Below are 72089 nucleotides of genomic sequence, written 5' to 3'. Positions count from 1 at the left end.
TATGTAAGTGTTGCTTCAAGCCCAAACACTATCGGATATGTAAGTGCTGCTTCAAGCCCCAACACTATCGGATATGTAAGTGTTGCTTCAAGCCCCAACACTATCGGATATGTAAGTGCTGCTTCAAGCCCCATCATTATCGGATATGTAAGTGTTGCTTCAAGCCCCAGCACTATCGGATATGTAAGTGTTGCTTCAAGCCCCAGCACTATCGGATATCTAAGTGTTGCTTCAAGCCCCAACACTATCGGATATGTAAGTGCTGCTTCAAGCCCCAACACTATCGGATATGTAAGTGTTGCTTCAAGCCCCAACACTATCGGATATGTAAGTGCTGCTTCAAGCCCCAACACTATCGGATATGTAAGTGCTGCTTCAAGCCCCAACACTATCGGATATGTAAGTGTTGCTTCAAGCCCCAACACTATCGGATATGTAAGTGCTGCTTCAAGCCCCATCATTATCGGATATGTAAGTGTTGCTTCAAGCCCCAGCACTATCGGATATGTAAGTGTTGCTTCAAGCCCCAGCACTATCGGATATCTAAGTGTTGCTTCAAGCCCCAACACTATCGGATATGTAAGTGCTGCTTCAAGCCCCATCATTATCGGATATGTAAGTGTTGCTTCAAGCCCCAGCACTATCGGATATGTAAGTGTTGCTTTAAACCCCAACACTATCGGATATGTAAGTTTTGCTTCAAGCCCCAGCAGTATCGGCTATGTAAGTGTTGCTTCATGTCCCAGCACGATCGGATATGTAAGTGTTGCTTCAAGCCCCAGCACTATCGGCTATGTAAGTGTTGCTTCATGTCCCAGCACTATCGGAAATGTAAGTGTTGCTTTAAACCCCAAACTATCGGATATGTATGTGTTGCTTCAAGCCCCAGCACGATCGGATATGTAAGTGTTGCTTCAAGCCCCAACACTATCGGATATGTAAGTGTTGCTTCAAGCCCCAACACTATCGGATATGTAAGTGTTGCTTCAAGCCCCAAAACTATCTGATATGTAAGTGTTGCTTCAAGCCCCAGCACTATCGGATATGTAAGTTTTGCTTCAAGCCCCAGCACTATCGGATATGTAAGTGTTGCTTCAAACCCCAACACGATCGGATATGTAAGTGTTGCTTCAAGCCCCATCACTATCGGATATGTAAGTGTTGCTTCAAGCCCCAACACTATCTGATATGTAAGTGTTGCTTCAAGCCCCAGCACTATCGGATATGTAAGTGTTGCTTCAAGCCCCAGCACTATCGGATATGTAAGTGTTGCTTCAAGCCCCAACCCTATCGGATATGTAAGTGTTGCTTCAAACACCAGCACTATCGGATATGTAAGTGTTGCTTCAAGCTCCAACACTATCAGATATGTAAGTGTTGCTTCAAACACCAGCACTATCGGATATGTAAGTGCTGCTTCTAACCCCAACACTATCGGATATGTAAGTGCTGCTTCAAGCCCCAACACTATCGGATATGTAAGTGTTGCTTCAAGCCTCAGCACTATCGGATATGTAAGTGTTGCTTCAAACACCAGCACTATCGGATATGTAAGTGTTGCTTCAAGCCCCAACACTATCGGATATGTAAGTGTTGCTTCAAGCCCCAACACTATCGGATATGTAAGTGTTGCTTCAAGCCCCAGCACTATCGGATATGTAAGTGTTGCTTCATGCTCCAACACTATCGGATATGTAAGTGTTGCTTCAAGCCCCAGCACTATCGGATATGTAAGTGTTGCTTCAAGCCCCAACACTATCTGATATGTAAGTGTTGCTTCAAGCTCCAATAGTATCTGATATGTAAGTGTTGCTTCAAGCCCCAGCACTATCGGATATGTAAGTGTTGCTTCAAGCCCCAACACTATCGGATATGTAAGTGTTGCTTCAAGCACCAACACTATCGGATATGTAAGTGTTGCTTCAAGCCCCAGCACTATCGGATATGTAAGTGTTGCTTCATGCTCCAACACTATCGGATATGTAAGTGTTGCTTCAAGCCCCAGCACTATCGGATATGTAAGTGTTGCTTCAAGCCCCAACACTATCTGATATGTAAGTGTTGCTTCAAGCCCCAGCACTATCGGATATGTAAGTGTTGCTTCAAGCCCCAACACTATCGGATATGAAAGTTTTGCTTCAAGCCCAAACACTATCGGATATGTAAGTGTTGCTTCAAGCCCCAACACTATCGGATATGTAAGTGTTGTTTCAAGCCCCAGCTCTATCGGATATGTAAGTGTTGCTTCAAGCCCCAACACTATCGGATATGTAAGTGTTGCTTCAAGCCCCAACACTATCGGATATGTAAGTGTTGCTTCAAGCCCCAGCACTATCGGATATGTAAGTGTTGATTCAAGCCCCAACACTATCTGATATGTAAGTGTTGCTTCAAGCCCCAACACTATCGGATATGTAAGTGTTGCTTCAAGCCCCAACACTATCGGATATGTAAGTGTTGCTTCAAGCCCCAGCACTATCGGATATGTAAGTGTTGCTTCATGCTCCAACACTATCGGATATGTAAGTGTTGCTTCAAGCCCCAACACTACCGGATATGTAAGTGTTGCTTCAAGCCCCAACACTATCGGCTATGTAAGTGTTGCTTTAAACCCCAACACTATCGGATATGTAAGTGTTGCTTTAAACCCCAACACTATCGGCTATGTAAGTGTTGCTTCAAGCCCCAGCACTATCGGATATGTAAGTGTAGCTTCAAGCCCCAACACTATCGGATGTGTAAGTGTTGCTTCAAACCCCAACATTATCGGATATGTAAGTACTGTTTCAAGCCCCAATAGTATTGGATATTTAAGTGTTGCTTCAAGACCCAGCACTATCGGATATGTAAGTCTTGCTTCAAACACCAGCACTATCAGATATGTAAGTGTTGCTTCAAGCCCCAGCACTATCGGATATGTAAGTGTTGCTTTAAACCCCAACATTATCGGATATGTAAGTGTTGCTTCAAGCCCCAGCACTATCGGCTATGTAAGTGTTGCTTCAAGCCCCAACACTATTGGATATGTAAGTGTTGCTTCAAACCCCAGCACTATCGGATGTGTAAGTGTTGCTTCAAACCCCAGCACTATCGGATGTGTAAGTGTTGCTTCAAACCCCAGCACTATCGGATGTGTAAGTGTTGCTTCAAACCCCAGCACTATCGGATGTGTAAGTGTTGCTTCAAACCCCAGCACTATCGGATGTGTGTATCCGTCAGAGTATTGGAGCAAAGAAGTCCTTCTGCAGGGCCCTGGTGAGACCACACCTGGAATATAGTGTGCAGTTTTGGTCTCCAAGTTTGAGGAAGGACATTATGGCTATTGAGGGAGTGCAATGTAGGTTCACAAGGTCAATTCCTGGAATGGCGGGACTATCATATGTTGAATAATTGGAGAGACTGGGCTTTTATACACGAGTTGAGACGGTTAAGAAGGGATCTGATTGAGCCGTATAAGATTATTAAAGGATTGGACACTCTGGAGGCAGGAAGCAAGTTTCTGCTGATGGGTATGTCCAGATCCAGAGGACAAAGTTTAAAAATAAGGAGTAGCCATTGAGAACAGAGTTGAGGAGAAACTTCTTCACCCAGAGAGTGGTGGATATATGGAATGCTCTGCCCCAGAAGGCAATGGAGGCCAAGTCTCCAGATACTTTCAAGAAAGAGATGGCTAGAGCTCTTAAAGACAGTGGAATCAAGGGTTATGGGGATAAGGCAGGAACAGGATACTGACTGTGGATGATCAGCCATGATCATAATGAATGGTGGTGCTGGCTCGAAGGGCAGAATGGCCTACTCCTGCACCTATTGTCTACTGACTACTGGAGATTGTCTTTTATAAGTACGGCTTCCAATTGCTTTCCATTTCAATAAACCACAGTGCTCCCGTGTAATCATTACCCCACAACACCGTGAGCCTTTACCTCTTGCCATGACATTTGCTGGGTCATTTTATGGGATAAAAGCTAAGCTCCGGGCAGTCCCCTTTATCAATGACACATGTTATATCCTCAAAGAAATTCAATGGACACACACAACAATGTCGACTCTGCCAGATTATCTTCAACTGATCAATGTGACCTGCTGTATCTGCTTGAATAATACCTTCCAGCAGTTTCCCTGTGATATGTTAAGCTAACCGGCCTGTGCTTCCTGTTTTCTGCCTCCCTTTTTTAATGCAGGGCTTCCACCCGCTACCTTCCAAAACACTGGGGCTGAACCATGAATCACCAGGAACAGCAACATTTTCACGAATGGGATAGTAAAGCTGTTTCACTCGCTAAATAGCAGTTGTCCCATTCTCCATCAGAGTGGATGATTTCTTTCGGAGCTGACAGATTCTGACTGGGGTATGGCCAATGTAATGGAAGGGAATCTGTCTTGTTGCAGATGATGGTGGAGAATGGTCACTCTGTGCACTTTTCACTGTCCTCATGTGTTCCTATACGTGAACACACGTGACAATAGAATTTAATTCTAGTTGTAAACTCAAACCCCAGGGAATCAATTTGGTTAACTAAATAGTTAGAACATCAAAGAATACAGCGCAGAACAGGCCCTTCGGCCCTCGATGTTGCACCGACCTGTGAACTATTCTCATCTCGTCCCCCTACACTATCCCAAAATCATCCATGTGCTTATCCAAGGATTGTTTAAATCTCCCTAATGTGGCTGAGTTAACTACATTGGCAGGCAGGACATTCCACACCCTTACCACTCTCTGAGTAAAGAACCTGCCTCTGACACCTGTCTTAAATCTATCACCCCTTAATTTGTAGTTATGCCCCCTCATACAAGCTGATGTCACCATCCTAGGAAAAGACTTTCACTGTCTACCCTGTCTAATCCTCTCATCATCTTGTATGTCTCCATCAAATTCCCTCTTCGCCTTCTTCTTTCCAATGAGAATAGACTCAAGTCTCTCTGCCTTTCCTCATAAGACCATCCCTCCAGACCAAGCAACATCCTGGTAAATCTCCTCTGCATCTTTTCCAATGCTTCCACATCCTTGCTGAAATTTGGCGACCAGAACTCTATGCAATACACAAACAAACACACACACAATCTGAAATAAACTGTCTGAATTTTCTGGCAGCCAAAAGCTTGTCTGTCAACATGTTTTGTTCAGATGTGGTTCAGAATTAATCAAGGGGACTTTGACTCTGATGGCTGGGTCAGAATTTACTGCCCTTGAGATTGTGGTGGTAGCTGCTTTCTTGTGCCACTACAGTCCTGATGATGTGGGAACAATTGGTCAGTGGTGTGAAGGGAATGGGGGGAGAGGGATGTTCCAGGATTGTGACAGAGGGACACCGAAGGAATTGCCCTATTCAAATGGTTATTCTGTCTTGGAGAGAGGTAGAGAGACACCTGATGGAGGGTTTAACCAAAGTACCACTTCGCCTCTCTACATCTCACACCAGCTGTCCAGCCAACTGTGCTAACTTACCCCCTGCAACGGTGGGGACTGGACGGATAGTTTGTGATGGAGAGTGACACCAACATCCTATTTTGGATTTGGTGCTTGGCAAAGAACCAGGTCAGGTGTCAGATCTCTCGGTGGGAGACCATTTAGGTGATAGTGATCACAACTCCCCCAGCTTGACAATACTCATGGAGAGGGATGGGAGCAGATGGTATAAGAGAGCATTTAATTGTGGGAGGGGGGGGGGTGGGGAGGCAGAGGCATTACAATGCTATTGGACATGAACTGGGGCATCTAAATTGGGAACAGATTTTCTCAGGGAAATGCACGACAGAAATGTGGAGATTTTTTAGGGAGCACTTGCTGATAGTGCTGGATAGGTTTGTCCCACTGAGGCAAAGAAGGGATGGTAGGTTGAAAGACCTTTGTGGAACATTTGGTCAAGATGAAGAAGGAAGCTTACTTAAGGTTGAGGATGGCAAGGTTCAGACAGGGCTCGAGAGGGTTACAAGGTAGCCTGGAAGGAACTGAAGAATAGACTTAGGAGGGTGCATGAAATATCTTTAGCAGGTAGGATTAAGGAAAACCCTAAGGTGTTCTACACTTATGTGAGGAACAGGAGGATGGCCAGAGTGAGGGTAGGGCTAATCAAGGACAGCAGAGGGGACTTGTGCCTGGAGTCGGAGGAGGAAGGGGGAGTCCTTTATCAATCATTATTCACGAGGGTGAGGGACCTTGGCATTTGTGAGGACAGTGTGAAATTGGCCGATCTACTCAAACAGGCTGATCTACTCAAACAGGCTGATGATAAGAAGGAGGATGTGCTGAAAATTTTGAAAAACATAAGGATAGATAAAACCCCAGGGTCAGATGGAATATACACTGGGATACAAAGGAAGTGAGGGAAGAGGTTTCTGCACCCTTGATGATGATCGTTGTGTCCTCACTGTTCACTGGAGTAGTGCCAAATGATTAAAGCATGGCAAATGTTATTCCCTTGTTCAAAAAAGGGAATAGGGATAATCCTGGGAATTACAAACCAATCAGTCTTAAGTTTGTGGTGAGAAAGTCAATGGAGAGGATTCTGAGAGACAGGATTTTTGATTACTTGGAAAACTGAAGCTTGATTAGAGATAGTCAGCATGGCTTTGTGAGGGGCAGGTCATGCCTCACAAACTTTATTGAATTCTTTGAGGATGTGATAAAACACATTGCTGAAGTCAGAGCAGTGGATGTGGTGTAATTAGATTTTTGCAAGGCATTTGATAAGGTACCCCATGGTAGGCTCATTCAGAAAGTAAGCAGGTATGGGATACAGGGAAACATGGCTGTCTGGATACAGAATTGACTGGCCCATAGCTGTCAGAGGGTGGTAGTAGATGTAAAGTATTCAGCTCAGTGACCAGTGGTGTTCCTCGGGGATTGGTTCTGGGACCTCTGCTCTTTGTGATTTTTATAAATGACCTGGATGAGGAATGGGAAGGGTGGGATACTAAGTTTGCCAATTGCATGAATGTTGGTGGAGTGGTGAATAGTGTGGAGGACTGCTGTAGGTTGCACCAGGACATTGACAGGATGCAGAACTGGGCTAATAAATGTCAGATGTAGTTCAACCTGGAAAAGTGTGAAATGATTAATTTTGGAAGCTTGAATTTAAATGCAGAATACAGGGTTAAATGCAAGATTCTTGGCAGTGTGGAGGAACAGAGGGATCTTGGGGTTCCATAGATCCCTCAAAGTTGTCACCCAAGTTGATAGGACTGTTAAGAAGGTGGAGGGTGTGTTGGCTTTCATGAGCATGGCAATTGAGTTTCAGAGCCATGAGGTTATGCAGCAGCTCTATAGAGTCCTAGTTAGGCCACGGTTGAAATATTGTGTTCAGTTCTGGTCGCCTCATTATAGGAAGGACGTGGAAACTTCAGAGCTGGGGAAGAGGAGGTTTACCCAGATGCTGCCTGGACTGGAGCACATGTCTTATGAAGATAGGTTGAGGAAACTCAGGGTTTTCTCATTTGAGTGAAGATAGATGCGAGGTGACTTGATAGACGATTGCATGATGACGAGGTACAGAGAGTATGGATACCCAGAGACCTTTTTCCTCAGCTGGAAATGGCTATCACGAGCGGGCATATATTTTAAGGTGATGGGAGGAAGATTTGAGGGGATGTCAGAGGTTGGTTCTTTACACAGCCAGTGGTGGGTGTGTGGAATGCAATGCCAGCAATGGGAGTAGAGTCAAATACATGAGGGATATTAAAGTGACTCTGGGATAGACACATGGAAGGTGGAACAATGAAGGGCATGTAGATTCCTTTGATCTTGGAGGAGGATAAAAGGTCAGCAGAACATCGAGGGCCGAAGGGCCTATACTGTGCTTTCCTGTTCAATGTCCTATGTTAACAGCACAGGTTCAATTCCCACATTGGTTAAAGTAAAAAATCACACAACATCAAGTTATAGTCTAACAGGTTTATTTGGAAGCACTATCTTTGGAAGTGATGCTCCTTCATCAGTGCTTTGAAACCTAGTGCTTCCTTTTCAACCTGTTGGACTATAACCGATTGTTGTGTGATTTTTAATTTGGTCCACCTCAGACCAACATCAGCTCCTCCAAATCATGCTGGTTGAGATCACCATGAAAATCCCACCTTCTCAAACACCCGCTCCCCTGAGGCATGGTGACACTCAGGTTAAACACACGACCAGTCATGTCTCTGAGAGATCAGCCCTAAGGTCCAATGGGACTATAGCGATTTTACTGAAGGAATATATATCAAAATCAGGATGGTGAGTGGCTTGAAGGGAACATGCAGGTTGTGGTGTTCTCATGTATCTCTTACCTGTTTCTTTAGGAAGGGAGTGGTCATAGATGTTGAAGATGCTGTCGGCAGAGCACTGGTGGTGGATGGAATGAAGGTTTGTAGATGTGGTGCCAAAAAAACTGGTTACTTCATTGTAAAAGAGAAAATGTTAGAGAAACTCAGCAGGCCTGGTGGAACTGTAAAAAGAGAAAGGCAATTAATGTTTCTAGTCCGACATGACTCCTGATCAGCCTGTTCAGAAGAAGGGTGATATTGGACTCAAAAGGTTAACTTCATGTATCTCTCCAAAGGTGTTGCCAGGTTTGCTGAATTTCTCCAGCACTTTCTGATTTCATTGCGGATTTTGAGTGTCTACAACATTGTGCTTTTATATGGCTGCTTGGTCATGCTGGGATCCCATTTCATGAGGGATCTTGGAGATATTTCCATCCAGGCAAGTGGGGAGTATTCTGTCACACTCCTGACGTGTGCCTTAGAGATGGTGGAGAGGCTTTTGGAGCCATGAGGTAAATCCCTCACTGCAGTGTTCCTGCCCCCTGAGCTGCTCTTGTAGCCACAGTACTTACATTGTAATCATCTCCCAGACCATACAGAACCTCATCACCTCAGGAGATCTCCCACCCACAGCTTCCAACCTCATAGTCCGGGAACCCCGCACTGCCCGGTTCTACCTCCTTCCCAAGATCCACAAGCCTGACCACCCTGGCCGACCCATTGTCTCAGCATGCTCCTGCCCCACTGAACTCATCTCTACCTACCTCGACACTGTCCTATCCCCCCTAGTCCAGGAACTCCCCACATACGTTCGAGACACCACCCACGCCCTCCACCTCCTCCAAGACTTCCGTTTCCCCGGCCCCCAACACCTCATCTTCACCATGGATATCCAATCCCTCTACACCTCCATCCGCCATGACCAGGGCCTCCAAGCCCTCCGTTTTTTCCTCTCCAGACGTTCCCAACAGTACCCCTCCACCGACACTCTCATTCGTTTGGCCGAACTGGTCCTCACCCTTAACAATTTCTCCTTTGAATCCTCCCACTTCCTCCAGACCAAAGGGGTAGCCATGGGCACCCGTATGGGCCCCAGCTATGCCTGTCTCTTTGTTGGCTACGTAGAACAGTCGATCTTCCGTAATTACCCCGGCACCACTCCCCACCTCTTCCTCCGCTACATTGATGACTGCATTGGCGCCACCTCGTGCTCCCGCGAGGAGGTTGAGCAATTCATCAACTTCACCAACACATTCCACCCTGACCTTAAATTTACCTGGACCATCTCTGACACCTCCCTCCCCTTCCTGGACCTCTCCATCTCCATCAGTGACGACCGACTTGACACTGACATCTTCTACAAACCCACCGACTCCCACAGCTACCTGGATTACACCTCTTCCCACCCTACCTCTTGCAAAAATGCCATCCCGTATTCCCAATTCCTCCGCCTCTGCCGTATCTGCTCCCAGGAGGAGCGGTTCCACCATAGAACACACCAGATGGCCTCCTTCTTTAGAGACCGCAATTTCCCTTCCCACGTGGTTAAAGATGCCCTCCAACGCATCTCATCCACATCCCGCACCTCCGCCCTCAGACCCAACCCCTCCAACCGCAACAAGAACAGAACGCCCCTGGTGCTCACCTTCCACCCTACCAACCTTCGCATAAACCAAATCATCCGCCGACATTTCCGCCACCTCCAAACAGACCCCACCACCAGGGATATATTTCCCTCCCCACCCCTCTCCGCCTTCCGCAAAGACCGTTCCCTCCGTGACTACCTGGTCAGGTCCACGCCCCCCTACGACCCACCCTCCCATCCTGGCACTTTCCCCTGCCACCGCAGGAACTGTAAAACCTGCGCCCACACCTCCTCCCTCACCTCCATCCAAGGCCCCAAAGGAGCTTTCCACATCCATCAAAGTTTTACCTGCACATCCACTAATATCATCGATTGTATCCGTTGCTCCCGATGCGGTCTCCTCTACATTGGGGAGACTGGACGCCTCCTAGCAGAGCGCTTTAGGGAACATCTCCGAGACACCCGCACCAATCAACCACATCGCCCAGTGGCTCAACATTTCAACTCCCCCTCCCACTCTGCCGAGGATATGGAGGTGCTGGGCCTCCTCCACCGCCGCTCCCTCACCACCAGACGCCTGGAGGAAGAACGCCTCATCTTCCGCCTCGGAACACTTCAACCCCAGGGCATCAATGTGGATTTTAACAGTTTCCTCATTTCCCCTTCCCCCACCTCATCCTAGCTTCTAACCTCCAGAAACTCGATCCCCTGACCTGTCCGGACTTGTCCGACCTGCCCAGCTCCTTTTCCACCTATCCACTCCACCCTCTCCTTTCTGACCTATCACCTTCATCTCCTTCCCCACTGACCTATTGTACTCTATGCCACTCTCTCCCACCCCCACCCTCCCCTAGCTAATCTCTCCATGCTTCAGGCTCTCTGCCTTTATTCCTGATGAAGGGCTTTTGCCCGAAACGTCGATTTTGCCTGTCCTCGGATGCTGCCTGAATTGCTGTGCTCTTCCAGCACCACTGATCCAGATACTTACATTGTAAACCCATTTCATTTTCAGCTCAATGGGAACTCCTAGCTTGTTGATTGTGGGGAATTCAGCAACAGCAAAGCCTTGAATGTCACAAGGCGTTATCGATGTGATCTCTTCTTGGAGGTGATAATTGTTGCACATTTGTGTGGCACGGATGTTAATTGCCATTTGTCAGCCTAGGCCTGGAACATAGAACATAGAACATTTCAGCGCAGTACAGGCCCTTCGGCCCTCGATGTTGTGCCGAGCTGTGAATCCAATCTCAAGCCCATTGAACCGGCAGTATTCCATTATCATCCATATGTTTATCCAATGACCTTAACGTTGGCAGGGCGTTCCATGTCCTTACTATTCTCTGAGTAAGGAAACTACCTCTGACATCGTCCTTTATCTATCACCCCTCAATTTAAAGCTCTGTCCCCTCATGCTAGCCATCTCCATCCAGGGAAAAAGGCTCTCACTGTCCTCCCGATTTAATCCTTTGATCATCTTGTGTGTCTCTTTTAAGTCACCTCTTAACCCTCTCTCCAACAAAAACAGCCTCAAGTCCCTGAACCTTTCCTCATAAGACCAGCTCCATACCAGGCAACATCCTGGGAAATCTCGTCTGCATTTTTCCAATGCTTCCATATCCTTCCCATAATACGGCGACCGGAACTGTACGCAACACTTCAAGTGCGGCCTCACCAGAGTTTTATACAGCTGCAACATGGCTACATGGCTCCGAATCTCAATCCCTCTCCCAATAAAGGCTAAGGCACTGTCCACCTTCTTAACAACCCTGTTAGCCTGGGTGGCAACTTTCAGGGATCTAGGCACATGGACACAGATATCTCTCTGCTCATCCACACTACCAAGAATCTTCCCATTAATCCTGTACTCTGTGTTCCTGTTGTTCCTTCCAAAGTGAATCACCTCACACTTTTCCATATTAAACTCCATTTGCCACCTCTCAGCGAACACTTTACCGACAATCAAACTAAGGCTCACTGGTCTATAATTACCAGGGTTGTCTCTACTCCCCTTCTCGAACAAGGGGACAACATTTACGATCCTCCAGCCTTCTGGCACTATTCCTGTAGACAATGACAAAATAAAGATCAAAGCCAAAGGCACTGCAATCTCCTCCCTGGCTTTCCAGAGAGTCCTCGGATAAATCCCATCTGGCCCAGGAGACATATCTATTTTCACACTTTCCAGAATTGCTAATAGTTTCTCCTTATGAACCTCAATCTCTTCTAGTCTAATCGTTTGTACCTCAGTATTCTCCTTAACAACATTGTCTTTTTCCTGTGTGAATACTAATGAATAATATTAATTTACTGCCTCTCCCACCTCCTCGGACTCCATGCACAACTTCCTATTACTGTCCTTGACTGGTCCTAATCTTACTCCAGTATTTTTTTGTTCCTGACATCCCTCTGGAAAGCTTTCCGGTTGCCTCGTTCCCACCTGCCAAAGCCTTCTCGTGCCCCATCCTGGCTCTTCTTAGCTTTCTCTTTAGATCTTTCTTGGCTAATTTGTAAATCTCAAGCACCCCAACTGAGCCTTCACATCTCATCTTAAGCGTTCTTCTTGTTCTGGACAAGAGACACAACTTCTTTAGTAAACCACGGTTCCCTTCCCTCCCTGCCTGACAGGTACATACTTATCAAGGACATACAGTAGCTGTTCCTTGAACAAGCTCTTCCCCTGCAGGATATACTTTTCCATTTCCATCACTGAAGTGAATGTAACCGAATTGTGGTCACTATCACCAAAGTGCTCACCTACCTCTAAATCTAACACCTTACCCAGTTCATTAGCCAGTACCAAATCCAATTGTCCTTGCCTCTTGTTGACCTATTTGCATAATGTGTGAGGAAACTCTCGTGCAGACATTGGACAAAAACTGACCCATCTAAAGTACACAAACTACAGCGTTTCCAGTCAATATTTGGAAAGTGGAAGACCTCATAACAATTACCCTTTACTCCCTCTCCTATCTAGAATTATTCTTGCAATCCTTTACACTACATCTCTGGAACTTTTTGGAAGCCAAGACAAAACTCCCAACTGGGTAATCTCTCCTTTCCTGTTTCTAAACTTTGCCTGTTCTACCTCTGGAGATGGGTCCTCATCAAACATCTTTTCTGCCACCTGTAATACTGTCCTTGACTAACAATGCCACACCTCCCCCTCTTTTACTACCTTCTCTGTTCATACTGAAACATCTAAACCCCGGAACCTGCAACATCATTCCTGTCCCTGCTCTCTGCATGTCTCTGAAATGGCCAGAACATCGAAGTCTTAGGTACCAACCCATGCTGCAAATTCACCCACGTTATTCCGGATGCTCCTGGCATTGAAGTAGACACACTTCAAACCACCTTCTTGCCTGTTGCTGCACTCCTGTGACCTTGAAACCTTATTTTTGACCTCACTACTCTCAACCTTCTGCACACTTGAGCTTTAATTCAGGTTCCCATCTTTTGCTGAATTAGCTTCACCATTCCCGAAGAGCATAAACATATTGCCCCCCAAGGATATTGGTACCTCTCTGGTTCAGGTGTCGACCATCCTGTTTATAGAGGACCCATCTACCCCAGAATGAGCCCCAATTATCCAGGTATCTGAAACTGTCCCTCCTGCACCATTCCTGTAGCCATGTGCTCAACTGCTCTCTCTCCCTATTCCTCATCGCGCTAGCAAGTGACATGGGTAACAATCCTAAATTTCTGCCTTAAATCCCCAGCCCTTTTCCTACCTATGTAGTTGGTGCCTATGTGGAACATGACTTGGGGCTACACCCCTCCCCCTTAAGGATACCGAAAACACAATCAGAAACGTCATGAACCCTGGCAGCTGGGAGGCAATACATCAACTGTGAGTCTCTCCAGTTCCCACAGAACCTTCTATCTGTCCCCCTAACTATGGAGTCCCCAATGACTAATGCTCTGCTCCTCTTCCCCCTTCCGTCTGAGCACCAGGGACATACTCGGTGCCAGAGATCTGTACCCCATGGCTTACCCCTGGTAAGTCGCTCCCCTGCAACAGTATCCAAAACAGTATGCTTGTTATTGAGGGGAACGGCCACCGGGGGTCCCTGCACTGTCTGCCGGTTCCCTTTCCATCTCCTGACTGTAACCCATCTACCTTTCCCCTGTACCTGAGGTGTGACTACCTCCCTGTAACTCCTCTCAATGAATCCGAAGTGCATCCAGTTCCGGCTCCACTTCCCTAACGCCGTTTCTAAGGAGCTGAAGTTGCCAGGATCTTGCTGCAGAGCCACATGGAGTGCTTCAGTATCTGAGGAGGGAAGAATGCTGCTGAACATTGTGTGGGTATTAGCGAACCCTCGGACTCATGACATTCTGCCTGAGGGAAGGTCAGTTATACAGTCACTAAAGATAGTTAGGGCTGGGACACAATCTTGAGGACCTCCTGCTGTGAGGCCCTGGAGCTTAGATGGCTGACCTCCACCAACCGCACCAATTGCTGTGGGTCTGGAGTCACACGTAGCCCAGACAAGACAAGGACAGCCCTAATCCCTAAAGGGCATTAGAGAACCAGATGGGTTTTAACAACAATTGACAAGGGTTTCATGGCCAGCATTAGAGTCGTAATTCCACAGTCGTAATTCAGAAACGTCATGAACCCTGGCACCTGGGAGGCAACACATCAACCGTTCCACATCATAATTCTGCCATCTGTCATTGATAGGATTTGATGCGAGTCCAGGATAATAGTTGAGAAATATCTGAATATGAGTCAAATCAGTGGCTGGCCTCCTGGCAGATTTAGAATCAAACTTGTTATTTCTGTCCCAATTACAAAAAAAAGTTTAAGTTTTATTATGTCTCATTGAGTGTAATATTATTTTGTCTCTATTTGGTCCCTTGAAAATCAGAATTCAGACAGACCGAGTGTGGGCTGTCAACAACATGAACTTGAATCCTATCTGACATCAGCCAAGTTGAGATTGAATAATGAATTTGCTCAGTACAAAGTTTAAATGAACAATAGATGAGCAGAGCAAGTTGGTTTTCCATGGAAAGGAAGGTCTTACATGATTGTGTGTGGTGTATATCGGGTGTGTGTGTGTGTGTGCATGAGAGAGAGAGAGAGAATCATAGAGATGTACAACACAGGAACAGCCCCTTTGTTCCATTTCTGCCAGATATCCTAAATTAATCTCGTCCCATTTGCCAGCACTTGGCCAATATCCCTCTAAACCCTCATTGTTCACATACCCATACAGATGTCTTTCAAATGCAATTGCACCAGCCTCCAGCACTTCCTCTGTTTATTCCACACACGCACCACCCTCTGCATTGCCCCTTAGGTCCCTTTTAAATTTCTACCCCACCCAGGGAAAAGTCCTTGTCTATTTATCCTATCCATGCCCCTCCATATAAACCTCTATAAAGTCACCCCTCAGCCTCCAACACTCCAGGAAAAACAACCTCAGCCTTTTCAGCCTCTCCCTACAGCTCAAATCTTCCAACACTTGTAAATCTTTTCGGAACCCTTGCAAGTTTCACAACATCCTTCCGGTCGGAGGGAGACCAGATTTGCACACGGTATTCCAAAAGTGGCCACTAAACAATGTCCTGTAACAGGACTCCCAACTACTTTACTCAATTCACTGACCAATAAAGGAAAGTATACCAAATGCCTTCTTCACTATCCTATCTACCTGCGACTCGACTTTCAAGGAACTATGAACCTGCACTCCAAGGTCTCTTTGTTCAGCAACACTCCCCAAGATTTACCATTAGTGTATAAGTCCTGCTCTGATTTGATTTCCAAAATGCAGCACCTCACATTTATTTAAATTACACTCCATCTGCCACTCCTTGGCCCATTGGCCCATCTGAACATGATCCTGTGTATTTTCCTCATTCCTGAAGAAGGGCTCATGCCCGAAACGTCGATTCTCCTGTTCATTGGATGCTGCCTGACCTGCTGTGCTTTTCCAGCAACACATTTTCAGTTCTATTCTGAGGTAACCTCCATTTTGATGTCATCTGAAAACCTCCAAAATATACCTCCGATGTTCACATCTAAAATATTTGGAGAAATGATGAAAAGAAATGGACCCAGCACCAATTCTTGTGGCACACCACTGATCAAAGGCCTCCAGTCTGAAAAGCAACTCTCCACCACTACCCTCTGTCTTCTACCTTTTGAGCCAATACTGTATCCAAGTGGCTGGTTTTCCCTGAATTCCATGAGATCTAACCTTGCTAACCAGCCAACTATGAGGAAAATTCCATGAGATCTAACCTTGCTAACCAGCCAGCCATGAGGAACCTTGTTGAATGCCTTACTGAAGCTCATGTAGATCACACCCACTACTCTGCCCTCATCAATCTTCTTCATAAGCACAAAGTCATGCTGACTATCCCTAAACAGTCCTTGTCTTTCCAAAGATATTCCCTCCAACAACCTGCCCACCATCGATGTCAGCCTCACCAGTCTATAGTTCCCTAGCTTTTCCTTACCATCTTTCTTATATAGTGCCACGACATTAGCCAACCCTCAGTCTTCCAGCACTTCACCTGTGACTATCAATGACACAAATATCTCAGCACGGGGCCCAGCATCATTTCCCAGGTTTCCCACAGAGTTCTAGGGTACACCTGATCGCGTCCTGGGCATTTATCCAATTTTATGTATTTTAAGCCCAGCTCCTCATCCTTTGTAATATAAATATTATTAAGATGTCACTATTTTGTTCCCCACGTTGTATTATCTTTATGTCCTTCTCCACAGTAAACATTGATGTGAAATATTCATTTAGTATCTCCCCAGTCTCCTGTGGTTTTAAACATAGGCTGCCTTGCTGATCTTTGAGGGGCCCTATTCTCTCCCCAGTTACCCTTTTGTCCTTATTGTATTTATAAAATCCCTTTGGATTCTCCCTAATCTTATTTGCTAGTGTTACCTCATGTCCCCTTTCAGCCCTCCTGATTTCCCTTTTAAGTATACTCCGACTGCATTTATGCTCTTCTCATGGTTCACTCGCTCTCTGCTGTCTGTAACTGGCATATGCTTTCTTCTTTTCCTTAACCAAAACCTGAATTTCTCCCGTCATCCAGCATTCCCTACACCTACCAGCCGTGCCTTTCACCCTAACAGGAATACATTCTCTCTGGACTCTCATTACCTCATGTTTGAAGGCTTCCCATTGTCCAGCCCTGAGTAGCTTTGAGTGTGAGTTTAGAGATACAGACTCGATGGAGCGAAGGGCCATCTCTGTCCTGGATGATGCCATCATTCTATGGTTTTGAACTGAAGGGTCTGAGTATTTTTGTGTTTGTTTTGAGAAAATGTGACCGAGTGGAAGTTCCAGCTGTTGGTGTGGTCGGTATCAGCTTCAGGTTCTCTATTAGAGTGCTCATTCACAGGGAGAATTTCCCAAATCAGTTGTATTCCTCTCCCTATTCCTTGCTAGCAGGTGGCATAGGTAACAAACTAGAGTTGACATCTCTGTTTGTTCCAGCTCTAAACTTCCACCCTAACTCCCTGAATATCTGCTTTAAAACCCCATCCCTTGTCCTATGTGGACTGTGAGTTGGGGCTGTTCCCCCTGCACCTCAAGAATCCCGAAAACACGATCTGAGACATCATGAACCCTGGCACCTGGGAGACAGCACATCAACCCTGATTCTCTCTCGTTCCTACAGAATCTCCTATCTGTCCCCTCACTGTGAAGTCCCCAATGACTAATGCTCTGCTCCCCTTTCACTTCAAACAACAAAGAGCCAAGAAACTTTACAGCCCAAGAACAGGCCCTTCAGCCCTCCAAGCCTGAGCCAACTCAAACCTACTGTCTAAACCTGTCACCCCAATCCTAAGTATCTGTATCCCTCTGTTCCCCACCTACTCATGCATCTGTCCAGTCGCATCTTAAATGAATTTAACATACCTGCCTCTACTACCTCTGCTGGCAATGCATTCCAGACACCTACCATCTTCCGTGTAAAGTACTTGCCGTGTGTATCCCCCCTTAAACTTTTCACCTTTCACCTTCAAAGTGTGACCTCTCATTACTGAATCCTTCACCCTGGGAAAAAGCTTATCTCTATTTACCCTGTCTATACCCTTCACACCCTCAATCAGGTCCCCCCTCAATCTTCTTTTTTCTAATCCTTCCTTTCTGAGCAACATGGACAGATTCTGTGCCAGAGATCTGTGCCCCATTGCTTACCCCTGGTAAGTTGTCCCTCCCCAGCAGTAACCAAAACAATATGCTTGTTATTTAGGGGAACGGCCACAAGGGAATTCTGCACTGTCTGCCTGTTCCTTTCTGTCTCCTGACTGTAATCTACCTTTTCCCCTGTACCTGAGGTGTGACTCCCTCCCTGTAACTCCTCTCAATTACTCCATCAGCCTCCCGAATGATCCGAAGATCATCCAGCTCTGGCCCCAGTTCCCTAACGCCGTTTCTGAGGAGCTGAAGTTGCCAGGATCTTGCTGCAGAGCCACATGGAGGGCTTCAGTATCTGAGGAGGGAAGAATGCTGCTGAACATTGTGTGAGTATTAGCAAGTGACATGGGTAACAATCTTAAATTTCTGCCTTAAATCCCCAGCCCTTTTCCTACCTATGTAGTTGGTGCCTATGTGGAACATGACTTGGGGCTACACCCCTCCCCCTGAAGGATACCGAAAACACAATCAGAAACGTCATGAACCCTGGCAGCTGGGAGGCAATACATCAACCGCGAGTCTCTCTCGTTACCACAGAACCTTCTATCTGTCCCCCTAACTATGGAGTCCCCAATGACTAATGTTCTGCTCCTCTTCCCCCTTCCCTTCTGAGCACGAGAGACATACTCAGTGCCAGAGATCTGTACCCCATGGCTTATCCCTAGTAAGTCGCTTCCCCGCAACAGTATCCAAAACAGTATGCTTGTTATTGAGGGGAACGGCCACAGGGGGTCCCTGCACTGTCTGCCGGTTCCCTTTCCATCTCCTGACTGTAACCCATCTACCTTTCCCCTGTACCTGAGGTGTAACTACCTCCCTGTAACTCCTCGCAATGAACCCAAAGTTCATCCAGCTCCGGCTCCACTTCCCTAACGCCGTTTCTGAGGAGCGGAAGTTGCCAGGATCTTGCTGCAGAGCCACTTGGAGTGCTTCAGTATCTGAGGAGGGAAGAATGCTGCTGAACATTGTGTGGGTATTAGCGAACCCTTGGACTCATGACATTCTGCCAAAGGGAAGGTCAGTTATACAGTCACTAAAGATAGTTAGGGCTGGGACACAATCTTGAGGACCTCCTGCTGTGAGGGCCTAGAGCTTAGATGGCTGACCTCCACCAACCGCACCAATTGCAGTGGGTCTGGAGTCACATGTAGCCCAGACAAGACAAGGACAGCCCTAATCCCTAAAGGGCATAATAGAACCAGATGGGCTTCAACAACAATTGACAAGGATTTTATGGAGAGATAAGCTAGAGGAGGGTGAGGGTGGGGAGAAAGTAGCATAGAGTACAATAGGTGAGTGGGGGAGGGGATGAAGGTGACAGGTCGGGGGCGGGGAGGGTGGAGTGGATAGGTGGAAAAGAAGATAGGCAGGTAGGACAAGTCTTGGGGACAGTGCTGAGCTGGAAGTTCGGAACTGGGGTGAGGTGGGGAAGGGGAAATGAGGAAACTGTTGAAGTCCACATTGATGCCCTGTGGTTGAAGTGTTCCGAGGCGGAAGATGAGGCGTTCTTCCTCCAGGCGTCCGGTGGTGAGGGAGCGACGGTGAAGGAGGCCCAGGACCTCCATATCCTTGGCAGAGTGGGAGGGGGAGTTGAAATGTTGGGCCACGGGGCGGTGTGGTTGATTGGTGCGGGTGTCCCAGAGATGTTCCCTAAAGCGCTCTGCTAGGAGGTATCCAGTCTCCCCAATGTAGAGGAGACCGCATCGGGAGCAACGGATGCAATAAATGATATTGGTGGATGTGCAGGTAAAACTTTGATGGATGTGGAAGGCTCCTTTAGGGCCTTGGATGGAGGTTCAGCAACAAACCCATTAGTATATAACTCCTGCTCTGATCTGTCTTTTCAAAATACAGCACCTCACATTTATCTAAATTAAACTCCATCTGCCACTCCTTGGCCTATTGACCCATCTGATCAAGATCCTGTGTACTCTAAGGTAACTTCCAATTTTGGTGTCATCTGCAAACTTACGAACTATACCTGCTATTTTCACATCCAAATCATTTATGGAAATGATTTGATTCATGATTAGATTAGATTCCTTACAGTGTGGAAACAGGCCCTTCGGCCCAACAAGTCCACACCGACCCTCCGAAGAGCAACCCACCCAGAGGCATTCCCCTACCCCTTCACCCAACACTACGGGCAATTTAACGTTGCCAATTCACCTAACCTGCACATCTTTGGACTGTGGGAGGAAACCGGAGCACCCGGAGGAAACCCACGTAGACACGGGAAGAATGTGCAAACTCCACACAGACAGTTGCCTGAGGCAGGAATTGATTCCGGGTCTCTGTGAGGCAGCAGTGCTAACCACTGTGCCACCGTGCCACCCCAACTTGCTTCTCACTTTACTTGTTTCTCACTGATTTCTAAGGTACACCTGATCAGGTCCTGGGATTTATCGATCTTTATGCATTTTGAGATGTCCACTGTAACATGATGAAAAGCAATGGACCCAACACTGATCCTTGTGGCACACCATGGATCGCAGGCCTCCAGTCTGAAAAGCAACCCTCCATCAACAACCTCTGTCTGCTATCTTTGAGCCAGTTCTGCATCCAAATAACTAGTTCCCCCTGCATTCCATCATCTCTAATCTTGCTAACCAGTCCACCGTGAAGACCCTTGTTGAATACCTAACTGAAGTTCATGTAGATCACAGCCACTGCTCTGCCCTCATCAATCCTCTTCACACGCACAGAGTCATGCTGACTATCCCTAAACAGTCCTTGCCTTTCCAAATATATGTAAACCCTATCCCTTAGGATTACCTCCATCGACTTTTCCACCATCAATCAGGCTCACTGGTCTATAGATCCCTGGCTTTTCCTTACTACCTTTCTTAAGTAGTGGAACCCTGTTAGCCAACATTCAGCCTTCCAGCGCCTCACCTGTGACTATTGATGATACAAATATCTCAGCAAGAGGCTCAGCAATCACTTTACTTGCTTCTCACTGATTTCTAGCGTACACCTGATCAGGTCCTGGGATTTATCTATCTTTATGCATTTTGAGATGTCCACTGTAACAAGGACATTTTTTCAGATGTCACCATCTCATTCCCCACATTTTATATCTTACATGACCTTCTCCACAGTAAATACTGATGCAAAATATTTGTTTAGTATCTCCCCATCTCCTGTGGTTCCACATATAGGGTGCCTTGCTGATCTTTGAGGGGCACTATTCTCTCCCCAGTTAATCTTTTATCCTGAATGTATTTATTGAATCTGTTTGGATTCTCCTTACCCCGATTTGCCAGTGCTATCTCATGTTACGTTTTTGCCTTCCTGATTCTCCTCTTAAATATATTCCTACTGCATTTATTCTCATCTCAGGATTCACTTGATTTCTGCTGCCTATACCTGACATATGCTTCCTTCTTTTTCTCAAATAAAACCTCATATTCTCAAGTCATCCAGTATTCCCTGCATCTACCAGCCTTGCCTTTCACCCGAACAGGAACATACTGTCTCTGGACTCTCATTATCTCATGTTTGAAGGCTTCCCATTGTCCAGCCCTGAGTAGCTTTGAGTGTGAGTTTAGAGATAAAAACTCGACGGAGCGAAGGGCCATCTCTACCCTGTATGATGTCATCATTCTATGGTTTTGAACTGAAGGATCCGATTATTTTTGTCTTTGTTTTGAGAAAATATGACCGAGTGGAAGTTCCAGCTGTTGGTGTGGTCAGTATCAGCTTCAGTTTCTGTGTTAGAGTGCTCATTCACAGAAAGCATTTCCCAAATCAGTTGTATTAACAAGGAAAGCTGTGTGATAACCGTGTGCAGGAGAAAAGCTCTCAAAAACTTCAACGGCATGAGGCATTGAACGACTGAATGACCTCAGCAGAACGAAGGTCATCACTGAAAAGAATGTGAAAAGGTATTTAGATATTGAAAGGATTGATAGTGAGTGAAGTATTTCAAATATTTTTAGTTGAAAACATGAATGTTTGAGACTTAACAGGATCAGATCAATCCAACCTTTGGGGTATTAAAATATAGCTGTTATTCTCAATGCTATCATCATTAAAATAAACCTGCTGTCGTAACTTGTTTGTTCAAAATGCGTTAAAAAATTTGAAGATATAATCACAGTTTCCCAGTGGAGATACCACACAATATAAAATAAATTCTCCGGAACTGTGTCAACTCCATCTCTGAGAGAATTCTCCAATTTCAACAGATTGCCAGCAGCAGGAAGGGAAAGGTTGTGTCATAAACAACGAAATGCATCTTCTCCGGGAAAGGATCAATAGAGTGTACAAGACCATCCTTGTTGCTGCTGGTGTTCCTGGTAAGCTTTGGAACAACTTACATAAACCACTGAATTGAATCATCGTTATTTCTACAGATAACTGATAAATTATTATATTTCCATTTCGGAAGGCAAATCCTGATGTCAGACATTAGTATCCTCACTGACTGAGTTTAAAGTGAATAGTTTGTCAGTTCGGAGGCTCCTTAGTAATGTGCAGCATTGTGTGTTTCCCTATACTGTGCAGAATGGGTTTACACTGAGGTCACATTGATGGAGTTTGGCTGAGCACCGGCCCTGGCTGGTCTAGAAAGGGCTTCGGAAGACCACCCTCTCTCTGTGGTAGTTCACAGCCTGCTATCGGTCAGATATGTTTTGTAACAACCCACCTCGCAGTGACAACTGGTGTTTCCCATTCCTTGATGGAAAGGGATTATGTTGGTGGATCTTGTTCAGGCAGCTTGCTCCAAATGGGAGCTCAGATACAACAAGGTAATGGGTGGGTTCAGCAGGTCATTAGGAATTAGGAAATAATGGGGACTGCAGATAGGGCGATGTGCTGGAAAAGACACAGCAAGCAAGATTGCATCTGAGGTGCAGGCGAAATCGATTGCTGCTGACCCAAAAACATCCTGAGTATATGACTGTGTTTCTGTGAGTAATCTGCTGCTCATGTTCTTCCCTGTGTCCTTTAAAAGAGCAAATGATTCATTGAGAGAGATTCTTTAAACTTCATATAACATGGAACAACAATTATCTTTGTGTCATTAATTACAGTCTGGGCTCACGTACAGAGAATGTTTCATTAGTGACTTCAAATCTATTTTTTCCTTTCTCTTACAGTTAATCTCGTGGTGATTGTAATCTTAGCTCGGGGCAAATGTGGTCTTTCAGTGTGCAGCACTCGCTACCTGGTGGCCATGACAATGTCAGATCTACTGTTCATTGTTTTTTATATCATTCTTCACCAATTTCGAAACCGATATTGTCCACTGTGTTTCCTGCAAATCACTCCTGTTTGTGGTGCTATCTATGCTCTCAACCGCTTGAGCATTGACTGTTCTGCGTGGTTCACCATTGCTTTTTCCTTTGATCGATTTGTTGCCATTTGTTTTCATGAGATGAAAACTAAGTATTGCACAGGGAAAACTGCAACCAGGGTTCTAGCAATAATCTGCATCTTCTTTTGTTTAAAGAACATTCCCAACTCCTTTGTGTATTACCCCGGAAAGATTATCAATAATGTTCCATGGTACTGTTTTATCAGGCCTGGTTATTATGATGACCCTCGGTGGATAGGTTTTAAATATTTTCAGACTTTTTTTAACACCAATGTTCCCATTCACTTTTATTCTCTTTATCAACATTCTGACTGTCAGACATATCTTTGAGGCCATTAAGGTGCAGAAAGAACTGAGAGGTCAGAGAAAAACAGAGAATGATCCAGAGATAGAGAGCAGGAAGAATTCTGTGATTTTACTCTTTGCCATATCTGCCAGCTTCATACTTCTCTGGTTGTTGCATATTTTAGATTTCTTTAATGCTGGTTATTCCTTGGATTCTGTTTCTTATCGTCTCTTTGTTCAGATTGGATATATGCTGAGGAACTTAAGTTGCTGCACAAATGCCCTCATCTATGTGGTGACACTGAAACATTTCAGAGACCAGTTAAAGTATGCTATGACATATCCAGTTAGAACAATAATTCAATTGGTGAATCAATCCAAGAGCCAACATTAGGTTCAGCAGAGAACGGAACGAGGAGTCCACGTGAGGAATGGACCGAAAGGAGAAGGAGGAGCAGCAACATGATAACACTCCTTTCCTAATGGGCAAGGAATGACTCCACCTGAGGAGCAAAATGAAAGAGACTGGAGGTTTAAAGCCAGTGTAAAGTGCTGTTAGTAATCAGCAACAATTAGTAGGATGTGGGACAACCAAAGCAAACCCAAATATACACAAAAGCTACATTTATCCCAAGCAATCCATTCTCAGTGAGTGAAGTGGGTAGAAGCATAAATGATGTGGAGGAAGGTATAATTGTTCACTGCAGGCCAGAGAGGGAAATGCAACGACAGGCTCCTGTCCACTCTTCCTCACTGAATTCTCTGACTCACACATCTATACATTTAAAAAAAAAACGAGAAGTTTCCTGTTGAAAAAGGAAATAAAATATTGTAAAAATTCTGTGTCTTTATTTGCACCTTTATTTTCAACAATAATTTACTTTGTTTCCATTCAATTCCTCGTGTTGGTTTCTGGCAATCGCACTTTTCGATTTTCACATTGATCAACAGGAAACCCCAAAGAGAAAAGGAATTAGGTCAGTTTGTGAATACATGTGGCTTTAATTCTAAAACAATAAAGTGCAAAGCAGGAGGAGACAAAGGCAGTCTGGACTAAACCAGTTCTCTGACATCGTCCCGTTTCTTTATTTGCTCCTTTCCATGAACCAGCTGATGCATTGCCGGGGAATCCAAGCCCAACCAGAGGGATTTCTGGACTTCCTCCCTGCACCTGCCCAATGAGCCAGCTCCCTCCCCGATTTCAGATGCTCTTTCAAATCTACCTCTTCATATAAGCTATCGTCACCTGACCGAATATCACTTTCAGTGAATCAACATGAACTCTGTTTGATTTGTCATGATAAAGATTTTTTAACTATGTTTGGGGACTGTGTTGTGGTAAAGTGCACAGTGATGGTGCTATCGTGGTTCGTGTAGCTGTCTTCCAAACAGGGTGACCTGGGTTAGATTCCTGACAATTGCAAGTTGAGATTTGTCACATTGATCAATAGGAAACCACAAAGACAAAAGGAATTTGATCAGTTTGAAAATACATTTGTTTTTTTTTTATTCCAAGACAATAAAATGCAAAGCAGGAGTAGACAAAGGCAGACTGGATGAAACTGTTTACCTGATGCATTCTCTCACACCTCCTCGTTCCCTCACTCCCTCCCCCCTCTAATCCCACTAAGATGACTCTGGCTATGCTCCATCCCTGAGGGAGGTATGCCCTAGGTAGAGGGAGCTGGGAGCTGACTGGATGAGCTGGGACTTGGGCAGAGAGGGTGCTTTCAGTGAGAGACTTGGGGATATTTCAAACAGGTACAGGCAGCCATTTTCCCCTCAAAGAACAAAGAACAAAAACATTTCCAGCCCAGGAACAGGCCCTTAGGCTCTCCAAGCCTGAGCCAATCCAAAGCCTCTGTCTAAACCTGTCACCCATTTCCTAAGCATCTGTCTCCCTCTGCTCCCCACCTACTCATGCATCTGTCCAGACACATCATCAATGAAACTACCGTGCCTGCCTCTACAATCTCTGCTGGCAACGTGTTCCAGAGACCCACCACTCTCTGTGTGAAGTCCTTGCCGCGTGTATCCCCATTTAACTTTTCACCTCTCACCTTGAAAGCGTGACTTCTCTTTATTGAATCCTTCACTCTGGGAAAAAAGCTTATCTTTGTCTACCCTGTCTATACCCTTCATAATTTTGTAGACCTCATAGGTCTCCTCTCAATCTCCTTTCTTCTAATGAAAACTATCCTAACCTACTCAACTTTCACAGTGTGCACTGAGCAGGGAGTGAGTAACTGAGGGTTTCTGTCTGTCTCTGTGTGTGAGAGTGTGGGGAATGGTTGAATCTCAAAAGCAAGCCCCTGGAGCAGAGTCTGTTCTGAATGGGAGAGAACGAGTGTGAGAGAGACCATCGCGAGAGCTTAGACCAACCGGAATGGTGAATATCAATTGTTAAATCTCACCATATCTTTCCTTAGCACGTGCTTATATCTGTCTGATTTTTCCTCTTTTCTCTCTCTGTCCCTCTCTTTGCCTCTGTCTCTGACCCTCTGTCTGTATCACACTACATCTCTCTCTCCCTCTCAACCTTTCTCTCTCTCTCTTACTGACAGCCTCTTCTTTTGTATTTTCTCTCCTGTCTCTTCTTCCCACCTTTATCTGTGTTCGTTCCCATTCTTCTTCTTCTCTCATTTTTCTCTCTCTTTCCTTCTTTCCTTCCCTGGTTCTGTTTTTCAATCCTGAGATAGAATCTGCACACCCCCCCACTTCAATGTTGGACAATCCCGCCCCCCCACCGCAAATTTAGCCCCTGTCCCCTCCATGGCCCCTGTCTAATTGCCCTCCCTTGTGCAGCTTCATCAATCCTGATCTGTCCCTCTGTAGTTCCTCCATTATACACCCATTGTACATAAAAGCCCCTCAGTATCCCCATCCATCAACATTACCCTTCCCCCGTGCTGTATCCCAGACCATGAGCTGGAGGGCAAAGTGAGCGTGTGCAGAGACTAACGTGTCTTTTGACTGCGTACCGTAATGTCATGGAGTCAACGAGTCATCCAGCACTGAGACAGACCCTTCGGACCAACCAGGCCACACCGACCATGTTCCAAAACTAAACTATTCCCACCTGCCTGCTCTGGGCCCATATCCCTCCAAACCTCCTATTCATGAACTTGTCCAAATGTATTTTAAACATTGTAACTGTACCTACATCCACCATTTCCTCTGATAGTTCATTCCACATCCAAAATTCTAAAAACATTGCTCGTCATGTCCTTTTTCAATCTTTCTCCTCTCACCTTAAAAATATACCCCCCAGGTTTGAACTCCCTTATCATTCATCTTATCTGTGCCCCACATGATAGTTTAAACATCAATAAGGTCACCCCTCACACTCCAATGCAACAGCCCATGTCTATATCTCAAACCCTCCATTCCTGACAACATCTCGGTAAATCTTTACTGAACCCTCTCCAGTTTAATAATATCCTTCCTATAACAGGGCGATGAGAATTGCACACATTAATCCAGAAGAGGCCTCATCACTGTCCTGTTCAAGTTCAATATAATGTCAGAACTCTGATACTCAAAGGTCTGGGCAATGAAGGTGTGTGTGCTAAACACCTTCTTAACTACCCTGTCTAACTGGGATGCAAATTTCAAAGAAGCATGTCCCTGAACCCTGAGGTGTCTCTCTGCTCTCCCACACTACCCAGCGCACTACCATTAAGTCCTTGTTTGTATTACCACAATTCAATACCTCACGTTTATCCAAATTAAACTCCATCTGCTACTCCTCAGCCCAATTCAGCCCAAGATCTCTTTGTAATTTTGGGTCACATTCTTCACTGTCTATTTACCATTTTGGTGTCATCCACAAACTTACTAACCATGCCTCCTACATTCTCATCCAAATCTTTTGTATAAATGACAAACAGAAGTGGAGCCAGTACCGCTCCCTGTGGGACACCGCTGGTCACAGGCCTCCAGTCTGAAAAACAATGATCCACCATCTTCTGCCATAAAGCCAATTCTGTATTCAGTTGGCAAGTCCACCCTGAATCCTATGTGATCTAACTTTACCAATTAGTCGATCATGCAGAGCCTCATCAAAGGCTTTACTAAAGGCCAAGCAAACACCATCTAACTCTCTGTCCTCACCATTCATTTTGATTACTTCCAAAAACAAACCCAATCAAAGGTGAGATATGATTTTGCTCACACTAAATCACACTGCCCATCTCTAATCAATCCTTTCCTCTCCAACCTCTGTAAATCCTATCTTTCAGATTCATCTCTAAAAACCTACCCACCACCGAGGACAGGCTCACAGGTCGATAGTTCCCAGGCTTCTCCTCACATCCCTTCTTAAACAATGACACATTAGCCACGCCCCAGTCCTCCAGTTCTTTCCCCATGGTTTACAGATGATACAAATATTCTGCTCGGGGCCGTATAATTTTCTCTCTAACTTCCCACAATGTCCTGGGACACACTTGATCAGGTTTATCTATATTTATGTTTTTTTAAGATCTTCAACACTTCCTCTTCTGTTTTCTGTGAACTGTTTCCAAAACATCAGTATTTATATCCCTGATTTCTCCAGCCTCCATTTCTTTCCCAACAATAAAGATGGATGCAAAATATTTTTTATATCCCTCCCATCTCTTGAGGTTCCACACAAAGACAACCTCATTGGTCTTTAAGGGATCCTACTCACTCTCCAGTTGCTCCCTCACTCAATGTATTTATGGAACCTCGTTGGATAATTTTTACCCTATCTGCCAAGGCTATCTCCTGTCCCCTCTTTGCCTTCCTCATTTCCTTCTGAAGAATGTCCCTACACTCTTTACACTCTTCAAGACATTCAGTTGATCCCAATCGTCTCTCTAATAGATGGTTATTTTTTATTCTTGACTTGAACTTCAACATCTTAATTCATCCATTGTTCTGTAATCTTACCAGCCTTGACTTTCACTCTAACAGGAACAGAATGCTTCTGAACTCTTGTTATCACATTTTGGAAGGTCTCCCACTTGCCAGTCATCCTTTTACCTGCGATCATTCTGCTCCAATCAACATTTGAAAGTTTTTGTTTCATACCCTTTCATACCCATTTGCCTCACTCCAATTAAGAATTTTAACTTTTATCCTTTTACACAACTATTTTAAAGTTACTGGCATTACGATCACTGGTCCAAAAGTGTTCCCTGACTCACACTTCAGTCACTTGCCTCGCCTTATTTCCCAAGAGAAGATATTATCTGTAATAGCAATGATATCCCAGACCCATGTTCCCTTCCATGCTCCGAGTTCATCAGCTTTTTCCATAAGACCTTGTGTATTGAAATAAATGCAGTTTAAGTGTTCAGTGTCCCTTTGTTCTCTGACTTGTTCTTGACTGTCTTTTCTAAAGAACGTGCTGTTTTCTGATTCAGAATCATTGTCATCTTTCTTTCTATTTTCACTGTTGTTTAGAAAGCCCCCGCCCCACCTCTCTCACATCTTACAATATCCTGAAATAGAGCGAGCAAATCTCCCCACCAGGATATTGGTCTAGTTCAGGTGAAACCCATCCTTTTAAACAGGCCTTTTCTGTCCCAGAAGAGATCCCAATGCTCCAGGAAAGTGACTCCCTGCGCAGTGCAGCACCTCGTCAACCATTGATTTATCTGCCCTGTCCTTTTATTCCTTCCCTCATTAGAACTTGGCACCAGAAGTAAACCAGAGATTACTTTTTTATATTCGTTTTTTTAACCTTCTACCTAACCAGTTATACTCACTGATTAGATTAGATTCCCTCCAGAGTGGAAACAGGCCCTTCGGCCCAACAAGTCCATACCGACCCTCCAAAGGGTAACCCACTCAGACCCATTTCCCTCTGACTAATGCACCTAACACTGTGGGCAATTTAGCATGGCCAATTCACCTGACCTGCACATTGTTGGACTGTGGGAGGAAACCGGAGCACCCGGAGGAAACCCACGCAGACACGGGGAGAACGTGCAAACTCCACACAGTCAGTCGCCTGAGGCTGGAATCGAACCTGGTACCCTGGTGCTGTGAGGCAGCAGTGCTAACCACTGAGCCACCGTGCTATCCCCATGCCACTCTGTAACCCCTTAACCCTATCTCTAACTATGTCATTCCTATCAATGTGAACAACAACTTCCGGTTTCTCACTCATCCACTTGACAATCTGCATCAAACATTTTGAGACATCCTTCACCCTGGCAGTGGGAAAGCAATGTACTATCCTCGATTCACACTCACTCCCGCAGAATCTCCTGACTGTGCCCCTCACAGGAGAGTTCCCGAAAACATTTATTCTTTTATATCTTGACAAACAAGTTGAATATGGTGCCCAAGATCTGATGACCATTTCTATTGTTCTCATTCAACAATATACAAAATGGAATATCTGTCTGATAGAGGAATTGCCACAGGAGACTTCGAAACCACTTTCAAACCCTTCCTGATAGACAGTTATCGATCTGAATGATCTTGCTGTGTAATCACTTCGCTAAGTCTATTTGTCATCACACTCAATGTCTCTTACAAGCCATTAAAGAAGAAGCTCTCAATAACACATTAAATGTTAAGTTAAACTATCTTTCCTTACCCACAGATTTAATATGAAGCGTGAAAAGAAAAATTAACAATATAAATATTAAAAAGAAATCAAACACTTAACTGAAAAAAATGAAAAAAACAAGCTCCTCCTCAAATAATCCAACATTCAGCCTTCACTGTCCGGATACAAAAACCTCTCCCGAGCCGTCCCTTTACAGGCCTCTCCACAAGCTCCGTGTATAAACAATCTATCCTTCATGTACTTTTTTAACTTGATTGTTTTTTCTCAAAACTCACCCACCACTGACAACAGGTTCACCAGTCTATAGTTCCCTGGCTTTTCCTTACCACCTTCTTAAATAATGGCACCATATTCGGAAGGGATCTTTCCCCTTCCTCCCTCCTGGGCCTCTCTATCTCCATTTCCGGCAACAGACTCAACGTGGACATCTACCTCAAACCCACAGACTCCCACAGCTACCTGGATTGCACCTCCTCCCACCCCCACTTCCCTGCTCCCCAATTCCTCTGCCTCTGCCGCATTTGCTCCCAGTTGGATCAATTCCACCGTTGAACATCCCAGATGGCCTCCTTCTTCAATGACCACAGTTTCCCCTCCCACGTGGCTGACAATGCCCTCCAGTGCAACTCCTCCACTTCCCACACCTCTGCCCTTGAACCCCACCTCTCCAATCACACCAAGGACAGAACCCCCAAGTCCTCAGCTTCTGCGCCACCATCTTCCGGATACAACACATCATCCTCTACCATTACTGCCACCTACAAACAGACCCCTCTACCAGGTATATATTTCCCTCCTAACCCCTATATTCGTTCCGCAGAGACCATTCCCTCTGTGACTCCTTTGTCAGATCCACACCCCACTCAAAACACACCTTCCCTTCCTGGCACATTCCCTGGCCACTGCAAGAAGTGCAAAACCTGCACTCACACCTCCCCCCTCAACCCCATCCTCGGCCCCAAAGGATCCTTCCAAATCCAGCAGAGATTTACCTGTACTTCCACACACATCATCCACTGTGTCCATTGCTGTCGGTACGGTTTCCTCTATATTAGGGAGACAGGGCGCCCAGTTGTGTAATATTGCAGAGAATATATCTCGGATACATGCACTAAACTGCACCCCCCCCCCCCCCCCCCCCCACTCTGTGACTGAACACTTTAACTCCCACTCTGCCAAGGATATGCAAGTCCTGGGCCTCCTCCATTGTGAAACTCAAGCCACCTGATAGCTGGAGGAAGAACACCTCATATTCCACCTTGGGACCCTCCAACCACATCGGATCAATTTAGATTTCACCAGTTTCTTCATTTCACCTCCCCCACCTTATCCAAGATCATCTCCAACAACAGAGAATCCTTTGATATTCAATGGGGTTACCGTTGCTGAATCCTCTCCTGTCAACATCTTGGGGTTACCATTGATCAGAAACTGAATTGTACTAGCGATATAAATACAGTGACAACAGAGCAGGTCAGAGGCTCGGAATACTGCAGTGAATGACTCACCTCCTGATCCCCCACAGACCGTCCACCATCTACAATACACCAGTCAGGATTCTGATAGAATACTCCCCACAGGCCTGGATGGGGGCAGCTCCAACAGTATTTCAGAAGCTTGGCACCAGTCTGGATAAAAGAGCCCACTTGATTGCCACGATATCCACAAACATCCATGTTATTTTGACCACTGACCCGCAGGAGCAGCAATGTGCACCAGCGACAAGGTGCCTTGCAGAAATTCACAGAAGCTCCTTAGACAGCACTTTCCAAACCCACAGCACATTCTCAACAACCACTAGGGATGAGCAATAATTGCCGGCCCAACCAGCGATGCCCAGGAATGAATTAGAATTCATTTAAAATGTAACCCAATCACAACCAATGGTGGGCACTGGGTTTTAGGTTTTGTGAGTGTAAGCTGGTTGGGTCCAGGCAGTAACCTGTTTGTTGTGAAGACCTGAAGAGAAATGCTGTTTGGAACAATCTGTCAGTCTTTCAGAGGCATGGCCTACATACATAGCATCACACAGACACTGACATTCATATACCAGATTACTCACATGGGAGAGAGGTGGAAGCAATTTAAAATGTATTTGTATCTGGACTGAAGAATATTTGAAAACACAGTTAAAATATTGTCATGAAAATAATTTGGTAAGGAAGTTAGTATCTGAATGAGATATTTTCAAAGTGCTTGAACTTTATAATAATTTGATCTGGGTGTGATAACCAGGCACATTTGTGCACTTTGTGTTCAACAGATTTCAGTCTGAAAATTAAACCAAACAGATTGGTGGATCTGTGTGTATTGGACAATTAAAGTGACACGGTTAGTATTGAAGAACAATCACTGGACACGAGAGGTTAACTCTGATCTCTCTTCACAGATGCTGCTGAGCTTTTCCAAAAAGTTTTGCTTTTGTTTCTGATTTAAAGCATGTGCAGGTTTTTTTGGATATGATCAAAAGATTTATGACCTTCAATAATTAGACTTTGCTGCTGAAGGTCAGGACAATCTTGAAATCATTGACATTCTGACTTGAGTCACACACAATGATGTTGGCTGGGATTAGGCCGGATATCAATGTCAATGCACAATTCTGTTTGGACACAAGTTGTGGAGCTGACATACACTGGATATGGTTGATGAGGGATTCAATGTAAGCCCCATGTGCTGCAGTATTCCATCACCTTTGTAACACCTTCATAGAACATAGAACATAGAAAAGTACAACACAGAACAGGCCCTTCAGCCCACGATGTTGTGCCGACCATTGATCCTCATGTAAGGTAAACATAATGTACGAACCCTCAAATTAAGGATCTGGTCCAGGGGGCAGAATTACAGAGCTTTTCTTGGTCAGTGCATTGAGTGTAGGAGTGTGGTTGGACATGACATTGGTTAGGCCACTTTTGAACTATTACATTCAGTTCTGGTCTCCCTGCTACAGGAAAGATGTTGTTAAAGTTGAAATGTTGCAGAAAAGATTTATAAAGATGTTACTGGGGCTCAAGGGTTTGACGTATCGGAGGCTGAGGGGTGACCTCATAGAGGTTTGTAAAATCATCAAGGGCATGGATAGGGTGATAGCCAAGATATTTTCTCCACGGAAGAAGAATTCAAAACGAGAGCGCACAGGTTTCAGTTGAGATGGGGAAATTTAAAAGGTCGTAAGTGGTAACTTTTCTTGTACAGAAGTTGGTGCGTGCATGGAATGAGCTGCCAGAGGAAGTGGTAGAGGCTGGTACAATGACAGCATTTGCAAAGGTATCTGGATGGGTATAGGAATAGGAAGGGTTCAGAGGGATATGGGCCAAATGCTGGCAAATAGGACTAAATCTGTTCACAGTGAATGGGTTGAATGAAAGGGTCAATTTCTGTGCTGTACAAGTCTATGACAATTTAACCCTATGTCATCAGCACAGAGAAAACCGGGAGACATGGTTTTGGCAGATCATTGAACAGTGTTTACATCAGTCCTGGGCCAATGCTTAGTTCACCTGCTCCATGCACTTCCTACCTTTAATAGAGACACAGTGTCATGGAGATGTACAGCAGGGAAACATACCCTTTGGTTCAACCCATCCATACTGACCAGATATCCACAGTTAATCGAGTCCCATTTGCCAGCATTTAGCCCACATCCCTCTCAACCCTTCCTATTAATATACCCATCCAGATACCTTTTCAATGTTAGAATTGTGACCGCTTTCACAACTTCCTCTGGCAGCTCATTTCATACACACATCACCCTCTGCAAGAAGAAAACTGCCCCTTCGGTCCCTTTTAAATCATTCCCCTCCAAACGTTACCTCTGACCTCTAGTCTTGGACTCCTCTCGCCTGGGAAATAGACATTAGCTATTTACCTTATCCCTGCCCCTCCTAATTTTATAAATATCTATCCGGTCACCCCTCAGCCTCCGACACTCCAGGGAAAACAGGCCCAGCCTATTCAGCCCCTCTCGATAGCTCAATCCCTTCAACCCTGGCAACATTATTGAAAACCTTTTCTGAACACTTTCAAGTTTCTCAACGTCCTTCCGATGGGGGGAGACCAGAATTGAAAGCAGTCTTCCAATAGTGCGTTAACCAATGTCCTTCACAGAAACAACATGGCCTCCCAACTCCTATACTCAATGCACTGACCAAGAAAAGCAACAGAGTGAGACCCAGTTGTGCAGAGGAGAAAGAGGAATGGAGTGGGAGTGTCAAGGAGAGAGAGAGTGGGACTCAGTAATGTGAGGGAGAGAGTGGGAGCCGGCAGTGTAAGGGAGAGAGAGTGGGAGCGGGCGGTGAGAGAGAGTGGGAGCGGGCAGTGTGAGGGAGAGAGAGTGGGAGCGGGCAGTGAGAGAGAGAGACAGAGTGTGACCGGCAGAGTGAGGGAGAGAGAGAGAGTAGGAGCGGGCAGTGCGAGGGAGAGAGAGAGTGGGGGCTGGCAAGGTGAGGGAGAGAGAGTGGGAGCGGGCGGTGAGAGAGAGTGTGACCGGCAGAGTGAGGGAGAGAGAGAGTAGGAGCGGGCAGTGCGAGGGAGAGAGAGAGTGGGAGCGGGCAGTGTGAGGGAGAGAGAGTGGGAGCGGGCAGTGTGAGGGAGAGAGAGTGGGAGCGGGCGGTGAGAGAGAGAGAGTGTGACCGGCAGAGTGAGGGAGAGAGAGAGAGTAGGAGCGGGCAGTGCGAGGGAGAGAGAGAGTGGGGGCTGGCAGCGTAAGGGAGAGAGCGAGTGAGAGCGGGCAGTGTGAGGGAGAGAGAGTGGGAGCGGGCGGTGAGAGAGAGAGAGTGTGACCGGCAGAGTGAGGGAGAGAGAGAGAGTAGGAGCGGGCAGTGCGAGGGAGAGAGAGAGTGGGGGCTGGCAGCGTAAGGGAGAGAGCGAGTGAGAGCGGGCAGTGTGAGGGAGAGAGAGAGTGGGAGCGGGCGGTGAGAGAGAGAGAGTGTGACCGGCAGAGTGAGGGAGAGAGAGAGAGTAGGAGCGGGCAGTGCGAGGGAGAGAGAGAGTGGGGGCTGGCAGCATAAGGGAGAGAGCGAGTGAGAGCGGGCAGTGTGAGGGAGAGAGAGAGTGGGAGTGGGCTGTGTGAGGGAGAGAGAGAGTGGGGGCCGAAAGTGTGAGGGACAGAATGAGTGGGAGCGGGCAGTGTGAGGGAGAGTGAGAGAGAGGGAGCGGGCATTGTGACGGAGAGAGAGAGTGGGAGCCGACAATGTGAGGGAGAGAGTGAATGGGAATGGGCGGTGTGAGGGAGAGAGAGAGTGAGAGCAGGCAGTGTGAGGGAAAGAGAGAGTGGGAGCGGGTAGGGTGAGGGAGAGAGAGAGTGGGAGCCGGCAGTGTGAGGGAGAGAGAGTAGGAGCGGGCAGTGTGAGGGAGAGAGAGAGTGGGGGCTGGCAGTGTAAGGGAGAGTGAGTGGAAGCTGGCAGTGTGAGGGAGAGAGAGAGAGAGATAGGGAGTGAGCAGTGTGAGGGAAAGAGAGAGTGGGGGCCGACAGTATGAGGGAGAGAGTGAGTGGGAGCGGGCAGTGTGAGGGAGAGAGAGAGTCGGAGCAGGCAGTGTGAGGGAGAGAGTGAGTGGGAGTGGGCAGGTTGAGGGAGAGAGAGAGTGGGAGTCAGCAGTGTGAGGGAGAGAGAGTGGGAGCAGGCAGTGTGAGGGACAGAGAGAGTGAGAGCGGTCAGAGTGAGGGGAGAGAGAGTGGGAGCAGGCAGTGTGAGGGAGAGAGAGAGTGGCAGCGGGCAGTGTGAGGGAGGGAGAGTGGGTGCCGGCAGTGTGAGGGAGAGAGAGAGTGGGTGCCGGCAGTGTGAGGGACAGAGAGTGGCAGCGGGCAGTGTGAGGGAGAGAGAGTGGGTGCCGGCAGTGTGAGGGAGAGAGAGAGTGGGTGCCGGCAGTGTGAGGGACAGAGAGTGGGAGCGGGCAGTGTGAGGGAGAGAGAGTTGGAGCGGGCAGTGTGAGGGAGAGTGAGTGGGAGCGGGCAGTGTGATGGAGAGAGAGAATGAGAGTGGGCAGTGTGAGGGAGAGAGAGTTGGAGCGGGCAGTGTGAGGGAGAGTGAGTGGGAGCGGGCAGTGTGATGGAGAGAGAGAATGAGAGTGGGCAGTGTGAGGGAGAGAGAGTGGAGCGGTTTTTGTGTGAGGGAGAGAGAGAGTGGGAGCGGGCAGTGTGATGGAGAGAGAGAATGAGAGTGGGCAGTGTGAGGGAGAGAGAGAATGAGAGTGGGCAGTGTGAGGGAGAGAGTGGGAGAGAAAAGCCGGTCGGGAGGGTAAGTGATTGTTATTTGAATGGGTGTGTTCTGGAACCTAGGTCCTACAAAGTAGGGCCTCCCTCCCTCCTCCTCTAACCAAAATTAAATGTCCACAGACTTGCCCCCAAAAAGAGGGTCCAAGGAAGTTTCTGTGGATTGGATAGTGAGGCTTTAGCTCAGGATTCTTTGACAAGCTGGTTGAGTGAAGTGATTACGCCACAGTTGAAGAGGGTGAAGACATGACTGCCAAGCTGGTTCAGTGCGCTACGTGCTTGATGTGGGAGGTCAACGACTCTGGTGTGTCTGGCTCGTATAAGTGTGGAAAGTGTGTGCACGTTCAGCTACTGACAGAGCATATTGCAGCACAGATGAAAGAACTCGAGGATCTTACTCTCATCCGAGAGAACAAGATCTTTCTGGACAAGACCTTCAGTGAGGTTATTACACCAATCGTACCAGAAGAGAGCAGAAGAGAGCAGACGCTGAGGAAGGCAGAGAGGAGACAGGTGCAAGAGACCCCGGGGGAAGTACCTGTCAGGAACAAGTTGAATCTTTTGGAAACAGGAGAGACAGATGACACTGCCAGTCCGCCAGGCGGCCAGGTCTGTCAATCAAAAGTTGGCGCAGAGGCAGAGCGGAAGAGTTGGACATTGCACAGAGCCGAAGTAATAGGGGTCTCCATCATAAGAGGAACTGACCGGGCTTTTTGTGGCAGCAGGTGGGACTTAAGGATGGTGTGTTGCCTTCCTGGTGCCAGGGTTAAAGACATCATAGAGTGCAGGACATCCTCAAGGACGAAGGCGAAGAGCCAGAGGTGGTGGTACATGTCAGCACAAATTATGTCGGGAAGAAGAGGAGGAACATACTACAGCGGGACTTCGGAGAACTGGGAAGAAGGCTGAAAAGCATGATGTCCAGGGTGGTTATCTCCGGTTTGTTTCCACTTCCTCGGGCTGTTGAGGCCAGAAACAGGGAGATAATGGACTTGAACATGTGGCTGGGGAACTGCTGCAGGAAGCAAGGATTTAAATTCTTGGATCACTGGGTTATGTTTTGTGGTAAGCATAAATTCCACAAGAGAGATGGTTTGCATCTTAATAGGTTAGGGACCAGCATTCTGGCAGGCAGGTTTGCTACTGCAACACAGCTACGTTTAAACTAAGTAGCGGCGGGGGGGGGCAAACTGGATGTTTAAGAAGGAAATTGGAGGGAAAGTTAGAACAAGGGAAGTCAAGAAAGACAACTGTATCATTTCTGTATCAATGAAGCAGAAATCTCAAAAAGGGATCATGTTGTAAGATTGAGTGAAATAGGAGTTGATGGGAAGGGTGAGGGCAGTAACAAATTAAAAATACTATATATGAATGCACGAAGCATTAGAAATAAGATGGATGAGCTTGAGGCTCTTTTGGAAATTGTGGGGATAACTGAGACGTGGCTTCAAGTGGACAGGGCCTGGGAAATGAATATTCAAGGCTACACGTGCTATCGTAAGGACAGACTGACGGGCAGAGGGAGTGGGGTGACCATGTTGGTAAGGGATGATATTCAGTCCCTTGCGCGGGGGGACCTAGGATCAGGGGATGTAGAGTCAGTGTGGATAGAGCTGAGAAATACGAAGGGTAAAAAGACCCTCTTGGGAGTTATCTACAGGCCCCCAGTCTGGATGCCGGATGTAAGTTAAATCAGGAGCTGAAATTGGCCTGTCGCAGAGATGTTACTACAGTTGTTATGGGGGATTTCAACATGCAGGTAGACTGGGAGAATCAGGATGGTATTGGACCTCAAGAAAGAGACTTTGTGGAGTGCCTCAGAGATGGATTCTTAGAACAGCTGGTGCTGGAGCCGACCAGGGAGAAGGCAATTCTGGATCTGGTATAATGCAACGAAACAGAATTGGTCAGAGACCTCGAAGTGAAGGAGCCATTGGGAAGTAGTGACCATAATACAATAAGCTTCAATCTGCAATTTGAGAGGGAGAGGGTACAGTCGGAGGTGAAAATTTTTCAGTTGAATGAAGGGAACTATGGAGCTATGAGGGAGGAGCTGGCCAAAGTTCAATGGTTCAATACCTTAGCAGGGATGACCGTGGAGGAACAATGGCGGATATTTCTGTGTATAATGCAGAAGTTGCAGGATGAGTTCATTCCAAGAAGGAAGAAAGATCCTAGGAGGAGGCAGGGGTGGCCATGGCTGATGAGGGAAGTTAAGAAACATATAAAGTCAAAAGAGAAAAAGTATAACATAGCAAAGATAAGTGGGAAAACGGAGGACTGGGAAGCTTTTAAAGAACAATAGAGGATTACTAAGAAGGAAATATGCAGAGAAAAAAATGAGGTACGAACTGGCCAATAATATAAAGGATGATAGTAAAAGTTTTTTAGGTATGTGAAAGGCAAAAAAATGTTTAGGACTAAAATTGGGCGCTTGAAGACAGAAACAGGGGAATATATTACGGGGAACAAAGACATGGCAGAAGAATTGAATTGGTACTTCAGATCTGTGTTCACTGGGGAAGACACAAGCAATCTCCCTGAGGTAACAGTGGCTGAAGGACCTGAACTGAAGGGAATTTATATTTGCCAGGATTTGGTGTTGGAGAGACTGTTAGGTCTGAAGGTTGATAAGTCCCCGGGGCCTGATGGTCCACATCCCAGGGTACTGAAGGAGGTGGCTCGAGAAATCGTGGATGCGTTGTTGATTATTTTCCAGAGTTCAATAGATTCGGGATCAGTTCCTGCGGATTGGAGGGTGGCTAATGTTGTACCACTTTTTAAGAAAGTTGGAAGAGAGAAAGCAGGAAATTATAGACCAGTTAGTCTGACCTCAGTGGTGGAAAAGATGCTGGTGTCTATTTCAAAGGATGAAATTACGATACATCTGGATAGTAGTAACAGGATAGGTCAGAGTCAGCATGGATTTATGAAGTGGAAATCATGCTTGACTAATCTTCTGGCAGTTTTTGAGGATGTAACTCTGAAAATGGACGAGGGAGGTCCAGTAGATGTAGTGTACCTGGACTTTCAGAAAGCTTTTGATAAAGTCCCACAGAAGAGGATAGTGAGCAAAACTAGGGCGCATGGTATGGGGGGCAAAGTACTAACTTGGATTGAAAGTTGGTTGGCTGATAGGAAACAAAGAGTAGTGATAAACGGCTCCATTTCGGAATGGCAGGCAGTGACCAGTGTGGTTCCGCAGTGATCAGTACTGGGACCGCAGCTTTTTAAAATATATGTTAATGATATAGAAGATGGTATTAGTAATAACATTAGCAAATTTGCTAATAATACCAAGTTGGGTGGCAGGGTGAAATGTGATTAGGATGTTAGGAGATTACAGGGTGACCTGGGCAAGTTAGGTGAGTGGTTAGATGCATGGCAGATGCAGTTTAATGTGGATAAATGTATGGTTATCCACTTTGGTGGCAAGAACAGGAAGGCAGATTACTACCTAGATGGAATCAATTTAGTAAAGGGGCAGTACAGAGAGATCTGGGTGTTCTTGTACACCAGTCAATGAAGGTAAGCATTCAGGTACAGCAGGTAGTGAAGAAGGCTAATAGCATGCTGGCCTTCATAACAAGAGGGATTGAGTATAGAAGCAAAGAGGTTCTTCTGCAGCTGTACAGGGCCCTGGGTGAGACCACACCTGGAGTACTGTGTGCAGTTCTGGTCCCCAAATTTGAGGAAAGTGCAGCGTAGTGTCACGAGGTCAATTCCTAGAATGGTGGGATTACCTTACACTGAAAGACTGGAGCGACTGGGCTTGTATACCCTTGAGTTTAGAAGACTGAGAGGGGATCTGATTGAGACATCAAATTGAGATTATTAAAGGATTGGACACTCTGGAGGCAGGAAACATGTTTCCGCTGATGGGTGAGTGCCGAACCAGAGGACACAGCTTAAAATACGGGGTAGACCATTTAGGACAGCGATGAGGAGAAACTTCTTCACCCAGAGAGTGGTGGCTGTGTGGAATGCTCTGCCCCAGAGGGCAGTGGAGGCCCAGTCTCTGGATTCATTTAAGAAAGAGTTGGATAGAGCTCTCAAGGATTGTGGAATCAAGGGTTATGGAGATAAGGCAGGAAGAGGATACTGATTAAGGATGATCAGCCATGATCTAATGAATGGTGGTGCATGCTCGAAGGGCAGAATGGCCTACTCCTGCACCTATTGTCTATTGAGAGAGCAGTGTGAGGGAGAGAGAGAGTGGGAGCGGGCAATGTGAGGGAGAGAGTAAGCAAGTTTTCCAAGATTGCGGAACAGACACATTCGGCCCATCTGCTCCTGGCTGGCCATATTTCCTTTCCCTCTCTCTCCTTCCAGTATATATTTTCCTTCCCTTCTGGAATTCTGTCGAGAGGCAGCAGTGGTGATGCATTGTGGAAAGTGTGACAGCGGCCGTGGGTCCTGAGTGCTGTCGGATGACCATCTGGGGTGTGGATGTGGCTGTGGGCCCGAGCCTAACATGGTCAGAGCAAGCCGGAATGAGGGAGATACCCCCCACGCCTACCCCCAGCATCTGCAGCATCGAGAGCAGGGAGATAGAGGTTTCCCAAACAGTAGGCCCAAGCAAAGGGGATCGAGCCTTTACAGGGAATGCACTTCAGAAACACTGGGCAACTTTTACTGTTATTCCTTCATTGTTCCACTTAACATTTCGAAGGACTGTAATGTTGACATTGAACTTTATTTCTTGATTTTTCTACTTATAATAAGAAACACAGTCATGCTTTCCCTCTTACTTAGTTTTTAAGTTACTATGTGTACAGTGTTTGATGACATTTGTACACATTTCACTGTACTCCTGTACTTGAGAACACGTAACAATAAAGTTTACATCTGAATCTAAATACCAAACACCTTCTTCAGTCCCCTGCCTACCTGTGAGTCCACTTTCAAACATCTATGAACCAGCACTCCAAGGTCTCTTTGTTTAGTAACACTCCCCAGGACCTTGCCATTAAGTGCATATGTCCCACCCTGAGTTGCCTTTCCAAAATGCAGCACCTCACGTTTATCTAAATTAAACTCCATCGGCCACTCCTCAGCCCAGTAACCCATCTGACCAAGGTCCCGTGGTACTCTGTGGGAATTATTGCTGTCCACTACATATCCAATTTTGGCGTCATCTGCAAAATTACTGACTCTACCTCCAATGGTCACATTCAAATCATTTATATAAATGACAAAAAGCGATGATCCACACTGCCTTCATCAATCCTGATTTGAAGGTGCCGGTGTTGGACTGGGGTGAACAACGTTTAAAATTACACAGCACCAGGTTATAGTCCAACAGGTTTATTTGGAAGCACTAGCTTTTGGAGCACTGCTCCTTCATCAGGTGGTTGTGGAATATAAGATCATAAGACACAGAGTTTATTGCAAAAGTTTATAGTGTGATGCAACTGAAATTATATATTGAAAAAGACCTGAATTGTTTGTTATGTTTCTCATCTTTTAGAATGACCATGTTGTTTTCAGTTGTTTCATATGTAAATCCCAGAACTTTTGTTTAGTTACATTCTCAAGTGAACTTTACCAATAGATGCCATGTCAGCTCAGGTAATGCATTGAAGGTACCCTGTGGGAGGCTGTCTGTGCCCAGATGTTCAGGCTGATTCTTTTTCTGAAAAAAAAAGGATTTTTAGAATCTCCCATGGTTTTTGAACAAAATAAAATGTAATTCTGCAAGTACAAATTGTCCCCACATACGTGCGCGCGTGTGTGTGTGTGTGTGTGTGTGTGTGTGATGGTGGGAGGGGGTGTATAAGTGTCTGTGAGAGAGTGTGCGCATGTGTCTGAGTGTGAGTGTTAAAGCTGTATAAGTCGATGAGAGGGTGTGTGTACGTGTGAGTGTGGGTGTGTATGTATGAGCGTATGACAGAGAGCTTGTGTGTGAGAGAGGGTCAGCGTGAGTGTATGGGTCTGTAGGAGAGTGTGTGTGTGTGTGTGTGTGTAGTGCAGTGGGGTCACCTGCAATGTGACATGACCCCAAAGTCTCAGTTGAGGCCATCCCCATGAATACCAAACTATCTTGAAGGATGGTCAGCCAAAGGTCTGAGGGTTGAATGTCCTGGACCGCTGAAGTGTTATCCGACTGGGAGGGAACCCTCCTGTCTGTTGATTGTTGTGTGGTGTCTATTCATCCATTGCCATAGCCTCTGTTCAGTCTTGCCAATGTACCATGCCTCGGGGCATCTTTGCCTGCAGCGGAGGAGATAGACCACACTGGCCGAGTCACATGATTACCTGTCATGTACCTGGTGGGTGGTGTCCACCAGGTAATGGTGGTATCCGTTTCAACACTCTGATCCGTCCGACAGCGTTCACTGTGACAAGATTGTATGGTGTTGTGCTGAAAGTCGGGCAGTTTGCTGCGAACATTGATTTGTTTGAGGTTTGGTGGTTGTTTAAAGGTGAGAAGTGAAGGGAAGCTCTTGATGAGGTGCTCATCCCCATTGATAATGTGTTGCTGGCTGTGAACAACATGTTGTAGTCTTTCAGCTCCCGGGAAGTACTGGAACATGAAGAGTACCCTGTCAGTTGTAGCCTGTGTCTGTCTCCTGAGGAGGTCATTACGGTTTCTTGCTGTGGCAGGTCGGAACTGGTGGTCGATGAGTTGAGCATCATACCCTTTTATGAAGGCATCCTTGAGTACTTCCAAGTGTCTGTCACGTTCCTCTTCATCTAAAAAGATCCTGTGTGTGCATAGGGCTTGTCCATAGGGGATGGCTGTTTTAATATGTTTCGGGTGGAAGCTAGAGAAGTGGAGCATTTTGAGGTTATCTATGGGTTTGCAGTACAGTGAGGTGTCCAAGAATGAGACAGTTACTAAAGAGTAGTCTGTGGTGAGTTTCATGATGGGATGAAATCATTGATATCACTGTGTAGTTGTTTCAGTGACTCCTCACCATGGGGGCAGTGGAAGGAAATGTCGGCAATATACCTGCTGTATAGTGTTGGTTGGAGGTCCTGTGTAGAGAAGTCTTGTTCAAACCTGAACTCAAGGATGCCCCCATAAGAACGGGATACGATCAACCACTAATTCCAATGTGTCACAGTGAGAAACCATAATGACCTCCTCAGGAGACAGACACAGGCTGCAACCGACAGGGTACCCTTCATTGTCCAGTCCTTCCCAGGAGCCAAAAGACTACACCATGTTCTTCGCAGCCTGCAACACATTATCAATGAGGATCAGCACCTCGCCAAGACCTTCCCCATATCTCCACTTCGCGCCTTTAAACAACCACCAAATCTCCAAAGAAATTATTTCAGTAAAAAGGAGAAAGAATAACTGGAGACATATGTGTATAGAACCACAGGAGATGGTTGAGGGTCTCAATGAATATTTCTCCCCTGTGTTTACCGTGGAGAATAACATGAAGATTGGGAACTTGGGGACGTTAGGGCTTATATCTTGGTGATAGTTTGTTTCACAGTAGAGAAGGTGTTGGTTGTATTAGAATGTACGAAGGTGGATAAATCTCCTGGTCCTGACCAATTTCTCCAAGATCACTGCAAGAGGCTAGAGAAGACATTATGGGGGCCAGTGAATATAATCCAGTCTGCTCAGTCTCTCCTCAGGGGCCAAACCCCTCAACTCTGAAATCAAGCGAGTGAACCTCCTCTGTACTTCCTCCAGTGCCAGTCCATCCTTTGCCAGTCCAAGGAGACCAAAACTGCACGCAGTATTTCTACTGTGACCTCGCCAGCATCCTATACAGCTGCAACATACCTTCTCTGCTTTTAAACTCAATCCCTTTAGCAATGAAGGACAAAATTCCATTTGCCTTTTTAATAAACTGTTCCACCTGAAGACCAATCTTCTGAGATTCACCCAGGTCCCTCTGGACAGCAACATGCTGAATTTCTTAACTATTCAAGTGTGGCGATCTCTCAGCCTGGCATGGTGATCTCTCAGCCCAGCGTGGTGATCTCTTAGCCCAGCGTGGTGATCTCTCGGCCTGATGTGATGATCTCTCAGCCCAGCATAGTGATCACTTAGCCCAGCCTGAGGATCTCTTAGCCCAGCATGGTGATATCTCAGCCCGGCATACCTATCTCTCTGCCTGGTGTGGTGATCTGTCAGCCCGGACTACGGATCTCTCCGCCCGGTGTGAGCATCTCTCAGCCAGGTGTGGTTGACCCACAATGCTGGTAGGGAGGGAATTCCAGGATTCTGACCCAACGACTGTGAAGGAACAACGGCAAATTTCCAAGTCAGGATGGTGAGTGGCTTGGAGGGGAACTTGCCGGTGATGTTCCCAGGTACTTGCTGCCCATTGTCCTTCTCGATATGATTTGGAGATGCTGGTGTTGGACTGGGGTGTACAAAGTTAAAAATCACACAACACCAGGTTATAGTCCAACAGGTTTAATTGGAAGCACACTAGCTTTCGGAGCGACGCTCCTTCATCAGGTGATTGTGGAGGGCTCGATCGTAACACAGAATTTATAGCAAAAATTTGCAGTGTGATGTAACTGAAATTATACATTAAAAAATTGATTGTCGGTTAAGCCTTTCATCTGTTAGAATACAGTGGTAGTTTCATTTCTTTCATGTGTAAATCACAAACCCCTGTTTTTTTTAAGTTGCATTCTCAGGTTAGCTGTTAACAATGGTGATAGCTGGACAATATGTTGAAGGTGTTGGCCCCCTGTGTTCTCTGTCGATGCCATGATGTTTAGATTGAATCTAATCTAAAAAGTGAGATAACAGAGTTTTACATAAATTCATGCAGTTTTTGAGCTCAGAGTTCTACATGAATGTATGCAGTTTTTGAGCAAAGTGCAATGTAACTCTGCAAGTACAAATTCACCCCACAAAATATATGTGTGCATGTGGGTCTTTGTCTGTGTGTGTCTGACTGGGGTGGGGTTTGTGAATGTGAGAAAGTGTGTGTGTGTGGGTGTGTGTGTGTAGTGAGTGCAGAGTGTCTTAAGTATGTGAGGGGGTGCATGTGTGAGTGTGGGAATGTGTGTGCATATAAGGGTGTGTGTGGGTGTCTGTGTGCGTATCTGTGTGTACCTGTGTTAGTGTGTATGTGAGAGTGTGTGTGTGTAGGAATATCTGTGCGTGTGTGTGTAGTGCAATGGTGATCACCTGTAATGTGACATGAACCCAAGGTCCCGGTTGAGACCCTCCCAATGGGTACTGAACTTAGCTATCAGCCTCTGCTCGGCCACTTTCCTCTGCTGCCTGTCCCGAAGTCCACCTTGGAGGATGGTCACCGAAGGTCCGAGGTTGAATGTTCTGGACCACTGAAGTGTTCCCCAACTGGGAGGGAACCCTCCTGTCTGTTGATTGTTATGCGATTGTTGTTATCTTTCTAGATGGAAGCAGTCGTGAATTTTGAAGGTGCTGCCTAAAGATCTTTGGTGAATTGCTGCGGAGCATCTTGTAGATAGACAAACTGCTGCTCCTGAGCACCGGTGGTGGAGGGATTGAATGTTTGTGGATGTGGTGCCAATCAAGCGGGTTGCTTGGTCCTGGATGGTGTCAAGCTTCTTGAGTGTTGTTGGAGCTGCACCCATCCAGGCAAGTGGGAAGGATTCTATCACACTCCTGACATCATATATTTTATGCAGCACTATTATTACTGTAAAAATAAAAAAGGGTTAATTGTTAAGTTTGTTCTTTCTTTCTAACTTCTTCTTAAGATTCTATGACTAGGTATTTGTCCCAAAGATGGTGCATTGTGTGGTGACATTATACACTTCTCACTGTATTCCTGCACCTTTGTACTGAGTACACGTGACAATAAAGTCAAAATCAAATTACAGACAAAAGAAAGAAGAGTTGGAATAACTATTGGAAAACTTACCAGAATAATGGGTTATTTATCTCATAAACAGCAACTGCTCCATTGAAGTAACATTCCATAAACACATCCTTGGCACAGGCAAATTCAGTAAAATAGATTGTCTCGCATGCAATTCTGGACAAGGACTGTAATAGGGTTGTTCAAGATTACAAGGTAAAAACAATGACTGCAGATGCTGGAAACCAGATTCTGGATCAATGGTGCTGGAAGAGCACAGCAGTTCAGGGAGCATCCGAGGAGCTTCAGCAAAATCGACGTTTCGGGCAAATGCCCTTTATCAGGAATAAAAGCAGAGAGCCTGAAGCCTGGAGAGATAAGCTAGGGGAGGGTGGGGGTGGGGAGAGAGTAGCATAGAGTAAAATGGGTGCGTGGGGGAGGAGATGAAGGTGATAGGTCAGGGAGGAGAGAGTGGAGTGGATAGGTGGAAAAGGAGCTAGGCAGGTCGGACAAGTCCGGACAAGTCAAGGGGACTGAAAGTTTGAAACTAGGATGAGGTGGGGCAAGGGGAAATGAGGAAGCTGTTGAAGTCCACATTGATGCCCTGGGGTTGAAGTGTTCCGAGGCGGAAGATGAGGCGTTCTTCCTCCAGGCGTCTGGTGGTGAGGGAGTGGCGGTGAAGGAGGCCCAGGACCTCCATGTCCTCGGCAGAGTGGGAAGGGGAGTTGAAATGTTGGGCCACGGGGCAGTTTGGTTGATTGGTGCGGGTGTCTCGGAGATGTTCCCTAAAGCGCTCTGCTAGGAGGCGCCCAGTCTCCCCAATGTAGAGGAGACCGCATCGGGAGCAACGGATACAATAAATGATATTAGTGGATGTGCAGGTAGCATTTTGATGGATATGGAAGGCTCCTTTAGGGCCTTGGATAAAGGTGAGGGAGGAGATGTGGGCACAGGTTTACAGTTCCTGCGGTGGCCGGGGAAAGTGTCTGGATGGGAGGGTGGGTCGTAGGGGGGCGTGGACCTGACCAGGTAGTCATGGAGGGAACAGTCTTTGCGGAAGGTGGAAAGGAGTGGGAAGGGAAATATATCCCTGGTGGTGGGGTCTTTTTGGAGGTGGCGGAAATGTCGGCGGATGATTTGGTTTATGCGGAGGTTTGTAGGGTGGAAGGTGAGCACCAGGGGCGTTCTGTCCTTGTTACGGTTGGAGGGGTGGGGTCTGAGTGCGGAGGTGCAGGATGTGGACGAGATGCGTTGGAGGGCATCTTTAACCACGTGGGAAGGAAAATTGCGGTCTCTAAAGAAGGAGGCCATCTGGTGTGTTCTGTGGTGGAACCGATCCTCCTGGGAGCAGATACGGCGGAGGCGGAGAAATTGGGAATACGGGATGGCATTTTTGCAAGAGATAGGGTGGGAAGAGGTGTAATCCAGGTAGCTGTGGGAGTCGGTGTAAAAAATGTCAGTGTCAAGTCGGTCGTCACTAATGTTCAAGATTACATTTACTTTCAGTGTTCTGGAAACAGGTCAATATTTATTTATCCCTTTAAATCTTTCCTATTCATGTCCCTGTCCAAATGTCTCTGAAATGTTGTAATTGTACCTGCCTGGACCACTTTCTCTGGCAGCCCATTCCATGCACACACCCTCTCTGCATGAAAATGTCACCCCTCAGGTCCCTTTTAAATCTTTCCCCTCTCACCTTAAACCTGTGCCATCTGGTTTTGGACTCCCCTGACCTGGGGAAAAGACCTTGGCTATTCATCTTGTCTCTGGCCCCTCATGATTTTACAAAGCGCTGTACAAGGAGCTGTGTAAAAGATGCTGCATAAGATATTGTTGTATTTTGCCAGTGATGATATATAAGCAGGGTAGAAGACGAAAGCCTGATAACCATGAAACAGAGAATTAGAATAAAGGCTTCAGTTTCAGACTGGTAACTAATGGAGTGTCACAGGGATCAATGCTGAGACCTCAACTATTTACAATCACATTAAACTACTGGGTTGAGTAAATGGGAAGGAAAAGGAACCTGGAGTGTAATGTGGCTGTGGCATGAGGTTGTTTGATTGACAGGAATAACAGAGAGCAGAACATTATTTAAAAGGAGACAGACTACAGAATTCTGTAGGAGGGGGATCTGCCTGTTCTTGTACAGGAATCTAAAAGAGTAGTATACAGGTACATCAAAGAATTCGGTAATCACATGGAATATTGACCTTTAATGTAAGGGAGTAATGTATAAAAAGAGGGAGGTCTTACAACCGCACAGTCACTGTTCAGACCACATATTGAGTATTGCGTTCAGTTTTTGTTTCCTTTATTAAAAGGATATACTTGTACGGGAAACAGTTCAGAGAAGTCTCAGTTCCTAGGAGGAAGGGATCCTTGTTTCAAATACCCAGTGACACTGGATTAGAAACGTTAACTCTCTTATTCCCCCACAGATACTGCCTGACCTGCTGCGTTTCTCCAGTAATTTCTTTCTTGTGTTTTCCAACAGGTTTCTATATCGAATAGTAAATATCCCGGAGTGAGTAACAGACTGAAATCTAATCAAGGGGTTCAGAGTACTGATCTGACTGGAAAGTCACTGGAGTTCTGAAAATATGATTGCACAGATATTTTATATCAAAAGTATCCAGGGGAGGTGTCTTTTCAAAAGTAAAACTCAATATTCAAACTTCCATGTGCACTAGTCTGGGAAAGCCACATCTGGGACTGTATCCTCAAAGGTGGGTCTGTATCTCAGTGAGCTGGAGCTGTGACCTGGTTACTGCCTTTTCATAGCATCCCTGTTGCAGTGTTTTCAATACAGGAAGAGCTCGCTGAACAGAGAAGAACAAAGAACAATGCAGCACAGGAACAGGCCCTGCGGCCTTCCAAGCCTGCGCTGACACATTTTACCCTTCCATACTAAAACTGTCTTCATTTCCAAGATCCGTATCCCTCTATTCCCTTCCTATTTGTGTATTTGTCCAGGTATTCCCTTGAATGCTGCTAATGTGTCTGCCTCTATGACTTCCTTTGTCAGTACATTCCAGGCACTCACCACCCTTTGTGTGAAAAACGGGCCTTGCACATCTCTTTTAAACTTCCCTCCTCGTGGTTTGAACCTGTGTCCCTTGTAATTGACCCCTCCACCCTGGGAAAAAGTCTCATATTTCCACTTCATCCAATGCCATTCACAATCTTATAAACTTCTACTGGGTCAGCCCTCAATGTCCTGCACTCCAGTGAAAACAAATCTAGTCTATCTAACCTTTCTTCAAAATCCCCCATACCAAGGCAACACCCTGGTAAACCTGTTCTGTACCCCCTCCAAAGCATCTATATTCTTCTAGTCGTGTGGTGATCAGAGCTGGACACAATATTCCAAGTGCAGCCAAACTGAAGTTCTATAAAGCTTTAGCAAAACTTTCCTAACATAGAAATAATAGAATGCCTACAGTGTGGAAACAGGGCATTTGGTCCAACACGTCCACATCGATCCTGTGAAGAGTATCCCACCCTGACCCATTCCCCTCCCCTATTACTCTATATTTCCCCTGACTAATGCACCTAACCTACATATCCCTGAACACCATGGGAAATTTAGCTTGACCACTTCACCTAACCTGCACATCTTTGTACTATCCATATACTCAATGCCCCTTCCAATGAAGGTAATTTTGGCATAGGCTTTTTTTACCCCCTTATCCACCAGCACTGCCATCTTCAGTGATCTGTGGACCTGCACACCCAGATCCCTCTGCATGTTAATTCTCCGAAGGGTTCTGCGATTCACTGTATAATTTCCAACCGTACTTGACCTTCCCAAATGTATCACCTCACATTTGTCTGGATTAAGCTCCAGCTGCAATTTTTATGTCCATGCCTCCAACTGATCTATATACTGTTGTTTTCTCTGACAATCCTCTTCAATATCTACAACTCCATCAATCTTTGTATCATCCCAATCTTTTTATCGTCTGCAAACTTAGACCAGCTACGTTTTCTTCCAAATTGTTTATAAAGACCATGAACAGTAGAGGTCCCAGCTCTCACCCCTGTGGGACACCACTCGTCACAGCCCTCCATTCTGAAAAGCGTCCTCCACCACTCCCCTCTGTCTCCTATGATTGAGTCAGTTCTAAATAGGAAGCTACATCCTGCCAGCTCACCCCCAATACCATGTGACTTCACATTCTGTACCAGTCTGCCACGAGGGGCCTTGTCAAAGGTTTTATTGATGTCCACGTGGACAACATCAACTGGTTTTCCCTCATCATTCATCTTCATCATCTCCTCAAAAAACGTGGTCAAGATGGTAAGGCACGACCTCTCCTGCACAAAATCAAGCTGTCTGTCACTATTAAATCCATTTTCTTCTAAATGCATACAGATCTTGTCCGTTTGAATCTTTTCCAATCATTTCCCTAACAGTGACTAAGGCTCACAAGTCTGTAATTCCCAGGGTTATCCCTGCTACCCTTCTTAAACAATGGGACAACATCAGCTATTCTCCAGGCCTCTGGGACCTCACCTGTGGCCAGAGAGAATACAAAGATGTCTGTCAATGCTGCAGCAATTTGTTCTCTTGTCTCCCTCAATATTCTGGGATCGATCCCATCAGGACCCAGGGACTTATTTACCTTAATACTTTTTAAGACACACAGAATGTTTCCGTGTCCATGTTTAACCTGATGTCATGAGGCTTCATGGGGTCTGGCATCAATGCTGAGCACTTCCAGAGCACAGCCCTCTTGACTGTATCCCACGGAGCTGTTCCCTCTGCTGGCTCTGTCCTGCCAGTGGGACAGGACCTGCCCTGAGATGATCATTGTGTTGTCTGGGACATTGTCTGTCAAGTGGGATTCTGTGAGTGTGACTATGTTCGATTGTTGCTCGATTAGTCTGTGAGGAATATACTGCAGGTCAGTTTTATGATGTCTACAATAAAGAGTTAACATGTCTTGATTTCTTTCAATTTTAAAATCAAGCCGGACCAAACTATCTTTTTCAGTTGAAGACAATTTAACTATTTTTCACTTCAATAAGCCGAGTACACAACTCAATTCAATAACTGCAGTAACCAGCTGGGTCACCTTCCCAACACACTGCCCGACCAAACACATTGAAAACGGCTTCGGAAAGGCCTGAATTCAAATATAGTGCTGCTGCACCTCACTGTCCCTCCAATAAAGAGTGAGTCAATGATGGGCTCTGAAATCTGTCCAGAGAGCTTCCAAACTGGGTCCAGGCAGTTATTCAAATATCCCCTCAGTACAGGCAATTCAGAGTTTGCACATTCTCCCCGTGTCGGCGTGGGTTTCCTCCGGGTGCTCCAGTTTCCTCCCACAGTCCAAAGGTGTGCAGGTCAGGTGAATTGGCCATGCTAAATTGCCCACAGTGTTAGGTAAGGGGTAAATGTAGGGGTATGGGTGGGTTGCGCTTCGGCGGGGCGGTGTGGACTTGTTGGGCCGTAGGGCCTGTTTCCACACTGTAAGTAATCTAATATAATCTAAACTATCTCAGAGAGGGTGCAGAATATTCCCAAAGGGGAGAGGGACCAGCCGGATGTTCCTGTACACATTGGAACCCAGGATACAGGATGGGAAAAGGACGAGGTTCTGAGGAGAGAAAATAGGAATTTAGGCAAGAATTTTAAAAAGTCGACCCGAAAGGTAGTTGTAGGATGGGATGAGGGTGTGAGTCCTTTTAGGGTAGAGAGTACGAGAAAGAATATCAGGCTTATATGATTTAACCAAATCAGAAGTTATAGATGTATTTAATAAAAGCAGAGGGCTCAGTAAGCGGATTCCCGCGGCTGGGTTCTGAGATTTCACTCCCTATTGCCGGTCTCCTCCCTCATTCATTCCATTTCACGGAGGCGCGATTTGACAGTAACTTTCTTAAAGGGGACAGAGACCCCATTCAATCTGTATCTAACAGGTCCGTGCTGATGGAGACAACTTGTTTGATGTCCTGCAAGCTGTTCAAGTCCCGGTAGATGGTTCTGAGGGGGATTAGTATTCTCATCTTTTCATAGTTTCGGGTGAGATAGTGCGCTGGGGAGTGGGGGGACCACAGTTTGATGAATGACTGAATGAAATGCGGAAGGAGTAAATACCGAGCGATTGTGAGTGGGTTGGCAAATAACGGGGCCTTAATATAAAAATAAAGAAACATACAGTACAATATCTCACACAACCATAGAATAAGATGTTTGAAGGTGATTGACTCTCTGCATCAGTAAAGACACGCCAGCTCGCCCACGGAGACATTGGGAATGATTAACTGATATGGGTGAGCAGGGCAGAACCTCAGCAGATCACAGGATATTCAGGGACAAAGGTTACAAGATAAACAAGTGACCACATCAGTGATCAGGCACCGTGTGTTTGAATCTGACCGGTAGATATGTAATAGACAGTGACCTGATGTCATCAAAATGTCGAGTTAATTGGATTATTAATTTGATGTAATTGATTTACAGACCTGGTGTAATTAACTGCCTGGCCAACTGACTTCCAGACCTGATGGAATCATCGCCCAGTTGGTTGACTTGTGGACTTGATATGATCAACAGCACAATAACAGTTAGTTTGTAGACTGACATAACTTTGATGTCAGAAAGTGTAAGAATGGTATTATGCGGGTGTTTGACAGAGAGAGCTGGATTGTCCTGTGTGATGGTCTGGAGTTCCTCTCCTGGCTGTAATCGAGCCCCGCTGGAGTAAACTGCTGTTCCTGCTGAATTGCCCAGGCCTTCAGAGTCTTCTTGCCTCAGAGACAGCGGTCACTCCGACAGCAGTAATATCTGGATTACTCCCAGTGCCATGTCCCAGTGGGAGTAGGAATAGGGGGCTAGAAATGTCTTCTGGGGTAGAAAATACCGGTTTCAGAAGGAAAGGTTGCACCTGAATTGCAAGAGGACTAATATACTGGTGGGGAGAGTTGCTCGAGCTGCTTGGTTTGGGGGAATGGAGATGGAATTGACACCGAGGGAGAAAGTGAGGATAGGGCTCAGTCTGAGACTTGTATAGTTGGGAAAAGGGGCAAGTCAATTACACTTGGGCAAGCAGGAAAAAAGCAGACAGCGAGGTAAGAGTGATAGAATAAACTATATTTAGTTCAAGGCAAGTGGTCTAACAGGTAAGGCAGGTGAACTCAGGGCATGGTTGGGAACATGGGACTGGGATATCATAGCAATTACAGAACTGAGGCTCAGGGATGGACAGGACTGGAAGCTCAATGTTCCAGGGCATAGATGCTCGAGGAAGGATTGAAAGGTGGGGTGGGGGAGGGATGGGAGCTGGGGAGGGGGGGGGGTGGGGGGGGGGGGCAGCGGGCGCAGTGGGGCAAGAGTGGAGAGAGAAATAAGAAAAGAAAAATCACGTTATTAGAATTGCACTATGGATTCCCAACAGTCAGGGGAAATTGAAAAGCAAATTTGTAAGGTGATCTCAATTATCTGTAAGAATGATAGGCTGGTAATGTTAGGGAATTTGAACTTTCCAAAGCATAGACTGAGACTGCGATAGTGTTAATGACTTGGTTGGAGAGGAATTTGTTAAGTGTGCACAAGAAAATGTTCTGATTCAGGATATGGATGTACTTTCGAAAGGAACAAAACATGATCTACTCTTTGGAGATAAGGCAGGGTAGGTGACTGAGGTGTCAGTGGGAGAGCACTTTGGGGCCAGGAACCATAATTATATTCGTTTTAAAATAATGATTGGAAAGGTAGAACGGATCTAAAAGCTAAAGTTCTAAATTTATAGGAAGGTCAATTTGCAGGATATTAGGCAGGAACTTTCAAAAGTTGATTGGGGACAAATGTTCACAGGTAAAGGGACAGCTGGGAAATGGGAAGCTTTCAAAAATGAGACAACGAGAGTCCAGAGACAGTATGTTCTCATATGGGTGAAGGGCAAGGCTGGTAGCTTTAAGGAATGCTGAATGATGAGAGAAAATGAGGTTTTGCTCAAGGTAAGCAAGAAGCATATGTCAGATGTAGACAGCAGGGGTCGAGAGAATCCCAAGAAGAGTATAAAGGCAGTAGAAGTGTACATAAGAGGGAAATCAGGGAGACAAAAATGGGACATGAGATAGTGTTGGCAAGCAGGGTTAAGGAGAATCCAAAGGGATTACATTAAGGAGAAAAAGGTAATTCAGGAGAGAATAGGGCCCTTTAAAGATCAGCAAGACAACCTGTGGTGCTACAGGAGATATGGGTGATGCTAAACAAATGTTTCACTTACGTGTTTATTGTGAAGAAGAAGATGGAATCGAGAGAACTTGGGAAAATAAATAGTGACATCTTGATAAATATCCACATTCCAGAGGAGGAGGTGCAGGACATCTTAAAACATATAAAGGTTGGTAAATCCACAGGAACTGTTCAGGTGTACCTTGAGGGAATCTAGAGAAGTGATTGCTCTGCCCCTTGCTGAAATATTTGTATCATCTGTAGTCACAGGTGAGGTTCCAGAAGACTGGAGATTGGCTAATGTGGTGCCATTATTCAAGAAATGTGGTAAGGTGAGACAAGGGAACTATAGACCGGTGAGTCTGACATTGGTGGTGGGTAACATGTTGAGAGAGGATCCTGAGGGACTGGATTTACATATATTTGGAAAGGCAAGGGCAGATTAGGGATAGTCAACATGGGGCATTGTGTGTGGGAAATCAGGTTCACTAACTTAATGGAGTTTTGTAAGAGGTAACAAAGAGGATTGATGAAGGCAGAGTGGTGAACATGATCTATAAGTACTTCGTTAAGGCGTTCAACAAAGTTCTGCATGGTAGATTGGTGAGCAAGATTAGGTCACATGGAACACAAGGGGAACTAGCCAATTGGATGCAGAAGGTTGGAGACAGAGGGTGGTGATAGAAGGTTGCTTCCTAGACTGGAGACCTGTGACCACCAGTGTGACATAGTGATTGATGCTGGTTCCACCACTTTTTGTCATTTATAAACATGATTTGGATGTGAACATGGGAGGAATAATTAGTAAGTTTGCGATGACACCAAAATTGGAGGTGTAGTGGACAGCGGAGAAGGTTCCCTCAGAGTACAACAGACCTTGATCAAATGGGTTTCTGGGCTGGGGAATGTCAGCTAGAGTTTAATTTAGATAAATGTGTGGTGTTGCATTTTGGAAAGGCAACTCAGGGTGGGACATATGCAGTTAATGGTAAAATACTGGGGAGTGTTGCTAAACAAAGAGACCTTGGAGTGCTGCTTCATAGATGTTTGAAAATGGAGTCATAGGTAGACAGGGGAGTGAAGAAGGTATTTAGAGATTGACTTAAGCTTTATTGTCACATGTACTCAAGTACAGGAGTACAGTGAAATGTGTGACAATGTCATCAAGCACGGTGCCATCTCAGGTACGAAGGTACCTAAGTACAAGACGTAGGAGCCCGGAGAAACACAAAAACTGAGAAGGAAAGCATTCCTGTATTTCTTTTATTGGTCAGTGCATTGAGTATAGGAGTTGGGACATCATGTTGTGGCTGTGAAGGACATTGATTAGCCCACTATTGGAACGCTGCTTTCAAATCTGGTCTCCCTCCTATTGGAAGGATGTTGTGAAACGTAAAATGGTTTAGAAAACATTTACAAGGATGTTGCCAGGGTTGGAGGGTTTGAGCTATAGGGAGAGGCTGAACAGGCTGGGGTTATTTTCCTTGTAACGTCAGAAGCTGAGGGGTACTCTTGTAGGAATTTATAAAATCAAGAGTGGCCAGGATAGAGTAAATAGACAATGTCTATTTCCCAGGTGTTAGGAGTCCAAAACTAGAGGTCTTCGGTTCCAGGTTAGAGAGAAAAAATTTCAAAGGGACCTAAGGTGCAGTTTTTTTCTTGCGGAGGGTGATGTGTGTATGGAATGAGCTGCCAAAGGAAGTGGTGAAAGCAGGCTCAATTACAACATTTAAAAGGCACCTGGATGGGTATATTAATAGCAAGGGTTTAGAGCGATGTGGGCCAAGTGCTGGTGAATGGGACTAGATTAATTTAGGATACTTGTTCAGCATGAATGGGTTGAACTGAAGGATCTTTTTCCATGCTGTACATCTCTATGATTCGATAACAACTCAGAAGTGCCTGGGGAAGACTGACTAAGTACTGGCACAGGGCTGACCTAAACATTTTTCAACATTTAGTAAAATGACCTGCCAATAACCATGCCTCATGGTTTTCTCTACACTGATGAGTCATAGACGTGTACAACACAGAAACAGACCCTTCCATTAAAGCCATCCGCCCAGAACAGATCTGGTCCCATTTGCCAGCATTTAGGCCTTATCTCTCTAAACACTCCTTATTCAAATATCCATCCAGATGCTTTCCAAATGTTATAATTGGGAAAGTGCTCCCTGGAGGACGAATGCCTCATAGTCCGCCTTGGGAGCCTGCAGTCACTCGGGTTAAATGTGGATTTCAACAGTTTCCTCATTTACCCTCCCCCGATATTATCCCAGTCCCAAGCCTCCAACTCAGCACCGCCCTCCTGACCTGTCCATCACCTTTCCCATCTGTCTGCTACATCCCACAGCTCCATGACCTATCACCTTCTCCCTCACCTTCACCGACTTATCGCTTTCCCAGCTACTTCACACCAGCACCACCCCCCAAACCCTTCCCATTTATCTCGCCTGGCCCACAAGCCTCATTTCTGATGAAAGGCTTATGCCTGAAATGTTGATTCTCCTGCTCCTCAGGTGCTGCCTGACCTGCTGTGCTTTTCTAGCACCCCACTCTCGACTCTGATCTCCAGCATCTGCAGTCCTCACTTTCTCCATGCTGTTAGGCAGAGTCATGCTACTGTGTACCACAGGAGAGTCATGGCTGGTCGAGTCCCATAGAGACAAATGTAACCCATTAGGTCATTGTTTCTGGAAGGTTTATTCTTCTCGAAGGATTCTTCAGGGTTAGTAGTTTGACCAGACCCTCCCACATACCATTTTCTGCTGTCTCCATGATGTAGGTTAGAAGTGGATGGAAGGTGGACTGTTTGTTGACTTCACATCACACATTCTGGCATAAAATGATTTTGTAAAATGTCAGACTGCGAGGGAGTTGGGGAACAGATTGCTGGTGCTGAAAATATGTTGCTGGAAAAGCGCAGCAGGTCAGGCAGCATCCAAGGAACAGGAGAATCGAGGTTTCGGGCATCAGCCCTTCTTCAGGAAGGGCTCTAAAGAAGGAGGAATGTAATGGAGGAAGAGGTGGGGAGTGATGCCGGTGTAACTACGGAAGATCGACTGTTCTACGTAGCCAACAAAGAGACAGGCATAGCTGGGGCCCATACGGGTGCCCATGGCTACCCCTTTGGTCTGGAGGAAGTGGGAGGATGTGGGAGGATTCGAAGGAGAAATCCATCGCTATAATGAGACAGGAAGAGACCATTCTGCCCTCTAAGAGTTTACGCATGAATAGTCATTCAACTCGCTAAGTACATTACACAGTGTAGGATGAGGCCATCTAACCTTTCTAGCCTGCTACCCAACAACAGGGGAAACCCAGTTAACTATCAGGGAATAAACATTCGGGATGTTCAGGTTGTAAAGTTGTAACTCTGTGGAGTTCCTCGGGGATCAGTGTGAGAGTATCAACTATTTATAATTTATACCAATGACTTGGATGAGAGGACTGATCATCTTGGAGCTCAGTTAGTTCATTCACCTAGATAGTCATTTAACTGGACATGGAGATTCTGCAATGGGATACAGACGGGGAGGTTAGTGTGCAAAACCTTGACAGAAAACAGTATAATGTGGGTTAAGAGAAGTCAGTGTTGTGTTGAACAGAGAAAATAACAGTTACATACTTAAATGGGGAGAAAATCACAGAAGTCATTGGTACAGAAGGATTAGTGCATTCCGGTACATGAGCCACATAAACCTCATCAGCAGATTCAGCCAATACTTAGAAAAGGGTATCGAATCTTGCTGTTTTATGTAAAGTCTATTGGGTATAATCATTAGGATGTATTACTGCATTTGTACATGACAATACTGAGACTACATCTGATCGTGATTTTGCTGCTCGTCGGATGCTGCCTGAATTGCTGTGCTCTTCCAGTACCACTGAATCCAGAATCTGGTTTCCAGCATCTGCAGTCATTGTTTTTACCCCATCTGATGTATTGTGTCCAGTCATGAACCCCGAAACTGAAAGAAAAATATGCAATGGTTTTAGAAGCTTTTCACTGATGTTTCACTTTACTCCTTGCTAGAATGAAGGCCTGATGGAATCATAGTGTCATACAGCACGGAAACAGACCCTTCAGTCCAGCTCATCTGCACCGACCAGGTATTCCAATCTGATGTAGTAATCTTTGCCAGCATTAGACCCATAATCCTCTAAATGGTTCTTATTCACATACCCATCCATTGCCACCCGTATGGGCCCCAGCTATGCCTGTCTCTTTGTTGGCTATGTAGAACAGTCGATCTTCCGTAGTTACACCGGCATCACTCCCCACCTCTTCCTCCATTACATTCCTCCTTCTTTAGAGCCCTTCCTGAAGAAGGGCTGATGCCCGAAATGTCGATTCTCCTGTTCTTTGGATGCTGCCTGACCTGCTGCGCTTTTCCAGCAACACATTTTCAGCTCTGATCTCCAGCATCTGCAGCCCTCACTTTCTCCTCGAACAGATTGCTGGGCCTTTCACTTAGATATTCGTATAATTGACAGCCAAGGCTGAGGTGCCAGAAGACTGGACAGTGGCTACCATCGTGCTATTATTTAAGAAAGGTGGTAGGGTAAAGCTGGGGAACTATAGATCTGTGAGTCTGCTGTTAGTGGTGGGTATATTTTGAGAAAAAAGAAGTTAAAAAGGTAGGTGAAGAGGGACAGGTTGTTTATACATGGAGCTTATGGAGAGGCCTGGATATGGATGGCTCAGGAGATTTTTACTTTGTATCCGGACAGTGAAAACTGCCTGGTGGATTATTGAGAAGGAATTGTCTTTTTCATTTGTTCAGTTCAGTGTTTGATTTCTCTTTAGTGTTTTTACTTTTTTTGCATGCTTCATTTTAAATCTCTGGGTAAGGAAAGGTATTTAATTTTATATATAAGGTGCGACTGAGAGCTTCTTCTTTTTAGGATTAATATTACTGATGGCCTTCAAGAGACATTGAGGTGTGATGACTATTAGATATTGAGGTGTGTAATCACAGCACGATCATTCAGATCGATAACTGCCCGTCAGGAAGGGTATGAAGGTGGTTTAGAAATCTCCTATGGATATTCCTCTCTCAAACAGATATTCCGTTTTGGGTATCATTGAATGGGAAAAATAGGAGTGGTTGTCAGATCTTGGGCATTAAAAATGAATTTTATGTTAAATAGGTTTGTCAAGATTTAAAAGATTAATATTTTTTGGGAACTCGCCTGCGAGGGGCACAGACAGGAGATTCTGCGGGAGTGAGTGTGAATCGAGGATAGTACGTTGCTTTTCTGGTGCCAGGGTGAAGGACGTCTCAAAATGTTTGAAGCAGATTGTCAAAGGGGAGAGTGAGAAGCCGGAAGTTGTTGTACACATTGTTAAGAATGACATTGTTCAAGAAAGGATTGAAGCATTACAGAGTGAGTCTAAGAGGTTAGGTAGAAGGTTAATAAACAGAATATGAAAAGTAGTAATCTCTAGTTTACTTCTGGTGCCAAGTTCTAATGAGGGAAGGAATAAGTGGAGAGGACAGATAAATCAATGGTTGAAGAGGTGCTGCAATGTGCAGGGATTCAGTTTCTTGGATCGTTAGGATCTCTTCTCAGACAGAAGAGATTTAAAAAGAATGGGGTTCGGCTGAACTATAAGGGGACCAATATGCTGGTGGGGAGATTTGCCAGTTCAATATTATGAACTTGTAAACATTTAGAGAGGTAGTTGGGGGCTTCCTAAGTAACATTGAAATGGAAAGAAAGATGGCAATGGTTCTGAATCAGAAAACAGCAAGATATTTAGAAAAGACAGACAAGAACAAGTCAGAACAGAGAATCTCTGAACACTTAAACTGCATTTATTTCAATGTAAGAGGCCTTATTGATAAGGCTGATGGACTCAGGGCATGTAAGGGAACTTGGGACTGGGATGTCATCGCTATTACTGAACTTGGCAGAGGAAAAGAGAAGAGTCGACAAGTGTAGTGCTGGAAAAGTACTGCCGGTCAGGCAGCATCCAAGAAGCAGGAGATTGGCTCTTCACTAGAAATGAGGGGATGGCCCAAGGGAGAGATAAATGGGAGGGATCTCGGGCTGGGGGCAAGGTAGCTGGGAATGTGATAGGTCAATGGAGGAGAGGGGTAATGGTGATAGGTCAGAAAGGAGGGTGGAGTGTGATAGGGGGGAAGGAAGATGGACAGGTAGGACTGTTCAAGAGGGGTGTGCCAAGTTGGAATGTTGGATCTGGGCTAAGGTGGTGGGGGGAATGAAGAAACCGAGGAAATCTACATTGATCCCATGTGGTTGGAGGGGCCCAAGGTAGAAGATGAGGCTTTCTACCTCCAGGTGGTTAGAGTTTGGCAAACACTTTACCTCCCCCCCCCCCCCCCCCAACTCTGCCAAGGACATGCCAGTACTGAACCTCCTCCACCGCCAAACTCCAACCACCCAACATGTGGAGGAAGGATACATTATCTTCCGCCTTGGGACCATCCAACGACATGGGATCAATGTAGATTCCACCAGCTTCTTCATTTCACCTCCCCCCTCCTTATCACAGAGCCAAACGTCCAATCAGGCACCACCCTCTTGAACTGCCCTACCGGTCTATCTTCCTTCCCACCTATCTGCTCCACCCTCCTCAATCTACCTATCACATTGCCAGACCCCTCCCATTTACGTCTCAGCCATCCTTCCATTCCTGGTGAAGAGCTTATACTCGAAATGTTGGCTCTGCCTAACCGGCTGTGCTTTTCCAGCACCATACGTTTTGATCTCCAGCGTCTGCAGTCCTCACTTTCTCTTGAGGAATGGAAAAGACTGGCAGTTTTAGGGTTTTCTCGGAAGGATATAAAGAGAGGCAAGAGAGGAGGAGTGTTGCATTTTTGATTAAAGAAAATATTATGACTGTAATTTGAGGAAATATTTCTGAGGGACCATTTCATGAAAATATATGAGTTGAAGTTAGAAATAAGAAAGGGATGATCACCGTGATGGGATTGTACTATCGGCTCCCCAATAGTCAGAGGGCAATTGAGAAGCAAATATATAGAGAGATCCTAAATATATATAAGAATGATAAGTTTGGAATAGTAAGGGATTTATATTTTCTAAACATTGATTCAGATTGCCAGAGTGTTAAAAAGTTTTGATGGTGAAAATTTCCTTTTGCAAGAAAATTTCCTTTGTCAAGATATAAATGTTCCTACTAGCGAAGGATCAAAACCGAATTTCTCTTGGGAAATAAGACAGACCAAGTGACTTAGTGTTAGTCAGGGAACACTTTAGGAGCAGTGATCATAAAACGATCAGTTTTAAAATAGTTATGGAAAGGCACAGGTCTTCCACAAAATTTAAAGTTCTTAATTAGAGTAAGGCAAATTTTAAAAATATGGAACAAGAACTTTCAAAAGTTGATTGGAGTAGACTGGTCACAGGTAAAAGGAACTAGTAGGAAGTGAGGATGCAAATGCTGGAGATCAGAGTCGCGAGTGTGGTGTTGAAAAAGCACAGCAGGTTTCCTCCTCGTGGGATGCTGCGTAACTTGCTGCGCTTTTCCAGCACCACACTCTCGACTCTGTTCGCAGGTAAAAGGATGACTGACAAGTGGGAGGCCTTCAGAAGTGTGATAACAAGAGTCCAGAAACATTCTGTTCCTGTTAGAGTGAAAGGCAAGGCTGGTAAGATTCGCGAACAATGGATGAATAAAGATGTTGAAGTTCAAGTCAAGAATAAAAAAACTATCAGAGAGACGATTGGGATGAACAGAATGTCTTGAAGAGTATAGAGAGTGAAGGGACATCCTTAAGAAGGAAATGAGGAAGGCAATCAGGGGATAGGAGATAGCCTTGGCAGGTAAGGTAAAGATACTCAAAACAGATTCTATAAATACATTAAGAATGAGGGAGCAACTGGAGAGAGATAGGACCCCTTAAAGATCAACGAGGTTGTCTTTGTGTTGAACTTCAAGAAATGGGAGGGATATAAATGAATATTTTTCTTTTACTGTTGGGAAGGAATTGGATGCGAGAGAAATCAGGGAAATAAATGCTGATGTTTTGGGAAAAGTTTACAATACAGAAGAGGAAGTGCTGGAGATCTTAAAAAACATAAAAGTAAGTAAACCTCCAGGATCTGATCAAGTGTGTCCCAGGACACTGTGGGAAATAAGGGAGAAAATTGTAGGGCCCCCAGCAGAAATATTTGTATCATCAATAAACACAGGTGAAGAATTGGAGGACTGGGATGTGGCTAATATGCCATTGTTTAAGAAGGGATGTGAGGAGAAGCCTGGGAATGATCAATCTGTGAGTCTCACTTCGGTGGTGGGCACGATTTTGGAGATGATTCTGAAAGATAGGATTTACACAGGGTGGAGAGGAAAGAATTGATTAGAGATGGTCAGTATGGTTTTGTGTGAGGAAAATCATGTCTGACACACTTCGTTAGGTTTGTTTTTTGGAAATAACAGAAACCAATGAGGACAGAGTGGTAGATGGTGTTTGCTTGGCCTTTAGTAAAGCCTTTGACAAGGTTCTGCATGTTAGACTAAATAGTAAAGCTAAATCACATGGGATTCAGGATGGGCTTGCCAATTGGAGATGTAATTGGCTTGATGGTAGAAGACAGCAGGTAATGGTGGATCATTATTTTTCAGACTGGAGGCCTGTGACCAGCGGTGTCCCACAGGGAGCGGTACTGGCTCCACTTCTGTTAGTCATTGAAATGAATGATTTAGATGAGAATATGCGAGGCATGGTTAATAAGTTTGTGGACGACACCAAAAGTGGTGAAACAGACAGTGAAGAATGTTTCCCGAGGTTACAAGGAGATCTTGAACAATTGGGCTAAAGGGCTGAGGGATGGTAGATGGAATTTAATTTGGATACAGGTGAGGTATTGCATTGTGGTAATACAACCAAGGACAGGACTTATTGGTAGGGCCCTGCATTGTGTTGCAGAGCGGAAAGACCTCGGGGTTCAGGGACATATTTCTTTGAAGTTTGCATCATAGGTAGACAGGGTAGTTAAGGAGGTATTTAGCCCACTTGCCTTCATTACTCCTATACTCAAAGGTCTGTGCAATGTCAGAACTGACATTATATTGAAGTTCTACAGGGCATTGGTGAGGCCTCTTCTGGTTTAATGTATGCAATTCTCATCACCCTGTGATAGGAAGGATATTTTTAAATTGGAGAGGGTTCAGTAAAGATTTACCAAGATGTTGCCAGGAATGGAGGGTTTCAGATATAAAAATGGACTGGAAAAGTGAGGACTTTTTTCACTGTTGTATTGGAGGTTGAGGAGTGACCTTATTGATGTTTAAAAAACCTTGAGGTGCATAGATAAGGTGAATGACAAGTGTCATTTCCCTCGGGTGGGGAGTTCAAACCAAAGGGGTATATTCTTAAGGTGAGAGGAGAAAGATTGAAAAACAACATGAGGGCCAAAATGTTTCGTAGTTTTGGTTTAGAATGAACTACCAGAGAAAGTGATGGATGCAGGTACAGTTACAACATTTATAATACATTTGGATAAGTTCATGAATAGGAAAGGTTTGGAGGGATATGGACCACGCACAGCCAGTTGGGAATAGTTTCGTTTCGGAACATAGTCGATGTGGCCTGGTTGGTCCGAAGGGTCTGTATGACTCTATAACTCCATGACATTACGGTACGCAGTCAAACACACACATTAGTCTCTGCACACACTCACTTTGTCCTCCAGATCAGATGCTGGGACACAGCACAGGGCAAGGGTATTGTTGCTGGACGGAGTAGTGAAGGGCTATTATATGCAGTGGGTTTGTAATGGAGGAACTACAGAGGGATAGATGGAGCTGCACAGGTGAGTGCAATTAAACAGGGGCCATGGAGAGGGACAGGGGTCATGGAGGGGGACAGGAGCCATGGAGGGGGACAGGAGCCATGGAGGGGGACAGGGGCCATGGAGGGGGACAGGGACCATGGAGGGGGACAGGGGCCATGGAGTGGGACAGGAGCCATGGAGGGGGACAGGAGCCATGGAGGGGGACAGGGGCCATGGAGGGGGACAGGAGCCATGGAGGGGGACAGGGGCCATGGAGTGGGACAGGAGCCATGGAGTGGGACAGGAGCCATGGAGGGGGACAGGAGCCATGGAGGGGGACAGGGGTCATGGAGGGGGACAGGGGCCATGGAGTGGGACAGGAGCCATGGAGTGTGACAGGAGCCATGGAGGGGGACAGGAGCCATGGAGGGGGACAGGGGTCATGGAGGGGGACAGGAGCCATGGAGGGGGACAGGAGCCATGGAGGGGGACAGGGGCCATGGAGGGGGACAGGGGCCATGGAGGGGGACAGGAGCCATGGAGGGGGACAGGGGCCATGGAGGGGGACAGGGGCCATGGAGTGAGACAGGAGCCATGGAGGGGGACAGGGGCCATGGAGGGGGACAGGGATCATGGAGGGGGACAGGAGCCATGGAGGGGGGCAGGAGCCATGGAGGGGGGCAGGAGCCATGGAGGGGGACAGGAGCCATGGAGGGGGACAGGGGCCATGGAGGGGGACAGGAGCCATGGAGGGCGACAGGGCCATGGAGGGGGACAGGGATCATGGAGGGGGACAGGAGCCATGGAGGGGGGCAGGAGCCATGGAGGGGGGCAGGAGCCATGGAGGGGGACAGGAGCCATGGAGGGGGACAGGGGCCATGGAGTGGGACAGGGGCCATGGAGTGGGACAGGAGCCATGGAGGGGGACAGGAGCCATGGAGGGGGCCATAGGCCATGGAGGGGGACAGGAGCCATGGAGGGGGACAGGGGCCATGGAGTGGGACAGGAGCCATGGAGGGGGACAGGAGCCATGGAGGGGGACAGGAGCCATGGAGGGGGCCATGGGCCATGGAGGGGGCCATGGGCCATGGAGGGGGACAGGGGCCATGGAGTGGGACAGGGGCCATGGAGGGGGACAGGAGCCATGGAGGGGGACAGGGGCCATGGAGGGGGACAGGGGCCATCGAGGGGCCAGGGGCTAAATTTGCGATGGGGTGGGGGGGTGGGAGTTGTCCAAAATTGAAAGTCGGGCGGAGTGGCTGCAGATTCAGGATTGAAAGACAGAAATCAAGAAAAGTGGGCGGCACGGTGGCACAGTGGTTAGCACTGCTGCCTCGCAGCGCCAGAGACCCGGGTTCAATTCCCGCCTCGGGCGACTGACTGTGTGGAGTTTGCACATTCTCCCCGTGTCTGCGTGGGTTTCCTCCGGGTGCTCCGGTTTCCTCCCACAGTCCAAAGATGTGCAGGTTAGGTGAATTGGCCATGTTAAATTGTCCGTAGTGTTAGGTAGGGGGTAAATGTAGGGGTATGGGTGGTTTGCGCTTCACCGGGTCGGTGTGGACTTGTTGGGCCGAAGGGCCTGTTTCCACACTGTAAAGTAATCTAATCTAATCTCATCTAATCTAATCTAAAAGAGGGAAAGACAGAGAGAGAATGAGAGAAGAAGAAAGAAAGCAAGAAAGTGGGAAAGAACAGAAACAAAGGAAGAAGGAAGAGAGAAAATACAAAAGGACAGTCTGTCAGGAGAAAGAGAGAGAAAGATAATGTGAGAGAGAAAGGTTGAGAGGGAGAGAGAGAGTTGGAATGATACAGACAGTGAGTGAGAATCAGAGGCAAAGAGAGAGACAGAGCGAGGGAAAAGAGGAAATATCAGACAGGTACAACCAGGAGATAAGGAAAGATGTGGCGAGATTAAAGAGGTGAAATTCGCCATTCCGGTTGGTCTGAGCTCTCTTGATGGTCTCTCACACTTCCTCTCTCCCATTTAGGACAGACTCTGCACCAGGGGCTTGCTTTAGTAGGGGCTGGGGTGAGGTTAAAGGGTCAAAACTGGGATTGAGATTCAAACACTGCCCACACTTTCACACACACACAGACAGACAGAAACACACCGATACTCACCCCATGCTCAGTGCACACGGTGAAAGGGACAATGGCTGCCAGGACCTGTTTGAAATATCCGCTGGTCTCTCACTCAGAGCCCCCTCTCTGCCCAAGTCCCAGGTTCCTCTACCCAGGGCATACCTCCCCCAGGGACGGAGCACAGCCAGTGCCATCTCACTGGGATTAGAGGGGGGAGGGAGGGAGGAGGTGTGAGAGAATGCAGCAGGTAAACAGTTTCATCCAGTCTGCCTTTGTCTACTCCTACTTTGCATTTTATTGTCTTGGAATGAAAGCCAAATGTATTTTCAAACTGATCAAATTCCTTTTGGCTTTGTGGTTTCCTATTGATTATTGTAAGAAATCTCAATTTGAGATTGCCAGGAATCTAACCCAGGTCACCTGATTGGAAGACATCTACACTGACCATGATGGCACCATCACTGTGCACTTTACCACAACACAGTCCCCAAATATAGTTAAAAAGACCTTTATCATGATAAATCAAACAGAGGTCATGTTGATTCACTGAAGGTGATATTGGGTCAGGTGACAATACCTTATATGGAGAGGTAGATTTGTAGGAGCATCTGAAATCGGAGAGGGAGCTGGGTCATTGGGTGGCTGCAGGGAGGGAGCCCAGAAATCCCTCTGGTTGGGCTTGGATTCCCCATGCAATGCATCAGCTGGTTCATGGAAAGGAACAAGTAAAGAAACGGAATGATATCAGAGCTATAGTTTAGTACAAACTGCCTTTGACTTCCCCTGCTTCCAGAGATGGTAATGTGTGACATAGGTAAAGTAGTGTTACTTCTGTAATCGTAATTACTTATGCAAGGTAAGTGAACTCACACCAGTGTATAATTGTTTCAGTCAAGAGCTGAGTCAACAAGCAGGAAAACTATGTGGAGGAAATACATAATTGTTTTTGTATTAGCTAAATGTGCATACAAGAATGAAATGTGCCTGCAAACAATGGTAGATGTTACAGATAAATAGATAAGGTGCTGTGAGGGGAGGGGGTTAAGCTAGATATGCCTGTACAAACAATAGTTATAAGCATCTATTTCCCGCTTCTGCAAAAACAAGAACAAACCACAATCAAGAAGTCATGAGGTCATAAGATCATAACAGATGATAGTGAGGGAGGATATACCTAACAATGGATCACGGCAGGATGTGGTCAAACGGCCTTGTGAGGCCAGAAATAAGCATATTGTCACAGACAAGGCCGGATAAAGCAAGAGATAAACAAGAATAATGGACACCGGTCTTAGAGAGGTAGGAGATGTAAACAGGGGAAGGAGCAATGGGAGGATGGAATAGGAACCAAATTACATAAATGTTGTGTACTAGTTGAATTCAGTGTGTGTGTGTCCCTGCCTTGTGGACAGTGGACACCACACCCCTCTTGCAAGAGCGAAATAAATGGCACTACTGATTCAGATCTTGTCTCGGACTGTAATTATTGAAGGGAGTGAGCTCCCACAATAAGAATTCACGTGGAGGTACAGAAAGTTCAGGAAGTGAGAAGGGCAGCAGGATTAGCAGATGACTACGTGTTGGTGCATAAGACAAGCTTCTGACAAAACTTCTGTCCAGTGAGGGATAGAAGTTGGGAGAAAGGGAGATCCTACACTGCGAAACCCAGAGTAAAGAGCACTGGTAAGATGTTAGCACAGGATAGAAAAGAATCCCGAGGGGGTGGACAGGAGATGAAAGGCCTCAGGTGTTTTCACTGTAATGGAGTGGGACACAGAAAATGACAGTGCCAGTGGTTTCAGAAGGGCACTGGGAAAAGGTGTTTACACTGCCAGAAGGTGGGACACGTACAGACACAGTGCTACTCGTTAAAGAAAGGCACTGTGGGAAAAGATGTGGGAAAAGAAGCTGAGCCAGTGGCCTAAGTGAAGGTAGTAAAGGAGACCCCAATAAGAGCCGAGGAGCTGCAGGAGAGTGCTCAGCCGAGGCAGGGGCTGGGTATGGGGTTAGTATCTGATTTCTACATAAAATTCACCTTTGTGGGTAAAGGTTACTCAGAAAGAACAGCGGGAGAAGGACAAGAAGTTATAATTTTGTGAGATACAGGATCTAACCAGTCCCTGATAATAAGGGATGAGCGAATATGCATTCTTTCTGATTTGTTACCCAACAGTGTGGTAATTTGTGGGATAGATGCACAGAAATTTAGTGTTCCCCTATGTAAGATCAGGTTGGAGTGCCAACCCAAGGTTGGGGAAGTTACAGTGGGAGTGATTGACAGAGTGTCTGTTCCAGGAATTCAGTTTGTTCTTGGGAATGATTTGGCAGGATCCAAGGTGGGAGTGACAACCTTTGTTGTGGAGAAGCCCAAGGAAGACCAAGAAACTGAGGAGTTAAAGCAGAAATATCCTGGTAATTTTCCCAGTCTGTAACCAGGTTCCACTCTCATAAAACACAGCACAAAGCAAAAAGTAAAGAGAAAGATGAAGGAGTTGAGGTTCAGTTTGCGGATACCCTGCTTGATGTAATGGTGCAGGAAAAAACTGACCAGGCAGAGGGATAGACAGGAGTGAGTACTCCTGAATGATGAAGAGACTTGCAATAGCAAGACAAGATGATTAAACGTATATATGTGGATGCGTGCTCTGAAAAGGAGGCAGAGAATATTCCGGAGGGTTATTGTCTAAAAGACAGCACCCTCAGACAGAAACGGCAGCTTAGAGAGGAGAAATAGGCCGAAGTGCACCAGATTGTGTTGCCTGTAGCATACAGACAGGAGATGTTATGGGTAGCACAGGAACTACATTTAGGGGGTCATGTAGGGGTACGAAAGACTCAGGCTAAGGTCTGCACAAGGATATGGTTAACTTTGGCCATACCTGTCATACATGCCAAATGGTAGGTAACCCACAGGCAGTAATAAAACCAACACCTTTGTTGCCAATTCCCACATTTGAAGAACCTTTCACGCGGGTTAGAATCGATTGTGTAGGTCCCCTCCCGAGAACTAAAAGTGGGAACTAGTAGATGTTAACCATAATGGATGTGTCTACCAGATTTCCAGGGGCAATTCCATTAAAGAGTATCAAGGCAAAAAGGGTAGTCGGGGAGTTAGTATCTTTCTTCACACGGTATGGGCTACCCTGAGAGATTCACTCAGACCAAGGGTCACATTTTATGGCTAGACTTTTCAAGGAGCTTATGGATAGCTTCGGTATACTGCACTTTAATCCCAGTGAATATCATACTGAATCCCAGAGAGTTTTAGAAAGGTGGTATCAGACCTTGAAATCCATGTTGAGAGCATATGCTGTCAGGATTACCTGCATATTTGGGATAAAGTTATCCCGTTCGTATTGTTTGCCATTAGAACGCCCCAAATGAATCTATTCAGTTTACTCCCTTTGAGTTAATATTCAGTCATGAAGTGAGAGGCCCTTTGAAATTAATTAAAGAAAATTTGACAGGACCAAAGTCGGAGATCTCACACTTAGATTATGTATTAGAGATGAGGGAGAGACGAAATCAAGTAGGTGAGGCAGCTAGACAGCACGTCAAAAAGGCACAGTGTAGAATGAAGCAGGTGACAGATAATAGCTCTGAGACTCGGACATTTTCCCAAGGGGATGACGTGTTAATACTGTTACCCATGATAGGAGATCCCTTCAAAGCCAGGCTTAGTCATCTCTATCAAATTGAGAAAAGGTTGAATCAAGTGAACTATTTAGTAAAGATGCCAGATAGGCAGAAAGGGTATCAGGTATGTCATGTGAACATGTTGAAATTTTATTACACTAGAGAGAAAGAACTGGAGAAACAGATGTTAGTTACTGCCATGCAGAGTGAGGAAACAAATCCAGATGATGTGGATTTGAAATAGATTAAAAAATGAAGAAGTCCTTGAGGAGTGGGATAGGTTAGTAAGCAATCTGTCTCAGGAACAGAGAACAGAGTTAAAAGATTTGTTACTACAGTACAAGGACATATGTAAGAATCAGATAGGGAGGACAAATGCTATTGTCCATGAAGTAGACATAGGGAATACTGCTCCGATAAAACTGCTGCCCTATCAGCTTAATCCTCTCAAAGACAGACAGATCTAGAAGGAGGTGGAGGCTATACTCAATGAGGACATCATCAAACCAAGCCAGAGCGAGTGGAGTTCAGTGATTGTCTTAGTTCCCAAAACAATGATTCTGCATGGATTATCGGAAGGTCAATGCCAACTCATATCCAATTCCCTGATTGGTGGACTGCATTGAGAAAGTCGGACAAGCCAGTTAAATCACCAAGTTGGACTTAATGCCTGGTTACTGGCAGGTACCTTTATCACAGAAAGAAATTTCTGTGTTTGTAACCCAGAGGGGCTATATCAGTTTAAAGTGATGCTGTTTGGAATGAAGAATGTGCCCACCACATTCCAAAGACTCATGAACAAAGTTGTAGCTGGGTTCACAAACTGCGCAGTCTATTTGGATGATGTCGTGATCTTTAGTAATTCCTGGAAAGATCATATGTTACAGTTGGCATAACTCTTTGAACAACATTGTGAAAGATGTTGTGAAACTTGAAAGGGTTCAGAGAAGATTTACAAGGATGTTGCCAAGGTTGGAGGATTTGAGCGGTAGGGAGAAGTTGAATACGCTAGGGCTGTATTCCCAGGAGCGCCGGAGGCTGAGGGGTGACCTTATAGATGATTATAAAATCTTGAGGGGCATGGATAGGATCAATAGACAAAGTCTTTTCCCTGGGGTGGGGGTGTTCAGAACTAGAGGGTGCAGGTTTAGGGTGAGAAGGGAAAGATAAAGAGACCTAAGGGACAACTTTTTAACTAAGAGGGTGACAAGTGTATGGAATAAGCTGCCAGAGGAAGTGGTGGAGGCTGGTACAATTGCAACATTTAAAAGGCATCTGGATGGGTATAAGAATAGGAAGGGTTTGGAGGGATATGGGACAGGTGCTGGCAGGTGGGACTAGATTGGGTTGGGATACCTGGTCAGCATGGACAAGTTGGACCAAAGGGTCTGTTTCCGTGCTCTACACATTTATGACTCTATGACTACGAGATGTAAAACTGGTGATAGACTGAAATAATATGGAACTTGCCAAAGCAAAGGTGACATTCTTGTGATGGAACATCGGTCATGGAAGGTGACCCCACAGAACGCAAAGACGAAAGCCGTCGAGGAATTTCCACAACCAACATTGAAGAAAGAGGTGCTTCGATTCTTTGGACTCAGTGGATTCTATTGGAAGTTTGCTCCAAACGTTAGCAGTGTAGTGGCACTGTTAACCGATTTTCTGATGAAGAACACAAAGTTTCAGTGGACAGAACCATGCCAGAAGGCATTCAACCATTTCAAATCGATATTAACCACCAAACCAATTTTAGCTACAACAAATGTTTCAAAACCTTTTAAAGTCACCATCGATGCTCGTGACATTGGATTTGGAGCTGTACTCCTCCAGGAAGATGAGGATGGGATTAAACTGCCACTGAGGTGGGCATGTATTAAGAAACTTCTGAAAACGAATATTCTTAAAGACAGATGCATGGTCCGATAAAACAATTTACAACCAGAAATGGATGTGTGCAGTCTGTCATCCACCAGGAAAAATCAATACATGAAAAAGTGTGGTGGATGTGCAAAAAAAAATTCCTTTTTAGAGGAATTAAAGAACCGCCAAGGATCAACAGCATTAAACTCCTCCATAAAAGTTATGTTAGCAGATTTAGGCTGGGCACTTGGAACAGAGGCAGAACGGTCTAAGGGAGGATTCAACCAACAATTAAAATCTCCTCCCAAGATTAACGGGTGTGAATGTCCCGTAATATTGCAAAGTCTGAAAAAAAGCCTAATTGTCCCAGTTGGGAGCATAACCAATTAGCCAAAATTGCA

This window comes from Chiloscyllium plagiosum, unplaced genomic scaffold (genome assembly GCF_037043375.1).
Source record: "Chiloscyllium plagiosum isolate Xiang-an unplaced genomic scaffold, Cpla_swu_hap1 HiC_scaffold_18, whole genome shotgun sequence".
Classification (NCBI taxonomy): Eukaryota; Metazoa; Chordata; class Chondrichthyes; order Orectolobiformes; family Hemiscylliidae; genus Chiloscyllium; species Chiloscyllium plagiosum.
This window is presented reverse-complemented; position numbering follows the sequence as displayed.